Below are 60,948 nucleotides of genomic sequence, written 5' to 3' on the forward strand. Positions count from 1 at the left end.
TGAACAATACTTCAAAGCTAGATGATGTCATGTATTGCTTAAAATTAAAGTTATTTATGGAATAATCCTATTATTTGTTTATGCTTTTTCAGAAAGAAATTTTCGGTATCTTCCCGTGGAACTGGAGAAAGTTGCAAAGAAAGTCTAAAATTTACGAAAGTAATGCGTCAAGAATAATAAATAGAGAGGGAAAGGTGAAGATTGTCTTAGATCAACTTAGTTTTGGCAAACGTCGAAGATATTGGCGCAATCCTTTACCAAGTTTGCTTAGTTTACAATGGAGGTGGATTATGGTTATTTTTGCCCTTGGTTTTATTCTTACTTGGCTTTTTTTTGCCGTTATCTACTATATCATTGCATTGACTCACGGTGACACCGAACCAAATGAAGATCCAGATTTTACACCATGCATGAATAGTGTAAATTCTTTCACAACGGCTTTTTTATTTTCTTTGGAAACACAACACACAATCGGTTACGGGAGTCGTAATCCAACCTCTGAATGTAGTGAAGCTGTTGTGGCAGTTTACGTTCAGTTCATAATTGGTGTAGCTGTGCAATGTGTGACAGCCGGTCTGGTTGTTGCTAAGTTACAGTCGGGAAAACGTACGTCGAAAGCTATTACATTTAGTGAGAAAGCAATAGTTGGTAAATGTAATGACAATGTGTGTTTAATGGTGAGAATAGGAAACGCTGGGGTCTCTGAACTCGTTAATGCCAAGGGATTCGGAATGTTAATGGAAAGGAAGAAACTGACGGCCGACGAGGAAATTTTAAACGAATCATTTCTGACATTTATTTCAGAAAACGGAAGTGAAAATTTGAACTTGCTGTGGCCAATGGTACTCCATTGTCAAATTATAGAAAACCAGAAAGAATTTCTTCAAAAGATGCAAAGTCCACAGTGTGAATTGATAGTTATAGTAGAAGGTGTCCTTGCTGCAACAGGGCAAACCATGCAGCTAAGAATGTCATACCAAGCACATGAAATAGAAATTGGTAAACAATTTGTTGACATAAGTCCTGTTTTAACAAAAAACAAAACTGGTAAGAAATATCACTACCTTGTAGATTATAAAGATTTCGACATGACTGAAATTGATGAGCAATGGGACGATGCTTTGCTTCATGATTCACAGAACAATGACTGTGTTTAACTGATTTCCCAGCTCTAGAGGAATATAGGATAATGGCATAAGCTTGCTCTGTATACAACCTACGGATGCTTACTTACAAGATAAAAAATACTATGATCGATATTCCTATATGTCAAAAAGGGCAGTGGAAATACAAACGATTTTTTTTATATACTTGTAATTGCAAATGTGAAGTAAACAAAATTATGATAGTGATTAAACTTACAACTAATATATTTCAGACCTTAGTGAAAGTGCTGTCTACAAACCTGCAAAATGCAAATCACTAAAACTGTTTGTTAATTAGGGAAAATACTTATAATATAGAAATTTCAAATCAATGTCTTATTTATTTATAACAGAACATGTTATTTTTGTGTGTAGATAAACCAAAGTGTCGGCTATTTTGGTGTGTAGATAGGGACGCCATGCTTTTTTGCGGTTGATGTTTCAGTAGAGTTTTACTTGATAAAATTCAAGCTTAAAATGACAGATATTTCGATGGCTGAACGCAACACTGGTCTAACTTGATTTTTACAAAATTTCAAGGAGGCTATAAAAACTTAATTAATTCTATAAATTGGAAATTTTTGTTATTATTTTTTGATTTTTATATCCATAGAAGTTAAAATTTTAGTTAAAAGGAGTTTCATAAATTAATATTGTTAAATAAAAAAGATATTTTAAAAGATATGAGTTAGATCAGTTTTTCCATTTATAAATCACCAAATTTTTCAATGATAAATTTTCAGCAAAAACTGGTCTAACTTGACTTAGCCCTATGTTGCATTTACAAAAATGAGTTCAATAAGGCCATAAGAATAATAAATAAGTGCTATGTTTGAAAAAATAGGATGATATAATATAAAAAAGCTGTAACTATAACCATATTTTAGTATTATTTTAAAAGAAAACAACTTTCTATGGAAAACCGACATGTTAATTTATACAAAATTGACATCTTTTGCAAAACATACTAGAAATCAGACAATCTTAAAAGTCAGTTGTTTTTATCACATAAAAATATTTTAGAAAAAAATTCTAAATTATAGTTTCAGTTCGGAATGAATGTTTTGTAGACAAGATATAAGATTTTTTTACATAAAGCATTATTCAATGTAACATTAAAATTGAAGCACATACTCATAACTGAAAAATAGAAGCATGTATATAAAACTTGTAATTCTAAAAACACAGGCAATATTATTCAAAATGAAACTAATTTTTGCCTATTGGATCTTCATTTATATTTTCAAGTTTATTTATGTCGTCAGAATTTCAAGAAAAATGTTAATCTTAGGAACATTTTGCATAAACTAAAGTTATCTCTCCAAGTTGCCAACAAAAAAACTTTGCCCTCTCTTTGTAATTAAACTTGGCATGGCACTTGTATCTATAGAGTTTTTGTCCACCTTCCTTTCTCATTATCTGTTATATTCAATTTTTTTGTCAGATTTTTAAACATAATTGTTTCCCATATTCCTATTACAGTAATTCATTTACATTTCTCTTTTATCCATCATCATTCTTACTTTTTATCTAATATTTTCCCCATTTAATAACTATTTTTCTATATTACATAAAACATTTTTTCCCCGTTTAATAACTATTTTCTATATTACATAAACTATCATTTTAACCATTCTCCACTTGCCAGCACTGACATCACCAGCATAATGATATCAAAAACCCCAATTTCACCTTCAAAATGATTAACAGCATTTTTATTACCATCACCATATCCTCGGGCTCTTATATAAACAGCATTGTCTCCACTAGCCCTTATTAACCAACATTACTATTCTGAATACTCATGCTCACCCCACTATCTTCCTCACCATCATATAAGCAGCATTGCACCAAATTAGACCTCATTACATCAGTATTGTCATCAAATCAACTTTTATCATTCAGCATTGTCATCCTCAGCATTTTATTTTAACGAGATACACTCCTCCTATTCCCTCTAAACTATAATTAATATCACCGGATATTGTCCCCACTACCCTTATAATACCAAACATTGCCCTCACTATTAACTATAATATCACCTAGTAATTGTCCCCACTAACCCTTATAATACCAGCATTGCCCCAACTAACTATAATAATCACAGTATTGTCCCTCTAATCTTTATAATACCAGCATTGTCCCAACTAACTATAATATCACCAGCATTGTCCCCACTAGTTATAATATTACTAGAATTGTCCCCACTAACTATATTATCATCAGTATTGTCCCACCATCAGTATTATCCCAACTAACCCTCATATCACCATCATTATCCCCATTTACTATGATATCACCAGCATAGTCCCCATTTTAACTATGATATCACCAGCATTGTCCCAACTAGCCCTCATATCATCAGTATTATCCCCATTTACTATGATATCACCAGCATTATCTCCATTTACTATGATATCACCAGCATTGTTCCCATTTTTAACTATGATATCACCAGCATTGTCCCAACTAACCCTCATATCATCAGCATTGTCCCCATTTACTATGATATCATCAGCATTGTCCCCATTAACTATGATATTACCAGCATTGTCCCAACTAACCCTCATATCATCAGCATTTGTCCCCATTTACTATGATATCATCAGCATTGTCCCCATTAACTATGATATCACCAGCATTGTCCCAACTAAACCCTCATATCACCAGCATTGTCCGCATTTACTATGATATCATCAGCATTGTCCCAACTAACCCTCATATCATCAGCATTGTCCCCATTTACTATGATATCATCAGCATTGTCCCAACTAACCCTCATATCATCAGCATTGTCCCCATTTACTATGATATCACCAAGCATTGTCCCAACTAACCCTCATATCACCAGCATTGTCCCCATTTTACTATCATATCACCAGCATTATCCCTTTATCAGCATTGGCCCCACTAAATATAAATATATCATCAGCATTGTCCTCACTTTTTTCTTAAACATTTCTTTTCTTTTCTTGTTGGGTTTTTATGTTGCACTTACACAGTAGAGGTCATATGCAATACTCCAGCTTTCCCAGTGGAGGACGACCTTCAAGTACTCAAGTTCTGCTGCTTCATGTTTGTAACATCCGAGGTTGGCCTATAAGGAATTTACACCGGCTGCCGGTACAGACTGGAATATCTAACTGAGGGTAATTTTTTATGGCGGGTAAAGAGACTGCAGAGTTTCCGCTACACAGTTACCCAAGAGCTAGAATATTCCTGTTCTGTTGACAACAGCTTGTGTTTGATTTTTTTTTCTCGCATATTACATATTAGTGATATTTCGTAAAGAAATGATGATTTACTAATACTTTCATTTAGCACTTTTCCTTATAGTAGCATATGACTTATGATGTCATCTTTAGAAAGCAATTCATTCATAAAAGGCGCTTGGGAATGACTTCATTAATAAGCATTGACTTGTTTTACATGGGGGGATGTAAGACAGGTTTTTTCTAGCACCAGTGTTAACAGATTAGATAATCCTATCTGATATGCAAGAAAAAATCTTTCCTGTTTTCAGCGACATAGGACCTCAATTGTGTTGGTGCTGTAAAACCAACCAAACCAAAAGTTTTTATTTAAATGATTACAAGCCTTGTACATACAGATACTTAAAGAAACTTCACTGAGGTCCAAAAAGCGTAAAAAACTTAAGATTTTGAATTTCTGAAATGAATCAACTCGGGCCACATAAACAAAAAGATACACAAGAGATATAAAGAAATTATTCTTAACATGAAATTGAAAATTTTATCATGGTTCTATTAGTATCTAATTTTGAGTTTTAAAGCTGTACTCATATGCTTTTTCAAATATTCGGTCATTTTTATAGTTCACATAACTGCTCTGGAAAAAACTTAATAAATAATAATCTGAAAGTTTTAACACCACAAGTTATTTGTCCGGACCGTCATCAAATTGTACATAAATCTCGAAAATATATTTCAAGTCCCATGATGCCAAAATTGGAGTCCCTTTAAGAATTAGGAGTAAATCGTATTAAATAATTATAAAATCTTGAAATTTTTAAAGGGTGGGATATCTTGTTTCATCAGTATTAATAGATCACTATGATTAAAAACAACAACAAAAAACAACACAAATTGTCTTGTAAATAATTTTCACCAACAGTGAATTATATGATTTGAATATTATAATGAATCTTTTTGAAAGGTTAATTTACTATTATTTTTTATTTCAATCTTATAATTATGACTATGTAGAGATAATATAGCAATTTTTAAACTTTATTAAAACACAAAATAGAATTAATTAAGAGCCTTGGATTTACAATTCTGCAATTTGGCAACAAAAATGGGTAAAATGTAGAAATAAGTATTTATGAATATGCCAGACCTAACTTAATATCTGCAAAATATAACAATACTGATTTTTATTGTATTGAAATTAAACAGCAACACTCTGCTAACTAGAGTTAGTACAGTGTTATCATCCAATAAGTAAATTTTGATTAATGCAACACAGTTCTAACTTGAGTTAGCTCTCTGTTGCATTTAAGTTATAATCACATTTGAGATAGAGCAAAATGCCAAGTGGTAAATAAAACCCATAAAATTTCACAAATATTTTTAATATTTTATTTACTGATGTATTTCATGCAATTAGACTAAAAAATGCAAAAAAGTCATTTTTGAAAAAAAATCAAGTTAGACCAGTCTTGCGTTCAGCCATCGATTTCTTGATCTTTACCGGCTTTCAGTTTATGCAATCAATTAGTCAATATTACTTAACTTGAGAACTATTGTTTTCAACGTTATTTGGCCTTTACTGATTTTTCTAGTACTGACACTGTTGAAAAATGAACTACTACTGTTCCTGTTTTAACACGACATTTTCAATCTAAACACTTAACGCAGTGGTCCCCCTTTACATCGCTTCACAGACGAAGCCAATTAAAACTGCGAAGTTTGTCTTTTTTATACCCCACGTCATAATTTAGGATCAGCCGTTTTACGTTTTCGAATAAGCTTTTTAAACTAAAGTAAATGTTCGTAAAAGTCTCTTTTTTAATTTGATTATATTTAATCATATCAGGGCTACATAACTAAACCTTAATACACAAATACAAACATTTAAAACATCAAAATACAGTAGAATTAACAAATTAACGCTCCTACTAGTCGCTACAACTAAAGAAAGAAATCATTCTACATATAAATTACGACGCATTTAGCACAACATCGAAAAGGTAAAGCAAAAACTAAAATTTAGAAAAGCAATCATGTCAAACCCAAAATGTTTCCTTGACATAACTATTAGTGGAAAGCCAGTCGGTAGAATTGTCATGGAGGTAAGAGCTTTTCTTTTTGCACATCGAATCATATTGTGATATGTGAATTGAAATTTTATAGCTCTTCAGCCTTTCGCGTGAATTCATGATTTTAGATGATGATATGTGTTTTGAATTGGGTAAAATCTGCTGTTAGTGTTATAGTTACACAGAAACTTAAAAGTAATACCGGGCATGAAAATATCACTAACAGCAAAGTTACATTGCTTATTACTGATTATTTTAACAAATACCGTGAAATACTTTTAATTAAATTGTAATTACTGATGCATACAGAATGCCTTGGTTGTTCCCTTTGATTAAAGATTCCGATAAGTTGAACATCACTAAATTTTACTTTCAAATAGCCGCAGAGACATTAAAATGACTAGTAAAAAGTTGCTTAGGCGTGGAAAAGGGGAAATCCCTCGGAAGCAATGAAGGCAACAAAATTATATGAAAATTACAGACTCGGTGTGATTGAGTCTGTTCATGGGAGATATAGAGGATATTTGTTTAGTTCAGTGTAAGATCGGAATATATTTCACCGAGTGAGCACCAAAAGGTATATTTCACGAGTGGCGCACCAAGTGCCGTGTGGCTACTGATAAAAGTTGTCCCGTACTTCACCTAATTCTTGTTATATTTATCTGGTCATTCGGGATCATTGGTTCCAGTATGTGATTGAGTCTGTTCATGGGAGATAATGTAAACGTGCAATATTTCTCTCCCGCTCCCTAGCATGCTTAAGTGGTATTCAATCTTCAACACTTACATACTGGAACCAATGATCCCGAATGACCAGATAAATATAACAAGAATTAGGTGAAGTACGGGACAACTTTTATCAGTAGCCACACGGCACTTGGTACCTGTTGTTGTGAAGTATAGATATCTAGAAAAGTACGGAATGCCGTTAAGGCCATTGCCTATGAATGTGTTTTTCTGAAACGCGATAGTCGATAGTACGATGGTGAAAACGCGAAATCACGAAACTACGATGATGAAAACGCGATACTACGATGATGAAAACGCGATAAACTATCGTGTTTTCACCATCGTATTGTCGCGTTTTCACCATCGTAGTTTCGTGATTTCGCGTTTTCATCATCGTACTGTCGTGTTTTCATCATCGTACTTTCGCGTTTTCATCATCGTACTATCGCGTTTTCATCATCGTACTGTCGTGTTTTCATCATCGTACTTTCGCGTTTTCACCATCGTACCGTCGTGTTTTCATCATCGTACTTTCGCGTTTTCATCATCGTACTATCGCGTTTTCATCATCGTACTATCGCGTTTTCACCATCGTAGTTTCGTGATTTCGTGTTTTCACCATCGTACTATCGACTATCGAGTTTCAGATTAACACATTTATAGGCTATGGCCCTAACGGCATTCCGGAATGCCGTTTGGGCCATCGCCTATGAATGGTTTGATCTGAAACGCGATACTCGACAGTACGATGATGAAAACGCGAAATCACGAAACTACGATGGTGAAAACGCGACAATACGATGGTGAAAACACGATAGTTTATCGCGTTTTCATCATCGTAGTATCGTACTGTCGCGTTTTCATCATCGTACTTTCGCGTTTTCATCATCGTACTTTCGCGTTTTCACCATCGTAGTTTCGTGATTTCGCGTTTTCACCATCGTACTATCGACTATCGCGTTTCAGATCAACACATTCATAGGCGATGGCCCTTACGGCATTCCGTAGAAAAGGGGTGACAAAAACTTGAAAGTAAACACCATTTTTTTTTCAAGAAAAGTATTAAACCTAATGTATATAATACATAGCATGTGTAAAATTGTGCAATGAAATTGGATGTAGTACCACATTATTACATGATACAACCTCCTCTCTCCTTATACTTTATGTAACTTGTCACTAATGATAGTTTTTATAAATTTATTTTGTTTGAAGTTGAGGGCTGATGTTGTACATAAAACTGCAGGTAAGTTATGATTTTTTGGTAGTAACCACCACCGATGAAATGGGAAGGAAGGTATTAAAAGGGCGTTGACTGTCCGTCCATTCTTCCGTCATTCCGTCCGTCCGTGCGAAACCAATTACATGTATCTTAAAAACGAAAAATATGAATAGGGTGTAGGTATACTAAAGTTTTATCAAAATTTATTAAACTAATAGTGCATCCCTTGTCGCATATTTGTTTTATATTGTTATGAAGAGTTTGTACCTATTACTTATCAAGATGTTATCGAAGCTTTGGATGGTAAATTTCGATATTTTGATGACATCTTAATATTATGAATTTCCCTTACTTGTAAGAAGATTACCCCGTGCTACTTCTTATATGAATTATATTGCTCAACTGATAAGATTCGCTAGAGCATGTAGTAATGTGATCGACAAATACTATTCAAAATTTTACCAACGTTATTTTGATATAACATAGTAAGCCTGTATTTATGGAAATGTGGTGTATATACTTTATAAGATCTTGAGTCATGGTTAGTTTTTAAATGTTGTTCCAAAATTAATAAACGTTATTATATATAATAAGAAGTTATGCCCAACGTGGCATTTAATGATCTGCGTGGAGCAAAAAATAAATAATAAATTAAAATAAACTACAATACAATTGGCAGTCAAGATTTTTTCTTCCACAACATTTTAAATATTTCATTATCATTACAGTTATAATAAAGTAAGTCAACCCGCTCATTCTAGCAAGGTACCCGTAGAATGCTTCCTGGCAAAAAGAAACATTGTCCTTTTCGTAATGTGACACCACTCGAACATCTGATTGTTTAAACACACGGTTTCACTTTCCGTAAAAATATTGATTTCCCCCATAACACCTGTCTGTATGAGTTTAGACTCATATCTACACTAAATAGTGAATTGTATCTACTTTGTGTGTGAAAACTTACACTAAAAGAAAGTGAAACGGTGACATGTCCGATGCCATTAGTATAAAAAACTACTTTGTGTGCAGATGGACTTTTCAGGCATTGCTGTCTGAAGCGGCAACAACTTCAGTTCTCAGCTCAATGACATTTTGTTATAAATCAATAAGTGTTTGCAAATACATCTTAAAGAAGGTTAGATAAAATTTGCTTCTCTTATTTTTGGAATATTTTTTTGAGGTTGTTACCACACTTAAGTGAAATTTTATTTATGTATATAATTATGCTCATCAAACAATTTTCAAACATTGAAGAACATGTAAAATATGTACTGCAAATATTTGTTCACGTTATATGTAATTATTAATTTCTTTTTGAAAATTTAACTTAGACATTATAAAAAATAAATTTCTAATTACCTCCCTTTATTTACATGAAATGTTAAATTCGGTAATATCTTTATAAATAATGCTTTTTGGAACTTACAATATTGATAAATCTTAATTGGAGCATCATATTTAAGACATAAAGCAATAAAAAAATTGTGTAACAGGATCTTTAAGCCTTCAAAATAGAACCCTCTATTTTGGTCCCTAAAGAACTCATTGACAACCTCCATGACACCTTCATTGCTTCCAAAACGTCTACCACGAAACTTGGTTTTCAGTTTCGGAAACAGGTAGAAGTCAGAGGGGGCCAAGTCCGGAGAAAATGGGGGATGGGGAAGAACTTCAAAGCCGCAGTTAGTTGCAGCAGCCATTGCAACTTGGGATGTGTGAGCTGGCGCATTGTTGTGCAGGAGCGGAATGCCTTGAGTCAGTTTGCCCCTCCTTTTACGCGCGATTTATATTTATGATAATTATAAAACCAAAAAAAAATGTGTTACAGGATCTTTTAGTAAATCAGATTAGTTTTCTTTGTTGATATTGGCAGCCATCTCGGATTTTTGAAGAGTGTATCTTTGATTTATTTTTTGATTTATTCTTTGATTTATCTTTGATTTATTGCTGCTACAATGTTATCATGTGTCATTTTTGTTTTGTTTTAACAGGCAGAAATGTTTTGTTCAATTTGTTCATTTTACCTTCATTTTAGTTGGTTTGTCAACTCTAACAATTCTAAACGCGTTAAGCAAACTTGGTTAGCTATTTTTAACAATGGCTTTGTTATTTTACATAATAAAAATGTGTTTAAATATTTATGAATCTTTATAATTAATAGATTATTAAAAATTTGGAAGGTTGAAATTTATTGAAATTTTCTGTTTTCAAGTTCCCTTTGCATGCAAAGGGTGGTATCTTCCTCCATTATGAAATCTTTTAAGCAAACTAAGAACACTTGCATGATAAAAAAATTAAGTAACCTTATTCTTCATATATTGTTTTAGAAACACAAATGTTCAACACCACGATAGTGGTGTCAAAATCGGGATAGTTTTGAAAATACATGTGGCATTTTTCAACACGGGAGAAGATCGTTTTTGAAGGTTATTTCAGATTATTATTTTTTTATTATTTCTTTTTTTGTAGATTATTGTAGCAATAAAATACAAGAGCGATCAGTGATCACATGTGTCGCCTCATGATGGCCAATTTCATGTTGGGACAAGTTTTGTGACAGACGGAGAAGTGATCGAAGTAGTGGCGACATAAATTCCTGTAAAGTTAGGATGAAATTGCTCCAGTAGTTTATTAGGAGTAGTCCGGACAAGCTTTTGTGTATCTGGCAACACACAGAAAAAAACACCTTTTTATCAAAGGGCCATAACTCGGCCAAAAATCATTCAACCGAAAAACCCGTGCAATATGCACAAGGACTTGAGCTACAGATCAATCCTGTAAAGTTTCATTGAAATTGCATTAGTGGTATAAGAGAAGTAGTCCGGACAAACTTTAAAAATAAAAATTATTAAAGGGCCATAACTCTTACAAAAATCATTGAACCGGAAAATGCTGATAATATGCACAGCTAGACTTGGTACTGATCATTCCTGTAAAGTTTGGATGAAATTGCACCAGTAGTTTATGAGGAGTAGTCCGGACAAGTTTTGTGACGGACGGACAGACAGACAGACAGACAGACGACGGAGAAGTGATCCCTTTATGTCACCACTACTCCGTAGAGGCGACACAAAAAACCAGTCATCAGTTCCTCTATTGTTGTTGGGTGATTTATTTTCCATCGTCTAATGGTTGACGTTTGGTCCGAGACTGATTTTTTGTAATTTCGTATAATGTTGGACGGTAAATACATTGACATCCAGGTTATGTGGTTCCGAAGTCAGTCAAATTGAGAAAAGAAGAATCCCTAAGGAAAGTCCAAAACAACAAAATTGAAAATGTTGCAGGCTCTGTTTGATTGAGCCTGTTCATGGACGGTACTGTCAAGTGCAAACTACCGTCCACGCCCCCTAGCACCGACTTAAGCAGAGATCAACATTTAAACATGAAAATAGTGAAATTTTGAATTTAGAAACATCCGTGTTTAATCGAGAAAACAATGGGCGGAATATACAAAATGAAATTTTGAAAGGGGATCAGAAGTTATGACAGACAAGATGTCAAAAGACAAAGTTAAAAAACAAGCAATATATCTCAAGGGTGATTCAACATTATTCAAGTAGGAGTATTGGAACCATCAAACTAAAAAAAAAGTAAAAATACAATAAACACAACAATATTATCATGCTAAACGACCAAACTTGTGTTAAATGGATAAATCGTTCTATTATAGTAGGACATTTTGCAAGCTATGATGTGAGAAATCTAAAAACATTAGCGTGTCATATATGATCATTTTAGCGTTGTAAAACCCTTTTCTGTCCCCAGGTCAGACCCACAAAAACTCTTCAATTAAATATAAAGGCGGCTCTAGCATCACAATCATTTAAATTAGCTCAGGTACAGGGATCTATTACTGCCACAAATTATTGATTTATGAAAACTAAGATCAACAAGGAAGGGCGATATTCATTGAACGCATCCCCTAGCAAAAGTCAGCATCTAAGGAACACTAGCAAGGAGACCAGCAGGAAACCAAACAAATAGGGGAGGACACAAGGGCTAGGCACGGATGGATCGTCACTATAAATTATTCAATAAAGGAAATAATAGAAAACCCAGAAAAAATAAAAAAGATAATTACTTTAAAGGCCAACGCAGGACAAAAGTTGTAGGGGAGAGGGACCAGAAAAGGGTTGCCAAATTTAAAAAACTAGGGTAAAGGGGACAGTAACCGTTGACGTCAAATACAAGAATGGATACAATATGTGTCATCACAATTTGCATGTAGCAATGAAAAGACAAACAGCAATTTGTGCCAGAAAATGAAGTGGGAAGCATAAGTGTCCTATGGACACATTTCTCTCTAGTTTGAGACTGTTTTGAAAAGCAAGACATTTTTCTAGTAATATTGGAATCCTACATGATTTTTAACCAAAAAAGCAGAAATCTCCTGTGTAAACAAAATTGCAAGTTTGAGCTTTGTCAGTTTATACTTAAAAATCCACTGCCATGTTCACTGCGGACGGGGATATAGCTGTCTTTCAAACTGCCTTGTTAAAGGCCCATTTTGCTTCATAAATGATTTTATTTTTATTTCTCAAAAGCTTTTTAATTTCGGTGTACTTTTATAGTATCTCATAAATTAACTAATTGGGTAATTACCTGAACCATTTTTTTTCATATGTTGCTTTTTTGGCAATCAGAACACAATTTTATATTTTTCTACTTTTATGACAAATTATTTCACATTATCGCTACTTTCTTCAGGTGACAAGCATGAAAAATTCTCTAAAACCATTATTTTAACATTATATAACATTTTTGACCTTTCTAAAGAAGTAAAACATTATTTGTTTCTGTGGCATAATGTGCCCTTAACTTTCATCTCGTTTAAGTTCATTACTGAATTTATTGAACTCGTTCAATATCCTCTAATTATGTAAGTATATAAAGTATGCACGGCCGTGCAATACCATTTTACGGAGCTCTTTAACTGAAGTAAAAGTCGATATTCTTGATTCCACCACAGGAACTTAAAATTCTATCAAATGATTATATCCAAAAATACCCATATATAGTGTAAATAAACAATTTAAACAATATACAATGTAGGTGAGTGAGTGTTTGTTTTTTGTTTTTTTTTTATTATCGTAGATAAATAACATAGGCAATATTTCTCTGCATATTGAGAATTCGAGTATAAATTATGTTCATTGTCAAAAGCTACTTGGATTGCATATTAATAACTGTCTATCTTGGAAAACACATATTGACAAAACGTGTTCTAAGCTTGCTTCTAAAATATCTCTGCTGAAATGAATTCAAATATTTCTTACACATGAAATGAAACAATTATTTTATAACGCTTACATTGCCCCTACTTTTGATTATGAATGTATTATTTGGTCTCAATGTAACAAATCAGATCTAAATAGAATAACAAAATTACAAAAAAGAACCGCCAGAATTATTTTAAATAAACCCATAAAAACAAATTCTCTTGAAATGTTTCAAAACATGAAATGGTTATCTTTTCCATCTAGATGTAAATACTTTTCTGGAATTATGGTATACAGGGTCTTTCAAATAGAAATGCACCAAATTAAACATCAAATATTTGCAAATAACATCGTGAAATATTATAAGATTTTTACATGATACGATTTAATAACATCCTTTCTCTGTAAAAACAGTTTCTATTTTGTCATTGAACAATGCATAAATTTAAAAAAGCTCATGAAACTCGGACCTATTTTCAAATATGAGCAGTAGATTTTTACCTTGATACCGGGAACGAAAAATTTCTAATTTCATTGCAAATCTATAAAATTGTTACTTTTAAAGAAAAAACTGATAATATAATGTAGTCAGAGTTAGCTTTTAGTAATTTTTTGATTGATTTAACAAAACATTATCTTATAATTTGATTTTTGAATGGTGATGTGCTATGCCATATCACGGTCGGTAGATAACCCAATCACGTGACTCAACTGAGACAGCATTTTTCGTAAAATTGATCTGTCTCCAGACCATTCTATTTGAAAGATCCTGTGGTATATAAAGCGATGAATAAATTAACGCCAGCATATATTTCTAATCTAATTCCGTTATCTCAAAATAAAACTTACTTACTAAGATCAACACATAAAAAGACATTATGCATAAACGAACTAAAACAAATTATTTGAAACGTACTTTTTACTATTCTAGTATGGAGTTATGGAACACTATTCCTTTAAAAATAAGAATTTTTTCAAGTTCAAAGTTCAAAGTTTTATTCAACATTCCATTAGTCTTCGCAGAAATTATACAGGATTTAGCTCAATACAGGATTGGAGCAGTACCTCTAGACGCTTGCAGAAATCATGATCACAAAATAGACAAATATCGTTTTTTTCACCGAATTTTACATTTTTCCTTGATTATCGTACTTGATTCGGTGTGACAAGTTGAATTAGACCTGTTTAAGTTCATTCCGTTGGGTAAAAAGACAAGATTTTAGCATTTTATCATTCAAGCGCCTTGTCCGGTATATACCGGAATACGGTATTTAGTGTGGTGCTCCAATCCTTTTTTTAGTCACAGCCAATTATACATACGAATGCTAATTTTGTTTATTACGTCTGCACGCCGTGAGTAGCGCGGAATTTTCCGTTGCTTACCGAAGGAAAGTTCAAGGCCGTGACTCACGCTTCGTCCTTTCGCGCTCATCCAAGGCTACAGTGTAGTGAACAAAAAGTGGCAAGAAAAAAGGAAAATAAGAAAAGCAATTATGGCAAACCCAAAATGCTTCTTTGATATTACTATTGGTGGAAAGCCAGCCGGTAGAATTGTCATGGAGGTAAGAACCTTACTTTTTGCACATGGAAATAAAATTTAATTTGTGTATCGAATTTTACCGGCTTCCTGGAAGCCATTTTTGCGTGAATACAAAATAGTTCGATATTTGGTTACATTATCATTATTTAGTATTTATTTATTTTTGTTTATTTTCAACATTTTCATAGTGTTCAACTTTCTTACAACAAAATGATTGAAATACGATTTTACATTTTATTGTGTTGGTAATAAATTAGAGGAAGGCGAGCTAACGACAGATTATTCCCCTTGATTATATTTAGGTTGAACGCCACTAAGTGTTACATTTTTCGAGGAGTTTACTGAAAAATTGATAGTGTACACACTGTTGTACAACGTCCACCGGATATAGCCCCTAAAAACAACGAAAACGAAAGTAGAAAGCTTCACACTGAGTACACCCAAGATAATGTTTAAACTTATTTCTTCATCATAACTTCATTGATTTTTCCAAACTAAACAATTTTGTGAAGCTAAATGGTTCTTGTTTTAGAGCAATATTTGCTTTTGTCTGCAAATTGAATACTTTTTGTTAAATTGGTGATGAATTGTAGCGTATTTGTTGACATTTGCGAACGATGTTGATATTTACCACTAAAACCAGCCCAAAACGCATTTGCTGTATCGAATTCCGCCGTTAATACAAACTATAGCCATCCCTCTACTTATATTTGAGTTTTCACCCTTCAACTTGGGCTGCTTTTAACAAAATTTGCGAAAAACGACCTTGCCTTGTGTACAGAGTCTAGCACGGATGTGTACGGGGTGTAGATGGAAAACTGTTAGCGATTGTACGGGGTGTAGTCGGAAAGGGAATGTCATTTTCTGTAAAATAAATTCAGTACCAGAGCATATACACGTACGCTGATGAAGAAATAACAATTAATGTCGGGAGCAGGGATTGTGAAGTGAATTATATTAATTTTATAAAAGATGAAAATGTTTAAATTGTAAACATGTTACGCAACAAGTATATTAATTGCAGTAAACAGTTTCCGTCCTGCTAATCGTGACTAAAGTTAATAGGGAAATCGTAAAACTCAAAAGACCACAATTTCATTCCATAGTGGTAGTATATTATGTACAGCAAATTCTATAATTTGTCTTAAACAATTTCAAACCATGTTTTGGTTATGCTTGATCTAAACTTGTTATATTGGGTTATTATTTCACTGGTCTTAAGACTTTATTGAAAAAAAAAACATATGTTAATGAGCTTTGATAAAATATCCGCCTTGATTAGTTAGGATCATCATTAGATTTATCTTTTGTGGCTATAAAGTCTTTCATATTTTTTTGCAGTCAAACTCGGGTGACCTCACTTGTGATTTCGATATTGTTTAATAAATACAATGCTGCCGCTTATAATGCTGCTTTTTCTTAAAATTATAATGATAATGATGACTATTCAATGATGATGATGACGATGATGACAATAATGGTATTTTATGTTTTCAATTCAACAATGCCATACCAATGTACAGAGTGTGCAGAGTGATCAGACCTGGGGATGATTACATTGATCAGTAATTGATTTAATTACAATTACTTTCAGATTTTATTGTAATTGATTATTATTGATTACTCAGACTTGCCTCTGTAATCAATTGAATTACAATTACTTTAAGAGAGTAATTGATTGATAATTGATTACATTCAATGTAAAGTAGAATCCCTACTTAAGACCACCCCCTTAATAAGACTATTTTTACAAGGTTCTTCATGTCAATGGTTACATGATCCAGAATTAAGAACAACCGCTTATTCACTTTTAAGGGTGTACGGACATAATCCCCTTCGGACAAAATCCCCTTCATGTATTTTTGTATATCTGGACATAATCCCCTCCATGGGTGGACATAATCCCCTTCATGTGTGAAATTTTGAAGTGGACAAAATCCCCTTCATAAAATTGCTACCTAGGATAAAATCCCCCTCAGATGAATTTTTGGTTTATAAAGTGGGTATGAGAGCGACATACTGCATTATGCTGTGTGGTAAATATCTTAATGTATAAATAAAAAGAAAGATTTCAGCAGGAAAGCACATTCAATAAGCACATTTTAATCACATTAAAATTGCTTTGTTAAAGCATTCATAACAATCAAGTTGTGCAGTGATCTTGGGTTGATTAAATTATCACTCTTTCATTAAAAGAAATTTTAACAATGGATAATATGTATCAATTAGAAGTATCAACTTATACAATCAATGAAACAATTATGGCTAATAAATTTTTTTTCATACTTATCAATTTAAAACAATTAAAGAAATTGCGTAATCAAATATGTGTTATGCAGTTGATAATTTAAACTTCTAAACTAAATAAAGGTAAACTATTGATACATAATTATAAATAAAAAAAACAAAAGTTCATTATTCAACAATTTTTAGGGAATATAATAATATATTATTCATTAATTTTTATGGAGCACAATAATACATAAGAAACCTATGAAACAAGGGGATTTTGTCCGGGTAGTGAAGGGGATTTTGTCCAGCCTTGCAAAAACACGAAGGGGATTATGTCCGGGTTTGCGAAGGGGATTTTGTCCGGGTTTGCGAAGGGGATTTTGTCCGAAGGGGATTATGTCTGATTCAGTTTATATTATTTGCTTTATTCTAAATTTGACCCCACTATTGAGAACACTTACATTAAAGTCAACACCTATCTAGATCTTAAATTTGTTGTTATGATCTGCTTGAATGCTTTGCATGACACTTAATTTCACAAGGTGTGAAAAACTGTTATTATTGGGTTATTGTATGAAATAAGGTGAGAAGGTAAAATTTAGAGTTTTCAGCAAATTTATTTTGTGAAGAATTAATTTTTATTTGATAGGTGATTTAAATGACTAAAACAGACCATGGTCATAAAGAATGTAAGCAATGATAAGAATATTTGCAATTAAGACCACCCCACAATTACGACCACTTTGGCCCAGCCCAGATGATGGTCTTAATTAAGGGCTTTTACTGTATAAATGTAAAACAAAAGTTTAAACTGTATCATCATTCATGTAAAATAAAGGCATCCTTTGAACTGAAATAATTTCCTGTTAAATCTGAAAGTAATCAATGTCAATCAAATTGTAATCATAATTACTGACTGAATTTTAGCTGTAATTGATTAATTACAATTAAATTAATCAATTTTGGGCAAGGTAATCAATTACATGATGATTACAGTGTAATCATGTAATCAATTAAAAAATCAATGATTACAATTAATGATTACCCCAGGTCTGAGAGTGATATGAAACATTTAAAGAGTCTATTCGGCATATTATTACCAGTATCTTTTGAGTCGATTAATAGCTTATATAAGGCGACTAAAACTGTTTTATAGAAGACAGTGCTAATGCCATTTTGTATAAAATGACACTCGTGCATAATCTTTTAATTGTCTGATCAATTATCAACCACATGTCTTATGTGTAGGCTAGTTATACATGTATAAACGTATATATAAATCCCCATTAGGACCATTTCCATTCAGCGAATTGGTCAGAAGACTCCTCAAAATGTCTCATAAATACCGAAAGACACTATTCAGCTGATGGCATGACAATACAAATTCAACGCACAGGGCCAAAACACCATTTTTGGGGAAGGGGCCTCAGCCTTTTTCTTGGGGAAAATATGCATGATTTTGGCATACTTTGGGGAAAGGGGTCTCAAATTTAACAAACTTTTAATAAGTTCTTAAAAATAGATAAGCAAAAAGCACTGGGAAATACTAATAAGGCAGTAAAAGACCTTAATTCAACACCATTATTTAATTTTGTTCTTAATTCTATGGAAAATTTCAAAAGACTGGGGAAGTTTGACGACTAAACTGGGGGAAAAGATAGGCTAGTTTGGTTGGGGAAGCAGCCTATATTCGGCCTCTACAAAGAAGGGTTTTTTGGCCCTGACGCAGCTATACTGTTAGGCTCAAAAACACAAAAAAGTTAAATTATTTACCAAATACCTCTGTATCGTCCTCTAATCTACCCATGTTTAGTCTGAAATGAGATTATTTCCAATTAAAAATAATATAAAAGACTATACTTTAAAAATATTTGACTGCTAGACACTGTACACATCTACTAAACCCTGTACATTAAACTACAACACCCCGTTCACTTAAATTTGTTTTCTTTGCTAGACTCTGTACACAAGGCAATGCCGATTTTTGCATATTTTGTTAAAAGCAGATCGAGTTGAAGGGTGTAAACTCAAATCTAAGTTGAGGGAGAACTATAGTTTGTGTTAAATGGCGAATTTTGATACAGCAAATGCGTTTTGGGCTTGATTTAGTGGTAAATATCAACATCGTTTGCACATATCAACAACTACGCTACATTTTATCGCCAAGATAACACAAAGTATTCAATTTGCAGACAAAAGCAAATATTGCTCTTAAACAAGAACCATTTAGCTTCACAAAATTGTTTAGTTTGGAAAAATCGATGAAGTTATGATGAAGAAATAAGTTAAAACATTACCTTAGGTGTACTCAGTGTACAGCTTTCTACTTTCGTTTTCGGTGTTTTTAGGGGCTATATCCGGTTGACGCTGTACAACAGTGGTACACCAACTATGTCAAGTGAAGGACTGAATAGATTGGTATTATCAGGCTGGTGAAAATGCCCAATGGGGCTTATGACACAAAATCTTTATTCTTTCTTTTTCTATTAAACTTTGTTTGTTTATTGAGCATAATATTGGTTAGACCAATGCTCGATATAAAAAATATTTTTTTAGAATATCTGAATATGTCTCAAGTTATCTCAGATTTAGGTCACCAATTTATTTCAGCAATGCTTTGTTAAATATTGGGAAAAAATGCATGACTTGAATTTTGCAGTGATTAAATGAATGCAAAGAATCACTGCCTAGGATGGCATCTAAAAACATTTAAGCACCATTACAGTGTAGAAGTCGTTATTTTCAAAGATTTTAGACTTTGTTGTTCAATATTTTTATTTTGTTACTTTCAATTTGAAATTTATTTCCTGTGAATTGGGAAAATATTATACAATTTTCATTTGGGAATATGACCGAGTATCGGCTATAAAATAAAAATATATAAACCCCCTGCATCAGCCTGATTATATCCTGGCTTCTTATATTTTCGACGGTGTAAGGACATTTCGTGTCGGCAAAAATGTAAAAAGGAAATAAATACATATTTCATATTACCACAAACTAAAATTACCTTTTTCCTTTATAATTTGAAAATTTCAATACAAAAACATTACAATTTACCTTTTTACACTAGTTTTATGGAGGCAGCCTCTAACTGGACTGCAAAACCTCAGGTGAACCCACCCATCACACCTGTCACAACATCCCCAATTAACAATAGTTAAATATGGCAATTTGTCAATTGATGTCTTTAACATTGTGACGCCTGCAAACAATACACTTGTCAGAATCTAAAATGTTATTTTCTTCAACATCCGAGTCAGTATTAGCAACAACATAGTCTTTTGACTTTTTTTGTTTGGAATACCAGATGTACTAGCAACAGAGGTGTTGATACGCTTTGACTTATTTGATTTTTGGTCTGAAATATGGGTTTTAACTGCATCAAACACTTGGTCTTCAGTTACCGCTTTCCCTCCAACAACCTTACTTAAAGTCTTTCTTGTCTTAGCAAGTTGAACATTTTGCAACACTTTACTACCTCTATTTTCTAGAAATGACCTAGCATTTGATGCAATTGGTACCCCATCTTGGCCTGTTTTACTACCATCAACAATTTCAGATGAATTAGTGATTTCAGTTTGAAAACTTAAAGAAGGTGCAATAGAAGCATCACTTACAACATCAGAGTTAAATGGGTAAATACCACAACGTTTGAAGGCAGACTGTATATTGACAGGTGTGAGGGTTGCTGTGTATACTTTGCTTGCTATTTTACCAACTTCATAGCGCGTAACTACATGACCACCAGATTCTCTCAGGTATTGATGAAACGCTGCATTCCATCCTACCTCAAAAGGTGCAAAACATGAAACATCCATAGGTTGTAATAGATGTGAACAATGTGGGGGAAGTACGAAAAGAATAATGTGTTGTGATCTTGCCCACTCAATAAGACCTAGAGAAACATGACTCTTATGACCATCGTACAACACCAGAACTTGGTTTTCTTTAGTGCTACTTGGCAGTAATGGCTCTAAATGCTGAATCATGTAATTTGTAAATATTTCTGTATTTGACTACCCTGATTCTGAGACATCACCTTGAGACCCTGGTGTAGCGCCTTCTAATAAAGCTGGCAACATTCTTGCTCCAGGAAAAACAAAATGTGGCGGAATCTGGTGTCCTAAAGCATTGGCTCCACCTATAACAGTTACTGTTTTAGATCTTCCAGCTGTGACAGCTTGAGCCTTGTAGTGTGCACCTGCAACTATTTTAGGAGGCTTGTGCTCAAGATTTAATCCTTTGTCATCAATATCATAAATACGAGATGGCTCATACTTCAGATTGTATTTTTTAAGAACTGTATCAAGTTCTTTGAAATACCTTGTTATTGTTGTACGAGTAGCAGACTTTACTCTGGCAATTTCAGGGCTACGTGTTTTTTTCACTTTAAGTTCAGGCCATCTATCAAGAAAGCTATATAACCTAAATGTACAGCATAGTCTGAGGCTAGATTTATTGTCTCCTGTCTTGAGTAACCATAACCAATTTCTGCCATAGTTTTCAAATGTTCAGTTAAGAAAGCTTCCTGCTCTTGACTAAATATAGTTTGGGGTCAATATCAACTCTCCCCATAACTCTTATCTTTTAGGGTTGTGACAGGCACATTAAACCTTTTAGCAACTCTCTCTACAGGCAATCCTTCTTCTATTACTGTCCTGTAAGCTTCATTCAGGTCACTTGCTGTGTAGGACCTATATTTGCCCCGGATGTGGGTCTTGATCTGAAAAAAAAATGAAGAAGGAAATTAATTTAGTAGTCTGAACGCTAAGCATACATTATGTAATCAATGAACTTTTGGGAACACCCTGTACATAAAATTTGACATATCAAGTGACCTTTGGGAGAATTGATGATCATAGCAGACGTATGGAAACACAATTAATTTTTTAGGCGATAATATTCTCATTATTGTGTTTCTTAGCAACAGATTTTTAGGAAATAAGAAAATACACGTGTTTGACCATTAGAAATATTGTGATAAAGGTTTACCTGTCTAATTTCCATGTTATGTTACTTTGACATTTTAGCGGCATCCAGCATCATTTTGTTTACATCCGGAAGGGGTGGAGTTAAAAAATTCTCGCGAGATCATAACATATTTGGATAGAAATGGCTAAAGTCGAAAAATATAAGAATGTCGAAAATAAAATACGCCACGATATAGAACTGTACTGTGAGGCTGTGAGCTATCATTGATTGTCCCTATTCTTTCTTTATTTGACTTGTCACTAGTGACTACTATTAATTTTGATATATTTCTTTTGCATTTGTAGTTGAGAGCTGATGTTGTACCTAAAACTGCAGGTAAGTTAATACTTTGTTATTTAATACACATGCCTATTTGAACCAGGTAAAGAATCATGTCATGTTGCATTATAGTAACTAATGCTTTCAAATACATGATTAAAGCACACATGTACTCCACATTTTGCCTATATAATTTTGTACAAGATTAAATGTCAGCTGCATTGTATTAATTAGAATAAGCAGAGCAACAGATAAATTTTGTGACAATAAGATTATTACTACCTGATTTGTTATGCATTTTTTTTTGCGAGAAAAACTAATTCATTTTGACATTCAGTTGACAATGAGGATTTTATTATTGTAAAGTTTAGAATTGAGTCTGAGAATTTCTTAAATTTTATGTTTATTTGCTTAAGTACTATGTTAACAAATTCAGATATAATCTTCGTATAAGTATTATATATAAACCTTTCTGTGGACACATATTTCTTACAAATGAAATATTTTCTTAACATTAATTTCCTTCAATGGTATCAAAAGAACTAACTTTCTATACACTTTGAAACTGATTTTTTATGATGATTTCAATAAAATATCTTAAAATACTTCAAATTATTTTGTTTCAATTGTAAGATTTACTTGATTTTTGTGTTGCCTGCTTATTGAAAGTAGTTAAAGAAAGCTACCCCATCATGGGTAGATCTAGATTCATTTTATTTATTTGAACATACGTTTTATACAGTTTTATCCAACAGAGAATACATTACAAGTCTTTTCCATTTAGAATTTGTCTTTACTATAAAACTATTCGTATCTGTTGCTCTGAAATAATATTTTTCATTCTTTAATTTCTGCTGGCAATGATCTATTCATTCCTTAACACTGAACCTGCCGGAAACTAATGATTAGTCTTTGCCCACAGTATAGCTGGCATATTTTCTGTGCTTTCACCTCAATTTTTTTTTCTTTAATTTTAAAATCACATTAAAACTTTGAATTGACAGTTTCAAATTTAAAGCTGGGCAAATTCAGCAGGTTAGGGGTTAAAACTTAAGTACAACTTCCCTATTTATCACTAGTAAACAATATTTTCTTCCTATATTAATTGAGTAATATTGGTCCTATTTCTAAAACATACTCAATAACTTTCCTTTCTTTTAAAGTGGTGAATAACTAGCAAACTCAATCCTGATCAATTTTAAGTTCATTAGCTTTTGAAAGCAAGTGTTGGCCTGTAAGGCAGTCTTCTTTCGAAAGTGCAGGACATAGGAGATGTACCAACTATACTATACTAGACTATACAGATTAATGTGCAGATTTCATGTCAATATCACATATGGTTTGTAGCTATGCTATGAATAAAACATTGATCATACAGTTTAAGTTTTCATTAAAATGTCTAGAAAAGTTGTAGGATAAAATATTGATTTTCATGCCTTACTGAAGGTACAAGTTCTTTTAGATAATGAAGAAATACTTGCTGTTAGGTTGAATGTTACCTAAAATATGACCATAAACAAGTTAACAGTATTCTGGTGTTTTAATATCCCAGTGTTTTACCCTTCTTGGAACAACAAGACCTATTTTATACTTTGTGTTATTCTTATTTTAAAAACAAAGAAAAAAAATTGGCAAGGTCTTCCCACCATGACATGTCATTACAATAATTAGAATAATTTAATAGTAGAATTTTTAACTTCAGCTTTTATGCACATGTCTCATTTTCCTCTGGCTATCACTGTAGTAAATACTGTTTTAAAATCACTCATTGTACATAAATAAATTACTAATTCTCATCCAACATTAGAAAGGTTGTTGAAACAATTTGTATTTTAGCTAACCTTTTGAGTGACTTTTCAGTGATTAATCTAGAAATTCAATATTTTGAGTACAAGGACGCACATGTTTATAAACAATAAGTTCCGCAGCAAAATCAAGGAGTTCCAGTAGACGAAATACATTTTTAACAACAGACTTTTGACAGGCTCAGTTATGAGATATCTTTATTAAGTGATATTAATGCATTTTATAGTTGTAGTTAATTTCGATACTAAATTAACATTATTTCTCAAGTGTATATGCAAACACTTAGAAATACCAAACTGTTAATTCTAACACAACCCGCATTTTTCCCTATTGAACAAAGAAGAACAGAAAGTGTGTGTTATTATGCAACAGATGCACAGTTTGACGTTCTATATTTAGACATGTGACGTAATCATTACACACGTGACGTAACCACTAAAAAACCGACGCCCGGAAAATAAGTACGGAAACAAATCAGGCGCAATTTTTATCTTATCTATCAAGTACGGCAACATTTATTTGTTGATGTCGTGTTAGAATCGAAATAATATATCCAAATCGGTGATTTTATCGCTTGATAACATCACTGTTTGTAGTTCGGATGCGCATCATTATATCACTCCGGCTACGCCCTCGTGATATAATTCCTCGCATCCGAACTCCAAACAGTGATGTTATTGAGCGATAAAATCACTGTTTGGGAAATATTATTTCTTAAATAAAATACCAAACTCTTAGATAATACAAATAAAGTGACTCTTTCCATAATGGACTTTTTTTTACTTGAGTTTATTAACGTTTTTGGCAAGTTTTTGAATCATTTATTCTAATCCGTTCTAAAATTCCTTGTGACTCGATATTACCGAGCATATATCAAGTTATAATTTACATTTAAAAATTACCTGTGTTATTGTATTATTCCAGATAAAGAAAGTCAAAACATGTACAATAGACAAGCTAAAATATAAACACATTAAGATATTAATTTACATTTTAATCAGGTGCTTTTGACATAGTTCAAAAGATCTGCAGACAATCACCAGCTAAAATTAATTGGATCAGCAAGTCTTGTTTTACTTTCACATTGGTCTCTTTAGACATTAAACAACTGTTAAGGTTTACAAAATTGAGAATGCTTTGATGCTTATCGAGTATTCTATAGAATTATAGCGGGTGACAAATATGAAACATTTCGTCCAACACTAACAAATACTATTTCTCCGGTATAGGCAGTTGCTCCACTTGCGCTCATGCAATAGGAATGCTCTGATTGCCTTATGTATTCTACATCCCCGATAATGGTCAGGACAAATTAAAATAGACGAGCAACAGTTGCTTGGAATTTTAACGTTTTTAGTGCAAATTCTCTTCGTCAGATTGAAGTATTCAAGTGATGAAATTAAACTGATAAAACAGTACATAAAATCATGATAATGATATTCTGGACTATAAACTATCAGATTTTGCACATATTTTGAAACGGTGCGTCTTTCTAGATATTTATGTGTCTTTGATGCGGAACACAAATCTAGATTAATCACTGCTCTTTGGTGTTGTAGTTCTTGTAGCAGTTTTTGCTATCGGCTTTTTCTAACTTCTGGAGATATAAAGAAGAAAAAAGAAGATTGGTAACCATTTTGAGGCAACAATTACATTTTACAGTATGTAAGTTCAGTATTAGAATTTCAAAACAATGCATGTCCTTTAGATTGTCCTACAGTAGATAGCTATATTATAACTAGTTTTATGTTGAATATTTTGTATGTTCATTTTTATGCCCCCACAAAGTTGTCCGTCTGTACGAACCCAGAGGTACTTGTGTGATTTGGAGAACAATGGGTAACAGTAAATTCTCTTTGATCCTATTCACTCCGTTTTTACTTGTGTGTCTTTTTAGCTCACCTGTCACAAAGTGACAGGGTGAGCTTATGTGATCGCTTTTCGGCCGGCGTCTGTAAACTTTTACTTTAAATGACATCTCCTCATAAACCACTAAGCCAATTTCATCCAAACTTCATGTGAATGTTCCTTTGGTGGTCACCTTTGAAAATTGTTCAAAGAATTTTATTCCATGCAGAACTCTGGTTGCCATATCAACCGAAAGAAAATACTTTAAATATCTTCTTCTAAAAAATCCAAAGAGCTAGAGCTTAGATATTTGGCATGAAACATCTTCTAGTGAGTGTCTACCAAGTTTGTTCAAATAAAAGCCCTGGGGTCAAAATTGGCCCCGCCCCAGGGGGTCATTGATTTTCCATATATGCATATAGTAAAACCTTAAAAAATCTTCTTTAAAAGAACCCAAAGACCTATAGCTTAGATATTTAGCATGAAACATCCTCTTATGGGTGTCTACCAAGTTTGTTCAAATAAAAGCCCTGGGGTCAAAATTGGCCCCGCCCCAGGGGGTCATTGATTTTCCCTATATGCATATAGTAAAAACTTAAAAAAATCTTCTTTTAAAGAACCCAAAGAGCTAGAGCTAAGATATTTAGCATGAAACATGTTCTAATGGATGTCTACCAAGTTTGTTCAAATAAGAGCCCTGGGGTCAAAATTGGCCCTGCCCCGGGGGTCATTGATTTTCCTTATATGTGTATAACAAAAACTTAAAAATCTTCTTGTAAAGAACCCAAAGACCTAGAGCTAAGATATTTAGCATGAAACATCCTCTAATGGGTGTCTACCAAGTTTGTTCAAATAAAAGCCCTGGGGTCAAAATTGGCCCTGCCCCAGGGGGTCATTGATTTTCCCTATATGCATATAGTAAAAACTTAAAAAATCTTCTTTTAAAGAACCCAAAGAGCTAGAGCTAAGATATTTAGCATGAAACATGTTATAATGGATGTCTACCAAGTTTGTTCAAATAAGAGCCCTGGGGTCGAAATTGGCCCTGCCCCGGGGGTCATTGATTTTTCTTATTAATTATGTGTATAACAAGAACTTAAAAAATTCTCTTTGAAAAAAACAAATAGCTAGAGTTAAGATACTAAGCTTGAAACATCTTCTAGTGAGTGTCTACCAAGTTTGTTGTAATAAAAGCCCTGGGGTCAAAATTGGCCCCGCTCCGGGGGTCATTCATTTTCCTTATATGTGTATAACAAAAACTTAAAAAATCTTCTTTAAAAAAACCCAAATAGCTAGAGTTTAGATATTAAGCACGAAGCATCTTCTAATGAGTGTCTACAAAGTAAATAAAAGCCCTGGGGTCAAAATTGGCCCCGCCCCGGTGACATTGATTTTCCTTATATGTGTATAGCAAAAAATTTAAAAATCTTCTTTGAAAAAAACCCGAATAGCCAGAGTTTAGATATTAAGCATGAAACATTTTCTAGTAAGTGTCTACAAAGATTGTTCAAATAAAAGCCCTTGGGTCAAAACTGGCCCTGCCCCAGGTGTGTCATTGTTTTCAACTATATGTGTAAAGAAAAAACTTGACCAGCCAGACCTTAGATGTTTAGCATGAAACATCTTCTAATGGGTGTCTACCAAGTTTGTTCAAATAAAAGCCCTGGGGTTTAAACTGGCCCCGCTCCGGGGGCCTATATACAGGTGAGCGACTTCAGGGCCATCATGGCCCTCTTGTTTTAAGCCTTGTGTGACTTAAAATGGCCAAAAAGATCAAAGAAAAAGTCACATAAGTACCATTTTGTGAGTACATACGTCCGTCCGTACGTCCCAAACGCAACTCATTAAACCGGATGGCAGATTTTGCTTAAACTTCCAGGGATGAACAACCTTAATGTGTAGATGGAAGTAAAGAAAGGAATTTTTGCTGCAACCAAATTTAACAGAATTATGGCCCTTTGTTGATTTTTTCACTATATACCATATATATATTGTCAGTGGGGGCATCCGTGTCCTTAGGACACAGTTCTAGTTATGTATCAGTGTTTTTACCCCCTACTTTCGGAATGGTTCTGGTACCAGACAGATTGGGAAAAAAGTTTAATTTTGACTCAAATATGAAATAAACTAGGTACTGTGAAATCATCATTATTCGTGGGGCACGAATTTTCGTGGTTTTCGTGGATAGGTCAATCCACGAATTTAAGACCCGACGAAATTTTATCCCAACAAACGCTTCTTACCATGTCTCTGTTCCATATATCACAACATGCGTCGGCGCTTTTCCGGCCGATATTTGTGGTATGAATGTATATTATAATCAGGTCAGTGACAAATTAAATCCATAAATAGTTTAATTTTGCAATATTTAAGAAACTTGAAAGAAAAATCGATTGTATGTCTTCGGTTTGCTGTCACAAATGTTCGTCGCATGTAAACATCAGGGGACTACTTGATCGTTGTAGGCTACTTGATTGTGTTAGCCAGAATACGTGACATAATCGAGTAAATATGGGAACCAAGTGCATTAATTATCCCCGATAAAACTTTTAACGACTAGTGTTTATATGATCCATTTAATTATATTTTTTTCAATATGTATTTGTGTGACTGCTATTCCGAAAATATCAAAGAAGCCGTCGTCTTTACACTAGATGCACACATACATGTATGTAACTGTATTGAGCCATTTACTGGTATTAATTTATATGCCTATAAATTTACACAGTCGATGTGATGTAGTGTGTAGTTTTGGACTAATTCGGGGTGTTAACTTTTTTACTGGCTGGTTAAAAATTGGCAGATGTCGTATAATTTATGCGATGTTTACATTGGCGAATTATAGGGGCATATAATGGAGCTGCATATCATGTCACACAAAGGTGTTAATTGCAGTCAATTATCGGCAGTAATTGTGTTACTGCCAGAGGCCAGGATTAAATTTATTGACAAGAGCTGTGTTATATACACGGGGTAAGTAAAACAGCGCAGTGATTAAGTGAAAGATTACTTTCCATTACTTATTTTTTTTTTACAAGAAAATGAAAATCCACGAATTTAAGAACCCACGAAAATGCCTGTTTTGATAAAACCACGAAATTTCATGCCCACGAATACAAATGATTTCACAGTATCCTTTATTTGGTTGTATAGGGGTTTGCATTGCCTATCACTTGCCTAATCAGGGAAGCGTTTTGCTATCAATTTAATATGGAAGAATTGCTGTCAATTTTTTGTAAACTTACCTTTTGGAGTGTTATTTAGTGTAATTTGTCAGAAATCAGGGGGAGGGGGGATACTGTCTATTTATATTTGGGAACAGGGCTGTTTTCCTGTTAAAGCTATATAAGGGAAAAAATGCTGTGTATAACCTTTTCTAGATAAAGGCTGGTAGAAGTTACACTAAAATGTCTAGGAAAACCTAATAATCCACTTGATCAGGTCTTGGACTATAGGCCCATTCAAAGCTACATATCTGGAAAAAAAAATAGAAATGTATTGAGAGTTCAAAGAAATGTTTTGATATTTATAATCTGATTAAAACCACATTTTTATGTGCCAGATTTTACTTAAATTAATTTACAGCTATTCTTGCAATATTCCTGTCATGTACCTAGCAGATGGGTTGGGTTGGATTGGGTTGTCTGCTTAAACACTTCTGCTATACATATATTTTTACACTTTTCTTGCCTTTATCAAATGATGTGCTTTTAAATACATTGACAGATATGTAGGTTTGGGTAGCATCCATTACCTTTTGCAACATTCTTGTTTTCTATAGCCTTACTAATTGCGTGATAACTAGTACTAGCATACTTGTGCACTTGAATTCCTTCCTATAGGAATTTGCTTTTTTAGTCCCCTACCGGTTTAACCGGAGGGGACTTTAGGTTTACCCTCCGTCCGTCTGTCTGTCTGTCAGTCCGTCAGTCCGTCCGTCCACAAAACTGGATCCCGCGATAACGCAAAAAGTACTGAAAATATTTTTATGAAACTTGATATATGGATAGATGGCAGTATGGAGATTATGCACGTCTTTTTTTTTTCTTCCTATGTTGAAAATTCTGGTTGCTATGGCAACAAATAGTCTGAAAATATGGCAAATTTAACACATAAACTGGATCCAGTGATAACTCAAAAAGTATCGAAAATATTTTTATGAAACTTGAAATATGGGTAGATGGCAGTCTGGAGATTATGCACATATTTTTCTTTTCTTCCTATGTTGAAAATTCTGGTTGCTATGGCAACAAATAGCCTGAATTTCAAGATTTCTGATTTAAATTTTTCAGCTTTTTCACTATATGTTCTTTATTTCTTAAGGTGTTTACTTCAAACTTTAAATATAAGTTTCTGGTCATCAACCACATCATATGTGACAAGGTTTATAACTCTAGCACAAAAAATATCAGTATTACCTCCCTTGAACTTAGATTTTTTAGGGGAAAAAATTTGTCTTTTTTAAATAACTTCTTTATTTCCTAATGTATCTACTTCAAACTTCATATATATGTTTCTTATTATCACTCGACATTTTTGAGAAGGTTAAATACTCTAGCAAGACTATTTCCAGAATTATGACCCCTTGAACTTAGATTTTTTTTGAGAAACTGGTATTTTCACTCCAACTTCTTCATTCCTTATAGGATTTACTTTAAAATCCCACATCGTAATAATATGACAAGGTTGTATAAACATAATTTCCTTACTAAGCATGGAAACTGAACACATTACTGTGATATAGACAAACTTATTTTATTATGTTTTGTGGTTGATATTTTCAAATACAGACTTCATCCTCAAATTCATTATAAATGGCAATACACAGGAGTGTATGACAATTAAAGAACTTTTTGAGGGACCGGTAGGGGACTACTGTATTGCCCGCAATACTATCAAATGCTTGTATGTTTAATCATTTCCATCATGTATATCATACTAAGTCTTGAGATCATAAATCTTATTTATTTTTTTCAGCTTGAAAGTTTTATTTCACTTTATGAACATTGGGAACAAATGTTTATTTACAATGTAGAACTTAAAACAGCGAGACTTGACTCCTTGTTTTCTTCATTCTTGACAGGGTATAGAATCACTGCCTACATATGACAAAATGTGTGTTAAAATCTGCATAAAAACCATATAGATAAACAAACAAACAAATATTTTATTAAAAGTTACATCAATTGAACTAAAGGTGTGAATATAGATTATAATGTAAGGGAAAAATCTCTGATATGAGCAAAAAAGTTGTGACTGTTGTTTTACCTACGATACTAATGTCAACCAGAAGTTTTCGAATTTCGATCACAAACTTGCTATATACATCAAATAAGCTGATTAAAGATATATTTCATTACTACAAGATTTCAGAAAAGGTACGTAAATAAGGGAAAATTATTACTCCATTTTTTATGCCCCTGGGCATAAAGTAATTGAACCGTCCGTCTGTCCCTACCAGGTTAAAAGTTCTACTTGTACCAATGGCTTCATAATTTACACACTAATCAATACAAAGTACATGTGATCTGGGCAACATACTAAACTATGGCTTCCATTTTTCCCAAGTTATTGCTCTTTTCAGCAATTGAAAATTGATATGGTTAACCTAAACTGGCAAGTTGGATTATCTATCCATACTTATGGCTTCATAATTTTCACACTTACAATTCAAAGTACATGATATTGCCAGTTATATAACTGTGCCATCCATTTTAAGCTCACCAGAACCAAATTTTGTCTGTAACATTCTTAGGTAGTGTTTTATCAAGTTTGCTCATATTAATTTCATTTGTCCCTTTTAGCACAGACACTTGGGGTTTGGAGCTTTAAAATCCAAGTACTATTATAGATGTTGAAATATGAATTTTTTTCAAAACGGCTTATATTAAGTTTTTTTTATATATATGATCAGTACATGTGCTGGGATTGACAAATATGCATTTTATTTGGATTTAAAAGGCGTTTTGAGCTCCAAACCCCAAGTGTCTGTGATCGATGGATGATCACCAAATTTTGTCTGTAGCATTCTTAGGTAGTCCGTCATCAAGTATGCTAATATTATTTTGATTGGCCACTTTGAGGGGCCGCTAAAGCTAAAAATAGAAAAACCTTTGAACATCATCTCCTACTGAAATAATTGATGGATGATCACCAAACTCTGTCTGTAGCATTCTAAGGTATCCTTTTATCATTTTTGCTCATATTAATTTGATTGGCACAAAAAGCTAAAAATAGAAATACCTTTAACTGTCTTTTTTTACAGAACTAATTGATTGATGATCACCAAACTTTGTAGCATTCTTGGGTAGACTGTGTTTACAATTTTTTGACAATTTTTTCTGTCCATAACTTATTGATTGGGTAAATATTTTTTGAAAAATTGTTACTTCGACAAGAATCTGAGCCAGGGGCATTTGTGTTTAACAAACATGTTTGTTAACCCTTGATATGTTTATGTTTCCATTTAATTACAAAATTTAATATAGAGGAGAACTAAATCATATTTTCCCTTTTTGTAGAGAATTTCCGTGCATTGTGCACTGGGGATAAGGGATTTGGTTTCAAAAGCAGCAAATTCCATCGTGTAATACCGGAATTCATGTGCCAAGGTGGTGATTTTACAAATCACAATGGTACTGGTGGTAAGAGCATCTATGGCGAAAAATTTGCAGACGAGAACTTCACTTTGAAGCATACTGGACCAGGTATATATTTGAATTCACCCCTCAAAGACTTAACCATATAAAATATCCTTAGGATGACTTTGCATTAAAGCAGCAATAAGTTTTTTAAACAGTCCGCTTTTCTGCTATAGGGATCTTTTATTATACAAGATAATTCTTTTATCCAGGTTATTTCTGGTACCACTTGATAATTAATTATTATTTTTATTATTTTATCTCCTTTATTTTTGTTTTGGAACATGTTGGTCTGGCTGGTGTATATGTAATTGAAATTAACAATACTCCATGACAAATACTCAATTGAGGGTTGAAATATCACTGTATGGAAAAATAAGCTAATTTTGAAAAATCTGATTTAAGTTTAATGTTGCATTTCATTTCAGGAATCTTGTCAATGGCAAATGCAGGTCCTAACACAAATGGGTCGCAGTTTTTCCTCTGCACGACAAAGACTTCATGGTAAGACATTATAGCTCAAATTTATTTTGTCCATTTAATGTTGAATAGTCAGTTCAGTACAATGTTTTAATTAAGAGCTAATAAAAAGATATAATGTTCATTTATGTCTTTCACAATTGCATAATTGAATGGCCACAGCCCTTCAGAATGTTGCAGGGAATCTTACCTAGACAAGGCCTAGTTTTAAATCAAAAGACAATTATTTTAAAGCAATACTTCTAGAAGTTAATGTCCCTTTTAAAATTATGATATTTATACAAACAGGTAATTGAGAGTGGTAGCCCTTTATTGATAAGCATGAACACCAAATGCAATTCTCTTGTTTATGTATACAATTATTATGACAGGTTAGATGGCAAGCATGTAGTGTTTGGATCAGTGGTTGAAGGAATGGATGTGGTCACGGCAATAGAAGCTGTAGGCAGTCAAAGTGGGACAACTGAGAAAGATGTTGTAATAGCTGATTGTGGACAAATTTAAAGGAAATGATTGTATAACCACCTATCTTTATAAAATGTTGAAACATTTAATGTGGTTACCATTAATCCTTGTCAACTGAGATTTGATTGAGATTTATTTTAATAGTTACGCAATATAATTTTTATGCCCCTGGGAATATAGTAATTGAAACATTGGTCCGTCTGTCTGAGTTTTATTGGTAAGTTCAATGTCTTGCAACTTCATCACAAGTCATAGCTTATATTTTTCACAATGACAAAACACCATGACTCAAGTAATTTAAATGTGTTTACTATTTTTGGCTATTTTTCTGTCCATAACTGAGTGAATGGATGAACATTTTTTTGAAAAATTGTTACTGACAAGAATCTGAGCCGTGGGCATTTGTGTTTAACTCTTATTCTTCATATGTATTATCTTCTTTTAATATACAGTAAAATGAACTATAATATGTTCTGATCTGGCTATACTGAAAGTGACATTATGCTCAATTTTTCATTGTCGAGTTGAATTGACTCAATATTTCAAAAGAGTGACAACCAAAACTGTGTTGGTTTGATGTTAAACCCAACCAAAAAAAATATATATAAAAAATTTACTTATAATGGTGATTGACCAACAGTTGATATTGGAAAATGTTAAGGATAAAATATAAATCTGCATAAAACTATTAATTGAATCTTACAGATAAAGTCTGATTGATATTTACAGAAATTTGAGTCCTGTGAATTTATTTATTGTTCATAACATTGAAATGAATTATATAGACTTAAAGACAGGTAAACAAAATTTGTGGATGTTCTAAATCAAGATGAACTCTATATTATGTATTTTTATGTTAAATTGTATGGTAGGTAATTTAAATGACTGCTGTTTTAAATTTTTGCTTAAGAGCCTTTCCAAAACAAGTACATGTAGGTCATAAATTATCTTTACTTGTGCAATTAAGGGTACTTTTTTTAAATAAAAATTAAAAGAATTTCAAACCAAAATGCCCAAGCTGATAAGTTTGTTGTGAATCTTCGAAAACAAAAATTCCCAAACATATGGAAGAAATATCTTATTGTATCATAATACATATTAATGATTTTACATTGTGTCTATACTTTTTATTGCAATATATACAAGCATCGATAACTCTTTTACAGTTTAGTGTGGTAAACCGCCTGTAAAAATAATGATCTCGTTCACACGTAATTTAGTAAATATTTCTAGTGTTCTTGATTTTTCTTTTACCAAATTCTTTCATTTTTTCATATTTATACCCCCGCACAACAAAGTTGTAAGGGGGGTATACTGGAATCAGCTTGTCCGTCCGGCCGTCCGTCGGTTTTTTCTTGTCCGCCCAATAACTTAAGATATCATTGACCCTTAGTCTTCATATTTGGCATGGAGGTTAGTCATGATTAGTAGATGACCCCTATTGATTTTGAGGTCACCAGGTCAAAGGTCAAGGTCACAGGGGCCTTGACTTCAAAAAGCTTGTCCGCCCAATAACTTAAGATTCCTATGACCCAAAGTCTTCATATTTGGCATGGAGGTTAGTCATGATTAGTAGATGACCCCTATTGATTTTGAGGTCACTAGGTCAAAGGTCAAGGTCACAGGGGCCATGACTTTAAAAAGCTTGTCCGCCCAATAACTTAAGATTCCTTTGACCCATAGTCTTCATATTTGGCATGGAGGTTAGTCATGATTTGTTGATGACCCCTATTGATTTTGAGGTCATCAGGTCAAAGGTCAAGGTCGCAGGGGCCTTGACTTCAAAAAACTTGTCCGCCCAATAACTTAAGATTCCTTTGACCCATAGTCTTCATATTTGGCATTGAGGTTAGACATAATTAGTAGATGACCCCTATTGACTTTGAGGTCACCAGGTCAAAGGTCAAGGTCACAGGGGCCTTGACTTCAAAAAGCTTGTCCGCCCTATAACTTAAGATTCCTTTGACCCACAGTCTTCATGTTTGGCATGGAGGTAAGTCATGATTAGTAGATGACCCCTATTAATTTTGAGGTCACCAGGTCAAAGGTCAAGGTCACAGGGACTTTGACTTCAAAAAGTTTGTCCACCCATTTACTTAAGATTCCTTTGACCCACAGTCTACATATTTGGCATGGATGTTGATCATGACTATAAGGTGACCCCTATTGACTTTGAGGTCACTGGGTCGAAGGTCAAGGTCACAGGGACCTTGACAAAAAAGCTTTTCTTCTCAATTGCTAAAGAATGTCCTGTCCGCAATGTATTGATTTTGACATTTTCACATTTTAAGCTTGTAGAATACATAACTTAGCAATGCACTGGCTTAGTAACCTCAGCTTTGGCAGGGAGGTTGTCCTTTAGCGCTAAATGGCCACTGTTGATTCTGACAAAGTGGTATGCGGGGGTATTCACGCCAAGATAGTGGCAGTTCTAGTTAGCAATTGTAAAACTTAAAACAAATATTTGATAGATCTGTGGAAAAGTTGATATTGTTTGTTTAAGTCTAAAGAATTATGTTATTGAAAAGAACTTTTTTACTCTTTTTGAGAATAAATTGTCTTAGAAAATCTTGTGTTGTTAATTTGTTTGTGTTCAGTTGATTTAATTATTCACGTTTTAATATGTTACAATTGTCCACACTACTACATAGATGAAGCGCATATTTTATTGTATTATCCTCAGGCTAAGGACTAAGCTGCCTTGGATAAACTTTACATAGCATTGTATAATACTTTTTGCCCTATACACAGATAAAGGCATATCAAATTACAACTACTATTATATATAACAACTACTAGAATATATTAGTTATAATTTGATATGCCTCTAAGGGCAGGGCTGCTTCCCCAACCTTTAAGAGAGTCTCACTGTAATATATGAAGTTTTATCAGAACTTTGACATCATGAGGCATATTTTGATTGCAAGTTGACAATTTCTGACACCCTGAAGACTAATGCAATAATAAAATATACGGGTAGTGAATAAATTTCTTTCTCCTTGGAACATTTGTTTGATATGCCATTGGTTAGCTTATGACAGAGATCAATACACTTGTTGTTATAATTAGTAACAAATTTTACCATATCAACTGGTTATGAGTGATATGTGACTGATAAAGAGTTTGTGGCTAGGGGCCTAAAAAAATTGGTCATGATCCACTGGCTGATCATAATTGTCAATTACAAGCAAAAAAAAAACAGATGTGATGTCAAATGTGACGTCATCATGGTTTGATTTTATAATTAAAAAATTTTTGTGAACTGATTTACTCGAATGAAAAGAAAAGGACAAATGAAACCAATAGTTTTTTTCAGATAGAAATGAAAACAAACTTGCTACTTGAATCCGTTGATATGGTATATAAGTGATGTATAGAAAATGTATACCACGTTACATGAGTTGGAAAAGGGAACAACTTTTTAAAATTTAGCAATTTTACTGGAGCCTTCATCAATCATGCTCATCTCTGTTATAAGTTTTTAATCCAAATGACTATTTTTATGCTTCCCAAAGGGTGAGCTTAAGGTCACTGCTTTGTCAATCTGTCGGTCCGCTATTCTTGTCCAGGACATAAATTTGAAAGAACAAAATGTATCAACATGAAACTTTGTAGGTAGATAGATCTAATCAAGTAGAAGTGCAGTGCTAAAGAACCATAACTCTGTCTTGCCTAATTTTGGAGTTTTTGCCCTTTGTTTATTTTTATACTGAATTTGTTTGGGACATAACTCTGAAACTATAAGAGATATCAACATGAAACTTTGTTCGAAGATACAAAATGTACATTTGTATATCTCACTGAGTAGAATGGCAGTGCAAAAGAACCAGGACTCTGTTTTGCCTAATTTGGAGTTATTGCCGTTTGTTCATTTTTACACTTTGAACTTTGTCCGGGACATAACTCTTAAACCATAAGAGGTATCAACATGGAACTTTGTAGGTAGATTGCTCTCATTAAATAGAAGTGCAGTGCGAAAGAACCTGAACTCTGCCTTGCTTAATCTTTGAGTTATTGTCCTTTGTTTATTTTTACACTCTGAACATAACTATGACACTACAAGAGATATACTTTCCTGTGTCCAATAACTACAAAAGGTATACTTTCTTGTATCCAATAACCTATTTGGGGAACATCACCCGGTTTAACCAGTTCTTGTCAATCAACCTAGTTTATGGGTGGTTATGTTATCTAAATGCTCCTTTATGGTTGAAATTATCATGAATAGATTGATGTATATCATCCAAAGCAAGTGAAATTTTAAAAGGGCTTTAAGATCTTTACAGGAATGTTGATCAGCATGTGAAGTGGTGCACCCTGGGTTAATTCACTTGTTAGAAAAATAACCCTTGACTTAGTTTATTCATTGTATACTAAGAAACCATTGTGCTAGATTTCACTCCAGTTCTTTGTAGCTCACAAATTTTATGCTAGGTAAACAATAAAAGGTTTTTGTCTAACATTGCAGGATTTCCTAAATAAAACACAAAGCTATTGAGTGTGTTTTTTTTTATACCCCCGCACAACAAAGTTGTAAAGGGGTATACTGGAATCAGCTTGTCCGTCCGGCCGTCAAAGGTCAAGGTCACAGGGACCTTGACTTCAAAAGGATTGTCTGCCCAATAACTTAAGAACCCATGACCCACAGTCTTCATATTTGGCATGGAGGTTAGTCATGATTAGAAGATGACCCCTATTGATTTTGAGGTCACCAGGTCAAAGGTCAAGGTCACAGGGACCTTGACTACAAAAAGCTTTTCCGCCCAATAACTTAAGAAGCGTACCACCCACAGTCTTCATGTTTGGCATGGAGGTTAGTCATGATTAGTAGATGACCCCTATTGATTTTGAGGTCAAAGGTTAAGGTCACAGGGGCCTTTACTTCAAAAAGCTATTCTGCCCAATAATATAAAAATCCTTTGACCCACAGTTTTCATATTTGGCATGGAGGTTAGTCATGATTTGTAGATGACCCCTTCTGATTTTGAGGTCAATGGTCAAGGTCAAAGGGGCCTTGACTTCAAAAAGCTTGTCTGCCCAATAACTTAAGAATCCTTTGACCGACAGTCTTCATATTTGGCATGAAGGTTAGTCGCGATTAGTAGATCACCAGGTCAAAGGTTAAGGTCACAGGGGCCTTGACTTCTAAAAGCTTGTCCGCCCAACAATTTAATCCTTTGACCGACTGTCTTCATATTTTGCATGGAGGTTTATTGATTTTGAGTCACTGGGTCAAAGGTTAAGGTCACAGGGGCCTTGACTAAAAAAGCTTCTGCTCAATTGCTTAAGAAGGCTTTGGTCAACAGTCTTCATATTTGGTATTGAGGTACTTTATGACTAGTATCTACATGACCCCTTTTGATTATTAGGTGACTGTGTCTAAGGTCAAGGTCACAGATATTTTACTATAATAAGCTTGTCTGCTCAAATGCTTAAGAATGCCTGTCCACAGTTGTTGATTTTGACATTTTTGCATTTGAAGCATGTAGAATACATAACTTAGCAATACACTGGCTTAGTAACCTCAGATTTTGCAGGGAGGTTGTATTTGAGCTCTCAATGGTCACTATTGATTCTGACAAAGTGGTATGCGGGGGTATTCACACCGTGACAGTGGCAGTTCTACTTAACCCAAGCAATCAATTATAGGCCTCCTGAACAGTAGAATCTTTGTACTATCTTCGTTCATACCTCATACATGTATGTTTATTTTTATTTTTTTCATATCCTTCAAAACTTACACGTTAGCCACGGAAACAGACTTTATCTATGTTGATAAAATAAGTAGAAAATATGTCGTCCTGGCAAATCTGCCATCCTCAAAAATAAGTCGCCAACCTCTTAACAAAACTTTAATCAGTCATTTCACTGGTTATTAGCTCGACTTTTCTATGAAAAGGGGAGCTATCCTACTCGCCCCGGTGTCGGCGTCGGCGTCACACCTTGGTTAAGTTTTTCGTACCACCCCACTTTATTTCAGAAGTATTACAAGTATGGCTTTGAAACTTACCATACTTGTTCACCATCATAACCTCCATCTACAGACAAGAGTACATAACTCTGTCAAGGTTTTTGACAGAATTATGGCCCTTTTTTGACTTAGAAAGTGTATTGAGCTTGGTTAAGTTTTTTGTACCACCTCACTTTATTTCAAAACCATTGGAGGTATTGCTTTGAAACTGACCATACTTGTTTACCATCACGACCTTCATCAACAGACAAGAGGACATAACTCTGTCAAGGTTTTTGACAGAATTATGCCCCTTTTTGACTTAGAAAATACATTGAATATGGGTAAAATCCACTTATTGCCTTAACCCTTTGAGATATTGCTTTGAAACTTTTAATGCTATTTCACATCATTACCCCCATCTGTACGCAAGAGAAGGTAACTCTGTCAGGGATTTGTTTTAAAAATTAAGGCCTTTTATCGACTTAGAATCTTGGTTAAGTTTTTTGTACCAGTCAACTTTTTGACTGAACTGGTTGAGATATTAAATTGAAAGTTGGAATACTTGTTTACCATCATGGTCCCAAATTTGGGCAGGAGAAGGTAATTCTGTTAAGGATTTTATTTGAATTATGGCCCTTTTTGACTTAGAAACTCAGTTAAAATTTTCATTCTTGTCCACTTGTTGACCTAACCATTTGAGATATTACTTTGGAAGTTGGAGTTCTTATGTGCCATCATGAGACCTATCTGTAAGCAAGAGAAGATAACTCTGTGAAAATGTTTCTTGATTTGTACTTAGAAATTCCTAGTTAAAGTTTTGTGTGCCCTTAACTGTCAAAGTTTTGTTTTATAGGCAAGCACTAAAAAAGTCGAGCGCGCTGTCCTTCTGACAGCTCTTGTTTTAATAGTTTCCATTTACTTGAACCTGATATTGGAGAAAAAAAATAGATGATACTGAAGGGGTCATTAATATCATTGTTTTAAAACAAATTGAAATAAATTTGTTAAAGACTGATTCTTTGTTTGGTTCAAACCAAACAATCACAGTATACTAGTAGTCATTTGTTGCAACTTGAAAGATGGATTTTGTGTAACAAACTTCGAAGCAATACCAAGGGTCTCAACCACCTTACCTGTTTGAGCTAAGAGATGCATAGACTTCAGTAACTGTTGTACGAATCTATTTAGCCACCTCTTATGATCATGCAGGGATAAACAGTGGCTGCAATTTATATGCTTCAACCATTAAAGGCAAACCCTCGGCCACAAGGGATTAGTATTTGAAAATTAAAGTGTTACAATATACTTTGAACTTCATAATTTTCATTTTTACAGAAAATTTCCGTGCATTGTGTACAGGAGAACACAGTTTTGGGTTCAAGGGCAGCAAATTCCACCGTGTAATTCCTGGTTTCATGTGCCAAGGTGGTGATTTTACTCGTGGTAACGGTACTGGAGGCAAGAGCATTTATGGAGAGAAATTTGCAGATGAGAACTTCACTCTGAAGCATACTGGATCAGGTTAGTATCGAACATTGAATAAGAGTTACATTTATGATAGTTTTACAGAATTACCTAATAGCCTTTACATTTTTATGCCTCCCACATTTGTGTCCAGATTGTAACTTTGTCATGCATGGAAGGATTTTAGAATAATTTGTCATAAATGTCTACCACATCAAGACGATGTGTCGCGTCCAATAATCACGTCCATACCTCAAAGGTCACACTACCATTTGGAAGTTCACTTTATCACAGAGTTTATAGGTACACGCATTTGTGTCCGGACTGTAACTTGTCATGCACGGAAGGATTTTAAAATAACTTGGCACAAATGTCTACCACATCAAGACAATGTATTGTGGCTAAGGCTCGTGTCCGTCTGTGTGTCCCTACAAACACAACAATCATGACCAGATTGTAACTTTGTCATGCATTGAGGGATTTTGAAATAATTTTGCACAAATGTCTTGTGTCATAACAGCATTCTGTTGGGTTGTGAAACCATGTCCTGTCAAGGTCACACTTATATTTTGAAGGTTAACGCTTTCACAAAAAGAGATAACAGTTACACTTATATTTTGAAGGTTAACGCTTTCACAATACCAGGTAACAGGTAAAATACAAAGAACAATATTAAACAATTAGTTACTTTCATTCTTTTTCCTTTTCATAATACCTGCATGCTTAAGAAACCTTTTCAGGGGCGTTTGTCACTTGGGTGACAGCTCTTGTTTTTGGCTTATTTTATAGCAGATATTCAGTCATATTCCCATTTGAAAATAGTATATTATTTTCCCAATCCACAGGAAAAAAGAACTAAATATTGTAACATCTGAATATTTTGGCTGCATTCGTGGCATGACAACACATTTCAAGTTTATAGTAGTATTACATGAATGATAATCATATTAATTTTCCAATAATTTAAATAAGTGTTAAAATAAATTTTAAAATAAGATTGATACTCATCAAGAAAATGGTTTTGATTCATTATGAACATGTTTGATATTTTTCCAGAATTTTAAGCTCCTTCATTTTTGTGCCTCCATGTTAGTGGCGGGCATTTAGATTTACCCTTGTCAGTCCTTCCCTCCGTTCACTTTTGTGTCGCACGTAACTCAAAAAGTATTTGACCTAGAGTCATGAAACTTTACAGGAATGTTGATCAGCATGTGTAGTTGTGCACCTGGGTATTTTCGTCTGGATATTTTTAGTATTTTCAGAGTTATTGCCCTTGACTTAGTAAAATTTTGCAATTTTCAACTTGTGTCGCAAGTAACTCAAAAAGTATTTGACCTAGAGTCATGAAACTTTACAGGAATGTTGATCAGCATGTTTTGTTGTGCACCTTGGTATTTTCGTCTGGATATTATTAGTATTTTCAGAGTTATTGCCCTTGACTTAGTAAAATTTTGCAATTTTCAACTTGTGTCGCATGTAACTCAAAAAGTATTTGACCTTGAGTCATGAAACTTTACAGGAATGTTGATCAGCATGTGTAGATGTGCACCTGGGTATTTTTGTGTGGATATTTTTAGTATTTTCAGAGTAATTGCCCTTGACTTAGTAAAATTTTGCAATTTTCAACTTGTGTTGCACGTAACTCAAAAAGTATTTGACCTAGAGTCATGTCATTTTACAGGAATATTGATCAGCATGTGCAGTTGTGCACCGGGTATTTTCGTCTGGATTTATTTAGTATTTTTAGAGTTATTGCCCTTCACTTAGAAAATTTTTGCAATTTTCAACTTGTGTCGCAAGTTACTCAAAAAGGATTTGACATAGTCATTAAACCTTATGGGCAGGTTGCTCAGCATATTTAGATTTGCACCTGGGGTTTCCCTTGTGGATTTATCCAGTATTTGTAGAGTTATTATGCCCCCTTTTGAAAAAAAGGGGGTATATTGCTTTGCACTTGTCGGTCCGTCGGTCCGTCGGTCCGTAGACCAAATGGTTTCCGAGTGATAACTAAAGAACCCTTAGGCCTAGGAACTTCAAACTTGGTATGGTGATTGGTCATGACAAGTAGATGACCCCTATTGATTTTGGGGTCAAGGGGTCAAAGGTCAAGGTCACATTGACCTTGTAAGCAAAAACGGTTTCCGATCAATAACTAAAGAACCTTAAGGCCTAGGAACTTCAAACTTGGTATGGTGATTTGTCATGATCAGTAGATGACCCCTATTGATTTTGGGGTCAAGGGGTCAAAGGTCAAGGTCACATTGACCTTGTAAGCAAAAACGGTTTCCGATCAATAAGTAAAGAACCCTAAGGCCTAGGAACTTCAAACTTGGTATGGTGATTTGTCATGATCAGTAGATGACCCCTATTGATTTTGGGGTCAAGGGGTCAAAGGTCAAGGTCACATGGTCACATTGACCTTGTAAGCAAAAACGGTTTCCGATCAATAAGTAAAGAACCCTAAGGCCTAGGAACTTCAAACTTGGTATGGTGATTTGTCATGATCAGTAGATGACCCCTAACGATTTTGGGGTCAAGGGGTCAAAGGTCAAGGTCACATTGACCTTGTAAGCAAAAAACGGTTTCCGATCAATAAGTAAAGAACCCTAAGGCCTAGGAACTTCAAACTTGGTATGGTGATTGGTCATGATCAGTAGATGACCCCTAACGATTTTGGGGTCAAGGGGTCAAAGGTCAAGGTCACATTGACCTCTTGGGTAAAAACGGTTTCCGATCAATAACTAAAGAACCCTTAGGCCTAGGAACTTCAAACTTGGTATGGTGATTGGTCATGATCAGTAGATGACCCCTATTGATTTTGGAGATAAGGGGTTAAAGGTCAAGGTCACATTGACCTTGTAGGTAAAAACGGTTTCCGATCAATAACGAAAGAACCCTTAGGCCTAGGGACTACAAACTTGATATGGTGATTGGTCATGATCAGTAGATGACCCCTATTGATTTTGGGGTCAAGGGGTCAAAGGTCAAGGTCACATTGACCTCTTAGGTAAAAACAGTTTCGGATCAATAAATAAAGAACCCTTAGGCCTAGGAACTTCAAACTTGGTATGGTGATTGGTCATGATCAGTAGATGACCCCTATTGATTTTGGGGTCAAGGGGTCAAAGGTCAAGGTCACATTGACCTCTTAGGTAAAAGCAGTTTCCGATCAATAACTAAAGAACCCTTAGGCCTAGGAACTTCAAACTTGGTATGGTTATTGGTCATGACCAGCAGATGACCCCTACTGATTTTGGGGTTAAGGGGTCAAAGGTCAAGGTCACATTGACCTTGTAGGTAAAAATGCTTTCCGATCAATAACTTAAGAACCTTTAGGCCTAGGAACTTCAAACTTGGTGTGGTGATTGGTCATGACCAGCAGATGACCTATTGTTTTTAGGGTCAAGGGGTCAAAGGTCATGTTACATTGACCTTGTAGGTAAAAACGGTTTCTGATCAATTAACTAAAAACGCTTAGGCCTAGGAACTTCAAACTTTGTATGATGATTGGTGGTGACCAGCAGATGACCCCTATTGAGTTTTTGGGTCAAGGGGTCAAAGGTCAAGGTCACATTGACCTTGTAAGTAAAAACGGTTTCTGATCAATAACTTAAGAACGCTTAGGCCTAGGAACTTCAAACTTGGTATGGTGATTTTTCATGACCAGCAGATTACCCCTTTCGATTTTGGGATCAAGGGGTCAAAGGTCAAGGTCCCATTGACCTTGTAAGTAAAAACGGTTTCTGATCAATAACTAAAGAACACTTGGGCCTAGGAACTTCAAACTTGGCATAGTGATTGGTCATGATCAGCAGATGACCCCTATTGATTTTGGGGTCAAAGGTCAAGGTCACATTGACCTTGTATGTTAAAACGGTTTCAGATCAATAATAAAAGAACCCTTAGGCCTAGGAACTTCAAACTTGGCATGGTGATTAGTCATGACCAGCAAATGACCCCTATTGATTTTGGGGTCAAGGGGTCAAAGGTCAAGGTCACATTGACCTTGTAAGTAAAAACGGTTTCTGATCAATTAAGTAAAAACGCTTAGGCCTAGGAACTTCAAACTTTGTATGATGATTTGTCTTGACCAGCAGATGACCCCTATTGAGTTTTGGGTCAAGGGGTCAAAGGTCAAGGTCATGACCAGTAGATACTTGATAACCGTTATTAATTGTTTGATCACTGGGTCAGAAGTCATGCATAATTACCTTATCACATGAATAATTGGCTGCTGATAGGGGGCATACATGTTTTACAAACATATCTTGTTTCCCTTGACTTAGTAAAAAGACAGAACAGTGGCACCCGTGTCCTATGGACACATTTCTAGTTTTGTGCCTGATACTAGACTTTTCATATGTGTTGATGCTTTCTAATTAGCATTTTTGATATAAAAGAAACAACCTATGTCTAATTACAACAATTCATTCAATTAACTGCTTAGGTTCAAGGTCAAAGTATCAACAGAGAATCCTTTACACCATCACACTAGGACTGGAGCTTTACTTTGTTTTATCAATTTTATTGGACATATGCTAAATTTCATTTGCATTCGTGACTGGTTTTGGGAATTTAAGTTTTTCACGCATGCATTAGGTTTTGGTTGTTGACACTTGAGTTACCATGTGGTTGCATTCTATAAAAACACAAATACTTATCAGGTACAAGTTGTCGCCCAATGGGAAGATATATCGCACTAAACTGACTAATTAGTGGTTGCTTGTCACCTTGAGCAAAAGTTGCTTAACACATTAAAAAATGATAGTGGGAGTGGGGGATTTAAAGACTGACAAAAGTGGCTGAATGCAAGTGGTCGCATGGGCAAGTTACTGTATATTGGAAATGTATTGAAGTAAAATCTTTCTTGAGGTAGAGATAATGTCTCAGAATTATGTTGTTTGATATTTTAACATTTAGAAACTAATTTGATGAGAATATCTCTAATTTAATTTCAGGTATTCTTTCAATGGCAAATGCTGGTCCTAACACAAATGGGTCGCAGTTTTTCTTGTGTACAGCAAAGACCACATGGTAAGATATTCCAATATTAGTAATTGTTTATCATTCTCCTTGGGTCAATATTGGCTCGACCTCAATGGTCACTTAGGTGATATAGTCTTGTATGAGAAAGCACATTTATGTCTTATTTTCTCAAACTACATTGCCTAGAGTTTAAATATTTGTCACATAGCATTTCCTTGTTTATGTCTAAAAGAATTATTATAAGTCATGCCTCTGGGGTCAATAGTGGCTCAACCCCAGGGGTCACTTGTTATTTAAAGACTTTTATTGGGAAAAATTAATTTGAGTCGTATCATGTGAAAATACCAGAGCTTAGATATTTGGCATGTAGCATAACCTTGCGGACCTCTGCAAAACTGATATTGATAATGCCCTTGGAGTCAAAGCCCATAACTTAGATATTTGGCATGCAGAATCAATTTGTTGTTTTCTTCATAATGATCATGACCCTAAGTTCAAAATTAGCCATGCCTCTGGAGTCATTGCTTTATGTAGACTAAGGAAAACTATAATGCCCAGAGCTTTTATAATTGCCACACATCATTGCCCAGTAGATTATAAAATTTTAAAATCATGAATCTAGACTTTAAAAAGAAGCCCCCATCCTGGAGGTCATTTAGAATCATAAGTTTATATAATTAAGATAAAACATTTTCTTTATTTGGTGATCTCCAAATTGAAAGATTATTGAATTTATTTTTGAGTACTCAAACAGACATTTGGGCATATATTGCTCAGCCTTAAAGCTTGGCAGTGTCAATGTTGAAACATGGTAATTGGGGTATGTTTTTATTATTATTACATTAGTATTTTATTTATCATCTATATATGAGCAGTTTAATGTGATGATTGTTTTGTTTATTTACAGGCTTGATGGGAAACATGTAGTGTTTGGTTCAGTAGTTGAGGGTATGGATGTAGTCACGAAAATAGAAAGTGTAGGAAGTGATAGTGGAAAGACAAAAGTGGATGTTGTTATTGCTGATTGTGGACAGCTATAAAGCCTACAATGGTCATTGTGTGACTATCCATCATAAACAATTTATGTTGTTACATTTTCTGGATCAAAATATGACTTATTTAAATTACTAATAGCTTGTTAAACAGCTTTTTTGAATTTGATTTTGAAATCTTTTCAATATTTGAGATAATCGCGTCAACAAATTTATTATTCTTTACATCACACTATTTATAATTTTTTATAGATAATTTCATGTCAGAGGTGATTTTCTTTTTTCTTGGAGTTCATTTGGATTATGTATTCTTTTTCAAGGAAAACTATCTGCTTCTGAAATAAATGTATGATCTTACACTGTGTATTGTTATTATTGAACATATTTCTTGGATAAAAGCAAGAATGTTTCAACTGTAGTACTCCTTAGCACATGCTCATGACAGCTTTTAAAAATCTATAGCTGTCATCTTTTGTTTCTACAATTGTTTCATAGGAAATTTCTCAGAAAACCTTTGACCCAAATTTAAAGATATACTATGCTCATCTTTGAGTAAAATATTTTTATTGCAGACAATTTATTGAAATCTATAAAATTATTACCAATAAGTCTTATTCATATAAAAGGAATGTAAAAACTATGTGTGGGAATCTGTGTTCCTTATTACTCGTCCTTTATAAAAAAAAAACAAAAAAAACTGCCAGTTTTTAGCTTGACAATACGAAGTATATAGAGAGCTGTCCTATTTGCCCCAGCGTCCGCATCCAATTTCAGATTAAAAGTTTTGGTGCAGTAAAATATTTTTCACTATCAATTTGTCATTTCTTACGGTATCAACTTCAAATATATGTTCCTTATCATCAACCACATCTTATGTAACAAGGTTCATAACTCTAGCACCAATATTTTCAGATTTATCTCCCCTTGAACTTAGAATTTTCCTTAAAAAATACTATTTTTTACTGTTACTTCTTTATTTCTTAAGGGATCAACCTCATACTTCAAATATATTTACCTTATCATCATCCACATGTTATGTGACAAGGTTCATAACTCTAGCACCAGTATTGCAAGAATTATCTCCCCATAAACATAGATTTTTTTACTAGAAAAATGTTATTTTTTTACTATAACATTTTTAGTTTTAAAGGTATCTATTCAAACTTCAAATACTTATTCCTTATCAATTACATTTATGTGACAATGTTCATAGCTCTTGAAGCAATATTTACAGATTTATCTCTCTTTGAACTTTTTTCTTTAAGAAATATTATAACTTCTTTACTTTTCAAGGTATCTATTTCAAATATATATTTCTTATCATTATACACTTGTTGTGTGACAAGGTTCATAACTCTAGCGTGACTATTTCTAGAATCATTCCCCTTGATCTTGGAATTAATGTTAACAGTGTTATTTTTTTACTATAACTTAAACATAATTATACCTAAATGATTTTATTTTTCCATAGTTTTTTCTTTTCCTTACTGCATCCAGTATTTTTTTAGTCGAGCTTCGCTGTTTCCCGTGACAGCTCTTGTTATAATGACACTGTTCATAGGGTGTCCAGTGTATATAGAATTTAAAGCATAACACATCTACTTTGTGTGAAGTCAAAACATGTTAATTTCGTGTATATAGAATTTAAAGCATAACACATCTACTTTGTGTGAAGTCAAAACATGGTAATTTCGTGTATATAGGATTTAAAGCATAACACATCTACTTTGTGTGAAGTCAAAACATGTTAATTTCGTGTATATAGGATTTATAGCATAACACATCTACTTTGTGTGAAGTCAAAACATGTTAATTTCGTGTATATAGGATTTAAAGCATAACACATCTACTTTGTGTGAAGTCAAAACATGTTAATTTCGTGTATATAGGATTTAAAGCATAACACATCTACTTTGTGTGAAGTCAAAACATGTTAATTTCGTGTATATAGGATTTAAAGCATAACACATCTACTTTGTGTGATGTCAAAACATGGTAATTTCGTGTATATAGGATTTAAAGCATAACACATCTACTTTGTGTAATTTCAAAACATGTTAATTTCGTGTATATAGGATTTAAAGCATAACACATCTACTTTGTGTGAAGTCAAAACATGTTAATTTCGTGTAAATAGGATTTAAAGCATAACGCATCTACTTTGTGTGATGTCAAAACATGTTAATTTCGTGTATATAGGATTTAAAGCATAACACATCTACTTTGTGTGATGTCAAAACATGTTAATTTCGTGTATATAGGATTTAAAGCATAACACATCTACTTTGTGTAATTTCAAAACATGTTAATTTCGTGTATATAGGATTTAAAGCATAACACATCTACTTTGTGTGAAGTCAAAACATGGTAATTTCGTGTATATAGGATTTAAAGCATAACACATCTACTTTGTGTGAAGTCAAAACATGGTAATTTCGTGTATATAGGATTTAAAGCATAACACATCCACTTGGTGTGAAGTCAAAACATGTTAATTTCATAGTAACAAAAGAACTAGAAATTTATTAATGTTTCAAATATCAAAAATTTGAGCATAGTATATCTTCAATAATAAATATGAATTGGTCACCTTGACCACTAAAAGTTTGTCCAACAAATAGAGAGCATGGGTTTTATTTAACTACATATAGAAAATACTTTTTAGTGCCCTACCGGTTAAACTGGAGGGGACTTTAGGTTAACCCTCTGTCCTTCCGTCCACAAAATTGGATCCAGCGATAACGCAAAAAGTACTGAAAATATTTTTATGAAACTTGATACATGGATAGATTGCAGTCTGGAGATTATGCAAGTCTTTTTCTTTTCTTCCTATGTTGAAAACTGGTTGCTATGGCAACAGATAGACTGAATATCTGGCTAATTTTACACTTAAACTGGATCCAGTGATAACACTAAAAGTACTGAAAATAGTTTTATGAAACTTGATAGCGAAACTGATAGCGAACAGCATGAATCATGGTCACACACCCATTATGTTGGTTTTGTCATGGCACAGCTCATGTAAGTGTTGGGCAAAAGACTAAATTGTTGTGATTGAATTATATATAACATTTCTTCATAGCATTTTCTTTCCCTTTATGAAGAACCCCTGTAAGACTTTATGGACAAAGAAAACTTAAATTTAAATAACATAACCCTTAACAGAATGAAATTTAACACATTTTTCTGGATTTACCGATATTTAAGAAGAAAAGGTTTTTATCTTCATTTGTCAGATTAAAAGCTGAATTTTTACAATCATTTCATCATTGGACAATTCAGCAATACAACATAGATACCTTTTCAGATCCCAAGTGCCCATCTCATTAGTCTTAAGCATGCCCCTATGATACCACAAACCCTTTTAATACATTAAAAAAGCATAGCATAATCACAGCAAACATTATTAGATTAATTGTAAAACATAACATTACTGTATTGAGCTTTTTAAGAGTTATACAATATTGAATTAATGATAATTGAGCCGTGTCACGACAAAACCAACATAGTGGGTTTGTGACCAGCATGGATCCAGACCAGTCTGATCAGGATCCATGCTGTTGCTTACCAACTCTATTACAAGAAGAGAAACTGATAACGAACAGTATGGATCCTGATCAGACTGTGCGGATGCGCAGACTGGTCTGGATCCATGCTGGTCGCAAACCCACTATGTTGGTTTTGTCATGATGCGGCTCATATATTCTTTTATCAGAACAGTATCTTAACAGCAAAATTTTAATGTAGTTTTCCAGGAAGTTATTTTTTGTTGTATACACACATGGCTTTGCTTTTTATTCACTGCTTAAACTCTAGGAGGATTTTATACAGGGAAAAGACATCTAAAGGGCAAGTAAAATAACAAGCTTGTACTTTATCAAAAAATCATATCATTGTCTTCTTTGTTTATACTGCCTATACTCTCATTATCTTTATAACATTGATGTCTCTTGCATATTCATTTAAAACATATTTGAAGGGCTGTCCTTGACTTGGTTCAGAGTCCGGTAAAAGATACATTTATTAGCTAGATTATGAAGATAGCTTGTATTTGAATTATTCTCTGGTCTGAATTTCTGGAACTAACTAGTACTGATGTTATATTAAAGGCACATTATGCCTCAGAAATGAACAGATTATTAGGTTTTTTTTAGAAAGAATGGAAACATGGATTTTATAACTTTTAAATAATGTTTTTAGAGCATGTTAGATGTGTAGATGTTTGGTACCTGAAGCAAGAAACTCTTGATATGAAATAATTTGATATAAAAGTAGCAAAATAAAAACAAAATAGTATTTCAACTTCCATACAAAATCCTAAATCACTATAACTGTACTAATTGCCAAAAAGCAGCAGAAGAAAAAGATCGTTCAGGTAACTGGCAAATGAGTAACTTTTTGGAAACTTTAAAAACTACATTAAAATACAAAACTAAATAAAGAAATAAAAATAACAGCAATTGTGGGGCATAATGGGTCTTTAAAAAAAACACGATGGTTGAAACATTAGTAAGGCTCTAACCAATGGTCACTTGGTTTCAAACATCCTAACCACAAGGCCAACTGTTATTATGATTTCATTTCTAGCTGTAAATGTTCCTTGTCATCACTCTTATCATTTACGACATGGTTCTTACCTGATGCGATATTTCTCCTAAATATTTGTCCAAGGACCCCATGGGAAATGAGCTTTCTGGCTTTCATGAGCAATCTGAGGTTATTGTACACTACTCTATGCATATATTTGCTGACATAATAACATGTTCCTTATGTACTTATTATCTAGTTAAATGCAAATTAGGTATACTTTTAGTTTTGTTTTATTTGTAATTCTTGTTTTTTTCTTAAATTACAGGTATTTTTAACACACTACTAAAGTTATACTATAAAAATTTATTTATTATGCCCCCGCCATGTAATGGCCGGGGCATATAGTGTTACCCTGTTCCGTCCTTCCGTCATTCCGTCCTTCCGTCCTTCCGTCATTCCGTCCTTCCGTCATTCTGTCATTCCGTCATCATCAGTTTCCGATCATTATCTTAGTAACCGTTGCACATATTCAACTCAAATTTGACATATGGATATGTCATGAGAAAATACAGGTCAAGTTCGAATTTGGTCATGGTTCGATGATTTTTGGCAGAGTTATGCCCCTTTTACTTTGAAAATAATATGAAATTTTCAGTTTCCGTTCATTATCTCCCCAACGGTACAACACATTCAACTCAAATTTGACATATGGATATGTCATGAGAAAATACAGGTCAAGTTCGAATTTGGTCATGGTTCAACGATTTTTGGCAGAGTTATGCCCCTTTTACTTTGAAAATAATATGAAATTTTCAGTTTCCGTTCATTATCTCCCCAACCGTACAACACATTCAACTCAAATTTGACATATGGATATGTCATGAGAAAATACAGGTCAAGTTCGAATTTGGTCATGATTCGATGATTTTTGGCAGAGTTATGCCCCTTTTACTTTGAAAATAATATGAAATTTTCAGTTTCTGTTCATTATCTCCCCAACGGTACAACACATTCAACTCAAATTTGACATATGGATATGTCATGAGAAAATACAGGTCAAGTTTGAATTTGGTCATGGTTCGATGATTTTGGCAGAGTTATGCTCCTTTTACTTTGAAAATAATATGAAATTTTCAGTTTCTGTTTATTATCTCCCCAACAGTACAACACATTCAACTCAAATTTGACATATGGATATTTTTTTGGAATGCCAAGGTCAAGTTCGAATTTGGTCATGGTTCAATAATTTTTGGCAGAGTAATGCCCTTTTCACTCCGAAAAAAATATGAAATTTACAGTTTCTGTTCATTATCTACCCAACAGTATTACATATTCAACTAAAATTTGACATATGGATATGTCAAATGAATGGGCAGGTCAAGTTGGAATTTGGTCATGGTTCGATGATTTTTTGGCAGAGTTATGTCCCTTTCACTTCGAAAATAATATAGATACATCTTAGGAATAGGCAGTTTAAGTTTGAATTTGGTTGTGGTTCAATGATTTTGGACAAACTTATCTTTCTTGAATATTGGAAAAAATTTTGAACTTTCAGATTCAGCACTCATACTTTTGTGGAAATGTATGTAGCCATTATTTTGGCTACAAATATGAAATATGCTATTTTCAAAAGGTTAAGACTGAATAATTTCAGTGCTTTGAACATTGTATGAAAATGGTTTGTGTTAACATTGAAAAGTTTTAAGGGCTTTGAACTTAAAATGAAAACAATAATTTGTGCAAACAAATTTGGAACTAAATATAATAACATCTGAAATTTTGGCTGCATGCGGGGGCATCCGTGGCATGATGACACATTTCTAGTTTACTTTTATTATCCCTTATTGATATGTTTAATGATCCAGATGACGCTTTAGACACTTTTAATAAATTATTTTTGGAAACTCTCAATATACATGCTCCATACAAACAAAAACGAGTTAAGCATAAAAACCAAGCTGATTGGTTCAATGAGGATATAGCTAATGCAATACATAACAGGGACTATGCAAAAAAGAAAAATAATGTTGATAACTTCAAATATTGGAAATTAAAAGTGAAAAAACTTATTCATACAGCAAAAAAAGATTTCTTTCATTATGAAATAAACTCAAATAAGAAAAATCCTAAAAAACTTTGGAAAAACTTGAAAAACCTATCAGGCAAAACAAATGTTCAACAAAATTCTTACATAAATGATGAGAATGATTTACCGATAACTGATCCAAAATTAACAGCAGAAACCTTTAATACTTTCTTTGCAAGTGTATTTGAAAAAGCTGAAAATGTATCAGAAGGATTATCATATGAGTTGAAAACTGCTTTACAAGAATCGGTTAAATCCAAAATTTCAAATCGGTCAAATAAATATGAAATACCCTTTGTTGACTTAAGCTATGTAAATCAGAAACTCAATAGTCTAGATGCCACAAAAGCAACAGGCCTAGATGGTATTGGTGCAAAATTCCTAAAAACAGCAGCTGATGTCATAAGTAAACCTCTATGTAGTATTATAAATCTAAGCATAAAAAGTGGAAAATTTCCAACTCAGCTAAAACAGTCAAAGGTAACACCAATTTACAAAAAAGGACCAAAGGGAGACAAAAATAATTACAGACCAATTTCAGTACTTCCCCTTATCTCTAAAATAATTGAAAAACATGTATCAGACCACTTAAAGCTCTATTTAGAAACAAACCATTTACTTTACACTGCTCAATCAGGTTTCAGGGCACATCATTCATGTGAGACAGCTCTTACAAATATAATTGATAATTGGATCAGTGCTCTGAATGATGGCAAACTTGTCGGAACTGTTTTTCTAGACTTATCAAAAGCCTTTGATTTAGTAAACCACCAAATTCTTCTAGAAAAACTACCTTTCTATAATTTCTCTTCACATACTATAGATTGGATAAGATCTTATCTATCAGACAGGTCACAAAAAGTCAATGTGTCTGGTGTTTTATCTGAACCAGCCGAAGTTGTCTCAGGAGTGCCTCAGGGCTCAGTCCTTGGGCCCCTACTATTTTTGATATACATAAATGACATCCATCTTCATGTTAAACAGTCAACTACCGATATGTTTGCAGACGACACTTCCCTTACTTCTACTGGAAGTACTTTAACGGAAATGAATTATAATCTTCAAACAGATCTTGATAGTGTTAGCACATGGTGTAGGCAAAATGCAATGATATTAAATGCACAAAAAACTAAGGCCATAAATTTCTCTTTAAAAAATACTAAATCAAAAAATACTGCTTCATCTACTCTGCACCTTCAAAACAAAGAGATAGAATTTACAGACACTGAAAAACTGCTAGGAGTCCAGGTTGACAAAAATCTTAAATGGAAAACACAAATTCAAAATATTATTAAAAAATGCAATTCACAGCTCTATTTGCTTCTTAGAATCAAACAGTACCTTGATCTCCACTCCAGAAAACTCTTTTTTAATGCTTATATTTTGCCACATATTGACTACTGTTGCACTATTTGGGGAAACTGCAGTAGTGAATTACTTTCGCAAATTGTCAACTTTCAAAAAAGAGCTGCAAGAATTATTTTAGACAAAAGTTTTGATACCACATCAAATATTCTATTTAAAGAATTAAATTGGATGCCCTTTGATCAAAGAATTATGTACAAAAAGGCAATCCTCATGTATAAATCTATAAATGAACCATCCTTTCCTATTTATATGAAAAATAAATTCCAAACAATAAATGACAAACATGACTTTAACTTAAGATCTATACAAAATGAAAAACTAACTGTACCCAAACCAAAAACAGAATTTTTTAGAAAATCATTTAATTACTCTGGTCCTGTGGTATGGAACAGCATACCAATCCATATTCGAAATTCTGATACCCTGAGGAAATTTCAATCCTCCTATATCCAGTGGCAATTTTCTAACTAATTGTTTGTACATATTGTTTCAAAAACATATACTTTCCATGCTGAAGTTATGAAAATGTCACTTCTCTATGTAAGAAGAAAAAATTGTTTACTTATTTATTGTATTTATATGATGTTTAATGTACCTATTTATGTTGTCTAAATTTTGATTGTGATTGTATTTTATGTTGTTTTGTATATACTGAGGCCCGCATGGAAGATCGGGAAACTGAATGTGTTAGCCTCATAAAATAAAGTCGTTACTTACTTACTTACTTACTTACTATTATCAAAATATGTAAGTGTAATTATTGTGAATATTAAAATATACATGTATGTATATGTGTGCTTTAATCTGAATAAAAATCAAATCAACTTGTATATATTTCAAGGATTAACCCTCACTGTGTTTAATTAATGTAAATTTAACTGAACCTTGTTTCTTTAAAGCTTTCGGTTGTATTCCACTGAACAAGTCAAATGTATAACTAGTATTTTCAGTTCATAAATTATCCCTCTTGGACTTCTTATTACATTACGAAAAAAATCAAATCTTTGAACTTAAAATTTCATATAAGAACTATTTTGATTAAAATGTTTTTATTACAAATGTATTAAACTCTGTTGATAATTTTTATATTAATTGAATTATAATACTGTTTCGATGGGATGTAAATAAGAATTGAGATGTAAATTGTCTACTATACTCAATTTGGGTATGACATTTCTGCTGGTAGAAGATGCCTCTCGGCAACACATTGATTACCTTAATGAGCCTCTTTGGTTGACTTCAAATTATTGCCTCTCACAGGTGTGGGTGCTAATTTCAACAAGGAGAATTTGAATGAAAATATTCTGTCAGGAAGCTCAGTGGTTCTACTTACATGACAACTTTTGTCTAAAACATTGTACACAAGGGGTGGGGGGGATTTAAGGTAATCATCTGCCACTTAAAAGCTGGATTGTCATTAAATGGCCTCCACAGTGTCAATGTGACATAAAGCCATGAAAAAAGATAAAATAACAACTTTATTTTGAATAAATTTAGTTTTCTTAGTGATTCAAAGTTAAATATTCTAATAATAAAGTGTGTTCAATATTATCAAGTTACATCTCTTGTTTTCAGAGAATTTCCGTGCATTGTGTACAGGTGAAAAAGGTTTTGGGTTCAAGGGCAGCAAATTCCACCGTGTAATTCCTGGTTTCATGTGCCAAGGTGGTGATTTTACTCGTGGTAACGGTACTGGAGGCAAGAGCATTTATGGAGAGAAGTTTGCAGATGAGAACTTCACTCTGAAGCATGCTGGACCAGGTAATTGTTATACAATATTGGAAATGAGGGATAATATTTATAATATCATAAATTATAACAACAGAGTCAAAATTGATAAATTATGAGCATTGTTTACTTATAGATAGTAAACTATAGTCCCTTGTTACAGGTAGGATGTTCTTAGCAACTTCATTCAATTGATATGTATTTTGTGGGACACATCAGTTCAACATAGTTGTTTGTTGAATGACTGACAGCCAACAATGTCCAGAAAAGTGCAGTATTTAAAATGATGTTGAAATGTTCAGAAGTAAGTGCAGTTTAAAAAGGATTAAAGTATCAAATTGGTCAATGTCTTGAAATTTTTTTTGCAGGAATTCTTTCAATGGCCAATGCAGGTCCAAACACAAATGGTTCACAATTTTTCCTGTGTACAGCACAGACTGAATGGTAAGTGATACTATTCTAAAGAAAAGTAAACATTTGGTGTTACTGAAACTTGTTCTTTTAATACCATTTGAAGAAAGAGAGAGAGACCAGTATCCTTTATCATTGGTTACTTTAATAGTTGTTTAACATGTTTAAGTTGTCAGTCTAATTAATCTCCTACAAAACAGATGAAATTAGTTTGAAAAAAATCACCAAAAAAGTATATTGTTCAAATGTAATTTCATGACTTATGTAGCTGTCATGAGATTAGCTTGAACATTTTCAGAAGTGCCAGCTTCAAAATTGTCTAGCACACCATGATGTAAGTTTCTTTGTAATGTGAATGTATCCATGAACAGAGTGACAAAACAATATATATATGGCGACTAACAACTTCTCAATTGTAGCTCATGTATTTTTGTGTTTTAACTAACTAAGGTAATTCAAATAAGTCAAAGGAGGGTTACAATAGTTGATTTATAAAATCTTTCAGTGAAAACCGTGTTTTAGTTGTATTAAGGTGTTTTTTAGCTCATCTGTCACAAAGTGACAGGGTGAGCTTTTGTGATCGCTTTTCGTCCGGCGTCCATCCGGCGTCCGTCCCTAAACTTTTACTTTAAATGACATCTCCTCATAAACCACTAAGCCAATTTCATCCAAACTTCACAGGAATGTTCCTTTGGTGGTCACCTTTAAAAATTGTTCAAAGAATTTAATTCCATGCAGATCTCTGGTTGCCATGGCAACCAAAAGAAAAAACTTTAAATATCTTCTTTTAAAAATCCTAAGAGCTAGAGCTTAGATATTTGGCATGAAACATCTTCTAATAAGTGTCTACCAAGTTTGTTCAAATAAAAGCCCTTGGGTCAAAATTGGCCCCGCCCCAGGGGGTCTTTGATTTTCCCAATATGCATATAGTAAAAACTTGAAAAATCTTCTTTTAAAGAACCCAAAGAGCTGGAGCTAAGATATTTAGCATGAAACATCTTCTAATGAGTGTCTACCAAGTTTGTTCAAATAAAAGCCCTGGGGTCAAAATTGGCCCCACCCCAGGGGGTCTTTGATTTTCTCTATATGCATATAGTAAAAACTTAAAAAATCTTCTTTTAAAGAACCCAAAGAGCTAGAGCTAAGATATTTAGCATGAAACATCTTCTAATGAGTGTCTACCAAGTTTGTTCAAATAAAAGCCCTGGGGTCAAAATTGGCCCCGCCCCAGGGGGTCATTGATTTTCCCTATATGCATATAGTAAAAACTTAAAAAATCTTCTTTTAAAGAACTCAAAGAGCTAGAGCTAAGATATTTAGCATGAAACATGTTCTGATGTTCAAATAAAAGCCCTGGGGTCAAAATTGGCCCCGCCCCGGGGGTCATTGATTTTCCTTATATGTGTATATCAAAAAGTTAAAAAATCTTTGAAAAAACCCAAATAGCTGGAGTTTAGATATTAAGCATGAAACATCTTTTAGTGAGTGTCTACAAAGTTTGGTCAAATAAAAGCCCTGGAGTCAAGATTGGCCCCGCCCCACGTGTTATTGATTTTCCTTATATGTGTATAGCAAACACTTAAAAATCTTCTTTGAAAAAAACCCAAATAGCTAGAGTTTAGATATTAAGTATGAAACATCTTCTAGTAAGTGTCTACAAAGTTTGTTCAAATAAAAGCCCTGGGGTCAAAACTGGCCCTGCCCCAGGGGTGTCATTGTTTTTAACTTTATGTGTATAGTAAAAACTTAAAAAATCTTCTTTTAAAAAACCCAATGAGCTAGACCTTAGATGTTTAGCATGAAACATCTTCTTATGGGTGTTTACCAAGTTTGTTCAAATAAAAGCCCTTGGGTTAAAATTGGCCCTGTGGGGGGGTAAGAGGGGGAGATAGATTGTTGTTTTTCATTATATGTGTGTAGTAAAAACTTAACATCGTGAAACATCTTCTAATGGATGTCTTCCAAGTTTGTTCAAATAAAAGCCCTGGGGTTTAAACTGGCCCCGCTCCGGTTGCCTTTATACAGGTGAGCGACCTCAGGGCCATCATGGCCCTCTTGTTTAAGATTCCTGCTCTTATATTACAGGCTAGATGGCAAACATGTAGTGTTTGGGAGTGTAGTTGAGGGGCAAACAGTGGTGGACCAAATTGAGAAACAGGGAAGTTCGAATGGAAAGACTGAGAAGGAGGTTTGCATTGCAAATAGCGGTCAAATTTAATTGTTGAATTTGCTATTGACATTGTGCAAACATTACATGTTGTTATAATTTTGATTTACCTGGTATATATAAGAAGTTTTTATTGAAGCACTATTAAGATTGCTCACTGTCTGCAGTATGTCTCTTCTCTATTTCTTCAACAGTGGTCTTTAATTATATAGGAAAACAAATTGAATCTCCTCCTTCTGAACTACTACAAAACTTGTTGAAATCATGCAGTCCAGGTAAAAATTGGTGCTGCCAAATTGATAAAGTAAACAATAATTTCTTCATAAATTGTTTTGCACAAAATTTGGTCCATTACAAAAGTTAAATAATTTAGAATTAAAATTTTTACCTAGCAATTGTTGTAACAGTTTTCAGATGAGTCATGTAGGGCCATCTTTACTTTCTTGTCTAGAAAAGAATGATTATGCATAAAATTGATGATATATATGTTCAAATAATGATAGAAATGTTACTTTTTGTTGTAACATTCCGGTTCTTAACTGACATTCCTGTTTAAGTTAGCAATATATCCTCCTATCATGCATTGGAATCGTAAACAGTTGCCTTGGTAATGGTTGTGTCCAAACAATACAGACTCTGTTTAATAATGATTATTATCATGTTGAAAAAGAATTAAAATGATATTTTTATAACAATGCATGTACATAGTTTATTAAAGTTTATACATGAAATTACAAGAGATCTAAATAGTTAGTCCGCAAATAAATCCTGCAAGCAAACAAACTCGCATGATCTGGAGATGTTATTCTTAACAAATGAATTAAGAAAATATGGTACATTAAGGAAGGGAACTTTTGTATTTTAACTTGTACAGTCTTTGAAGTTAATAAAATAAAAAAATTAGTGTATAAATATTTAAGATTGTAGGTTACATTTCGTACATGTACATGTTTCACTCATAACTGAAAGAAGGTACATTTGTACATGTAATAAATGTTTGTATTTCATTGTTTGGTTTGTAAATAAAGCACATTTGTACACATGAAAAAAAAGTTTTCAAGTGTTTGGTTCACAAATAACACATTTAAATGCACCGAAGACAAACTTGTTTGTTTGGTTCAAAAATAAAGTTATCTATGTAATAAACTAAAATTATGAAACAATAAGTGGTGTAAACTTACTCATTTTACTTAGAATTTTGTTTAACAAGTTTGCACAAATGATTTTTGTGTTAGATATTTTGTTTTGCTTCATATTGTTTTGTTTCATATATTGTCATGTTAATGAACTCCAGTACTCTGGTTAAGGTTACAGTTTTATTTGGCATACATATCAACTTTCATTTTGAACTTGGGATGAAAAAATGTGAAATATTTTATGATAAAAATAAGTTAAACAT

The 60,948-nt window shown here is 33.5% G+C and overlaps 2 protein-coding genes across 6 annotated transcripts in view; both read left to right on the forward strand.

Annotated features, from left to right (window-relative positions):
* Window positions 1-1,528, forward strand: part of LOC132736760 (inward rectifier potassium channel 2-like) — a 2,256-nt gene extending 728 nt beyond the window's left edge. Inside the window, exon 2 of one of the 2 annotated variants that reach the window (XM_060723968.1) lies at window positions 93-1,525. In XM_060723968.1, coding sequence (XP_060579951.1) covers window positions 93-1,157 — 1,065 coding nt within the window. In that variant the 3' untranslated portion in view covers window positions 1,158-1,525. Of the gene's footprint in view, window positions 1-92 lie in introns of both variants that reach the window. The other variant, XM_060723967.1, reaches the window with a different exon arrangement.
* A 13,468-nt stretch (window positions 1,529-14,996) lies between these two features.
* On the forward strand, window positions 14,997-59,782 carry LOC132736762 (peptidyl-prolyl cis-trans isomerase-like). Of its 4 annotated transcripts, none has more exons than XM_060723974.1 (5): window positions 14,997-15,161; window positions 22,651-22,681; window positions 56,819-57,004; window positions 57,340-57,415; window positions 59,468-59,782. In XM_060723974.1, exons 1-5 carry the CDS (start codon window positions 15,093-15,095, stop codon window positions 59,598-59,600), a joined length of 495 nt encoding a protein of 164 aa, XP_060579957.1. In that variant the 5' UTR covers window positions 14,997-15,092; the 3' UTR covers window positions 59,601-59,782. The 4 variants fall into 4 exon arrangements, with proteins under 4 accessions (XP_060579957.1, XP_060579954.1, XP_060579956.1 ...); XM_060723971.1 differs by lacking the exons at window positions 56,819-57,004; window positions 57,340-57,415; window positions 59,468-59,782 and adding exons at window positions 32,800-32,985; window positions 33,348-33,423; window positions 33,771-34,619 and having other exon boundaries at window positions 14,998-15,161; XM_060723973.1 differs by lacking the exon at window positions 56,819-57,004 and adding an exon at window positions 41,153-41,338 and having other exon boundaries at window positions 14,999-15,161.
* Window positions 59,783-60,948: the final 1,166 nt, after the last annotated feature.

The sequence above is a fragment of the Ruditapes philippinarum genome, unplaced genomic scaffold, assembly GCF_026571515.1.
Source record: "Ruditapes philippinarum isolate M1 unplaced genomic scaffold, ASM2657151v2 ctg1457_1_1_1_1, whole genome shotgun sequence".
Lineage (NCBI taxonomy): Eukaryota > Metazoa > Mollusca > Bivalvia > Venerida > Veneridae > Ruditapes > Ruditapes philippinarum.

What these genes read in the sequence shown, in the direction of transcription:
- LOC132736762 (XM_060723974.1), top strand. Translation starts at nt 15,093, where the DNA reads ATGGCAAACCCAAAATGCTTCTTTGATATTACTATTGGTGGAAAGCCA. An exon ending in CCGGTAGAATTGTCATGGAG is followed by an intron (nt 15,162 to 22,650) that starts GTAAGAACCTTA and finishes TTGCATTTGTAG; the next exon opens with TTGAGAGCTGATGTTGTACC. An exon ending in TGTACAGCACAGACTGAATG is followed by an intron (nt 57,416 to 59,467) that starts GTAAGTGATACT and finishes CTTATATTACAG; the next exon opens with GCTAGATGGCAAACATGTAG.